The sequence below is a fragment of the Cricetulus griseus genome, assembly GCF_003668045.3.
Source record: "Cricetulus griseus strain 17A/GY chromosome 1 unlocalized genomic scaffold, alternate assembly CriGri-PICRH-1.0 chr1_0, whole genome shotgun sequence".
NCBI lineage: Eukaryota > Metazoa > Chordata > Mammalia > Rodentia > Cricetidae > Cricetulus > Cricetulus griseus.
The window spans coordinates 155,626,896-155,695,776 of record NW_023276806.1 but is presented as its reverse complement, the minus strand read 5'-3'; the positions used below and the strand labels follow the sequence as shown (position 1 = coordinate 155,695,776).

At 42.3% G+C, this 68,881-nt stretch overlaps 1 protein-coding gene across 2 annotated transcripts; it reads left to right on the top strand.

Annotated features, from left to right (window-relative positions):
- The first annotated feature begins 16,488 nt into the window (after positions 1 to 16,488).
- Slc17a8 (solute carrier family 17 member 8) lies at positions 16,489 to 62,108 on the top strand. 2 transcript variants are annotated; one of them, XM_027391878.2, is made up of 12 exons: positions 16,489 to 16,589; positions 29,151 to 29,403; positions 35,420 to 35,538; positions 37,466 to 37,580; positions 38,799 to 38,886; positions 46,759 to 46,845; positions 47,173 to 47,312; positions 48,058 to 48,207; positions 49,300 to 49,432; positions 54,350 to 54,460; positions 60,044 to 60,171; positions 61,767 to 62,108. In XM_027391878.2, the coding sequence occupies exons 1-12, from the start codon at positions 16,489 to 16,491 to the stop codon at positions 62,106 to 62,108; spliced, it is 1,767 nt and encodes a 588-aa protein (XP_027247679.1). The 2 variants fall into 2 exon arrangements, with proteins under 2 accessions (XP_027247679.1, XP_027247680.1); XM_027391879.2 differs by lacking the exon at positions 48,058 to 48,207.
- Positions 62,109 to 68,881: the final 6,773 nt, after the last annotated feature.

The window sequence follows — 68,881 nt, the reverse complement described above, 5'->3', positions numbered from 1 at the left end:
GTTTATTGAACGAATGCGCATTCGGGTGTCAGCAATATCGGGAAAGCTGCACACCCCAGCATGGGGTGCAAGCTCCTTATATAGGAAAAAACTGCAGATCAGCATACAGGCAAGGGGCACAAAGTGATCGATACATACAAAGTATGATATCATGTTAGAGTGGTCACCCAGGAGTGACCTGCTTTTCTACAAAGGAAAAACCACAGAACGTACCCTGAAAAGTCCTTGATTGTCTGTTGGCCAGCCAGGTGTGACCCAAAAAGGATTGTTTGTCTGCCCTTGGGTTGGGGCCAACTTCCTTGTCCTGGGTCAGGGCCTGTGGGAAACTTTTTCTCTGTGTGAACTAAAATCTTTCAAAATATGCCAATAGATAACTTGAAAAACCCAATATATAGTTCTTAAGTAACTTACAAGTGTTAAAAGATGTCCTTCCCTGAGGACTTATGCATAGCCAATGAGGAGGGAGAGACATTTGCATAGCCCATAGGGGAGGAACTCTATAGTGGTGTAGCCCTTACAAAGTCCAATGTTCCTGTAAATAACCCTAATGAAACACACACATGGGGTGGGGTTACAGAAAAGGGGTAGTTGGGCAGAGGAAGGGCATTAGGAGTTGTGGGTGGGCAAAAGGTAATGAGGGAGTTAATATGACTGAAATACTTATGTACATGATGGAAATGTCACAGTGAAACCTGTTTCGTGCAATTAATATCTGCTAGTTTAAATGTTGGTATTTGGGGTGGGGTATAGTGCTTTCAGTAAGGTGCTTACCTAGCAAGTGTGAAGATCAGGGTTAGAGCCCCAGAATGCATGGACGTCCTAGGTATGGTTGTCCATGCTTGTAGTCCCAGTAGCCAGGAGGTTCAAACAGGAGGACCCCTGGGGCTAGCTGGCCTATCAGCCCAGCTTAATTGGAACACTCTAGGCCAGTGAGAAGTCCTGTTTCCGAGGAGGGAGATGGTATCCCCGAAGATGACCCTTGAAGTTGTCCGTCTTCCATTCACGTACATACCCACCAATGTAGGTGTGCCCTTCCTCCCCACATTAAAAATTATTTTTAAAAAGTTGCCTTTTGGGCTGGGGCTCTGTTGACAGAACACTTGCTTAATGTGCACAAAGCCCTGGGTTTTATCTCCAGTGTTATACAATTTTATTGTGGTGCATGCCTGTAATCTTATTAATTTGGGGTTGGAGGCTGGAGGATTCTCAGCTGTAAGAATTCAAGGCCAAACTGCTACAAGAGAGCCTGTTTTCAACCATTGAGAACTGTGCTATTGTGTTTCTAACAGAATTGTTTCTACAGTTTTTCCCACTTTGTCAACGGGAATTTATGTCATTTCTACCGATTGAATTGATGTCATTGCTGCTGCTGTTGAAATTGCCCTGTATTTGGGCTAATGTGTTTCTTTGTGAACCCAATTTTTAAATTGGTAGACACTCTTTGTTGTTGTTTTGTTGTTGTTTTTTGTTGTTGTTGTTTTCTAGGCAGGGTTTCTCTGTATTGTTTTGAAGGTTGTTCTGGATGTAACTCACTCTGTAGACCAAACAGGCTGATCTCGAACTCACAGAAATCTGGCTGCCTCTGCTTCACGAGTGCTCGGATTAAAGGCGTGCACCACCCAGGCCTGGCCTGTAGACGTTTTTTTTTTTTTTCCCCAAGACAGGGTTTCTCTGTGACGCTTTGGAGCCTATCCTGGCACTCGCTCTGGAGTCCAGGCTGGCCTCGAACTCACACAGAGATCCTCCTGCCTCTGCCTCCTGAGTGCTGGGATTAAAGGCGTGCACCCCCACAGCCGGGCTCTGGTAGACGTTCTTAAGTCCATATCAGAAACAAAACATTTAAATCTCGTCTTAAAATAGGAAGTTTGTGAGTGTCTGTAGGTGTTTTTTTTTTTTTTTTTTTTCTAACCTCCTAAGGTTGAAAATGAGGTATGCACAGGATTTATAAACAGAAATAGAGTGTCATTGTTTTCTTGTTTCTATTTTGGAATGCTAATAACCCTTCTTTTCATATGTTTACTGTTAAATCATAACACATTCATGTATGTGAAAGACTTGGTAATAAGCAGAGTATGCATCAGGTTAACTTGGATAGACCTCACCATGTTAAATTCTGATTTCATATTTTTTTCTCCTACTTGAGAAATGTCTGTTCAGTTAATATGCCAACTTATTGTTGGGTTATTTGCTTTAAAATTTTGAGGTCTCACTTTTTCTGGCTGGCCTTGAATTCATAGAGATCCACCTGCCCTACTTCCTGAGTACTGGGATTAAATGCCAGACAATTGTTTGTTTTTTGTTTTTAAAAATATCCTCTGTTCTTTGATAAGTTCGCACATATATATGATATGTCTTGATCCAACCACCCCCAATTCTTCTTTCCCATTCCTTCCCGTATTTTGTAATTTACTGCTCTTGAAATATTTTAACACAAATGAACCTGTAACAATCCAATTTACCTAAGACTGTTATGTTTTTCAAACTAAAACATGCAGTAAGACATACATTTATTTTGATGCGTGGTCTCACAGTAGAGCTCAGGCTCCTCTTAACCACAGCTTCCTGAATGACATAACTACAAGTTTACACTGCCACACTGGCCAGAACACATTTTATATTGCAACCACTATGTAAAATACATAGCTGGAACAAAAACTTGGGAAAATGTCTTTAGTTAGCACAGTATGTCTTACTTTATGGTTAGTTATTAAAACCCTTGAGGGTGGGGCTGGAGAGATGGATCAGTGGTTAAGAGCCCTGGCTGCTCTTCCAGAGGACCTGGGTTCAGTTCCCAGCACCCACGTCGCGGATCCCAACCTTCTATAGTGGCATCTGATGCCCTCTTCTGCTATAAAGTTGTACATGCAGATAGAGTGCTCATACACATAAAATAAATCCATCTTTAAAACTCTAGAAGGGTTTCACAAATTGGTTGGAAACAAAGGGAGTTTGACCTCATCTCTCTCTCTGTTCAAATGTAGAGACAGAGGGCCTAAAACTTGCATGGCTTACCGGACAGAGGTCAGACTAGGAGTGAACACTGTATTTTCTGACTGTGTAGTTCGGCGCACTCTAGCTCAGTGTCCTTTTTCTTTGGTAAATTCTTCTGGACACGCTTTAGTTGAGACTGATTGATGTAGCAAGTGTGTGTTCTCTATTGATTTTGGCCTTGCAAATATGTATGTTGGAAAACTGCTGCTGAAGATGGAGAAAAGGGCCGCCAGGTGGTGGTTGCCAATGCCTTTAATCCCAGTACTCAGAAGGCAGAGGCAGGTGATCTCCGTGAGTTCAAGGCCAGTGTGGTCTACAAAGCTACACAGAGAAACACTGTCTTGGAGAAAAAAAAAAAAAAGATGGAGAAAAGGGAGATGACTGAAATCTACAGTCAAACTCAAGTGTCAGGGCTGCTGAGTTGAGTGACAGGAGGACCGGGGGACCCTGTCAGTGGTGCTGGCAGCACCCAAATGTCATGGAATTAAAGTCGATGAACCTGGGGAGGAGAGAGTACTTCAGGGAGAGCCCTTTCACCAAAGGGAGCTTGCTGGATATTAAAATGTTTTCTATTCCTTGTTCCAGGTGTTCCTGCAGCCTGGCGTTTCAGTGTTCCCATCTTAAAATGTAAAATTCACTCTGCTGTGTCTTATTTAACTTTTCCCCAAATACTGTTTGGGTATGGATGGATCTAACAAATCAGTGAGATATTTTCCTTACTTACATTTAGCACATTTCAATTAGACTTCTCAGCCTCCACTCATAGCTGGTAGCTACTGTATGAGATAGTGTTGTGGTTATGTATATTAGATAGTGCGGTTATGCAGGGGAGCTGTTCTCAGCAGTAAACTGCGGCGTGTTTCAGCTTAGCTCCAAGCTCCAGACGCCATCAGAGCTGGATGCTCTACACTTGCTCTTTGCTGACAGACACTAGGCTTCATCACAACAGGGCACAAGAGCTCCATCCTGGGAGTCTAGCTGTAAGCAGGGAGGCTTCATCAGGAGAGGGCACTATCCCTTAAGGAAACCTAGCTGTCTGAGCAGGAGAGCTGAGCTGCCTCTGAGCTACTGTGGAGCAGATCCAACCCTACCACTCTGACCCATGCCCTCCAGCAAGGTCTTTCTTACAGTGGAAACAAATGGGGGGTGTGGTGGTGGGGTCAAGCCTCTCCATCTCTGATAGCCTGTCTTAGAACAAAGCCCTTTCCTCGGCGCCTAGCACTTTTGAAGCACCTGCTACTTGGGTATCTTTTTGCTTACTCTTCTTTAGTTGACCAGCTTCTAGCTAATAATTATTAAAAATTTCCTGTTGATGATGCTCTCAGGGCCCTGCCCCTCATCGGGAAACAACTGATGGATGCCGGCAAAGGGGGAATTGTTGTCTTCAGTTAATGTAGCCATTAGATAATTCCCACCCATCTTATGTGAATTGCCCTGGTTAAACTCAGTGGGTCACAAAACAAACAAAAAACCCATGGCTTTGGGAATGGGACTTGGGGCGGGGGGGGGGGCTCAATGGGTGAGAGTCATTGATACATTATACATGAAATTGTCAAAGAATAAGTGTAATTAAAAATTTTCTTGTTCAAATAGTGTGATTTCTGTCTCCTGCGTGACACTGAATCTGCTACAAAACTATTTAGAACTGGGTCCATGAAATACATACACTCTAGCAAAAGGCATGGAATAGTATCTGCATGGTATATATTGAAATTTCCCCTTTGAAGAGTTCTGAGTTGGGTATGTGATCCTATCATTTGGGAGACCGAGACAGGTAGATTACTATGCATTGGAGGCCAGTCTGGGCTACATGATAAGTTTGGGGGCAGCAGACTGACCCAGTACCTCAAAGGAAGATCAATTTTGAAATTGTTTGAAATGATGATCTAGATCTATTTGATAGTTTCAACAGCATCACTGCCACCCCTTCCCTTTTTAGTATCTCCCTTTGTGCAGTAGCCTAGGCTGTTCATAAGCTCAGTTTGGACTTTTCTGCAAAGGTACAGTGTAGAGACATGTCTGGGATTTGGACCTAAGATCGACAATGGTGCCAGTTTAAATCTTTATGCTCCCTTTCTACCTGCAGTGATGAAATGTCACCAAAGTGAGGTATGCTGAAAGCATGCTAGAAGCATGCAAGGTTTGGACTTCGGAGCCAGATAAAGGTGCATTTGTGTGCTACTGCTCTTTCTTTTGTAAATGAGGCCGAAGTGACTTGTTTGCTCATGAGTCGAAACAGCCAAAGTTGTTCAAAACAAAACTACAACAAAAAAAAACCCTTCTCTGTGTGTTCACTCAATTATTTGGAGACAAAGTCTTGCTGCCTTGACCTCGTGGCCTTCCACAGCAGCCCCTTGGATTCTGGGATTACAGGCATCTGCCACCAAGCCCAGTTACTCAAGGTCAGTTTTGTAAATAGAGGGAAAGGTTTCCACTGAGGCAGACGTCCTCAGGAGACTGCTCACACCTAAGGAGTTATTTTCTGTTTCAGTTTCAGTGATTACTATTCTGTGACTGACATTCTGTCAGCATCAACCCTCCCCATCGCCCCCCCCCCCCACACACCAGAGAGCAGTCTTCAAAAATCTCACTTTTAGAAATGTTTATGAATAGGCTCAAAATTAAGTATCCACTTCTCCGGAAATTCTGAATTAAACCCACTTGAGCCCTCTGTCCCTGGGTGGCTGAGTTTGGACCATGGGCTGTTACCTTTGTCACATTTAGCTTTGAACCAGGTTGTGAAAGCAATATTGGTGCCAATGGCTGGCTTACTCTAACATGGAAAAGCTGCTTTGAGTTCCTGAAGGACAGATGTTTGGCTTCAGGTCACGGGTAGTGAAGGATGGTTTAATTGTGGACCTGATACAACCTAGAATCATCCCAGGTCATGAGTTTCAGAGGACTGTCTACATTTAATTGTCCTAAGGACATGTTGGGGCCATCTTAAGTAAATGGCCTGGGAGAACTCAACCTATTGTGGGGAGCACGGTTTGCTAGGCAGGGAGTTCTCAGTGGTGTAGGAGAGAGAACTTGAGCAGGTGCAAGCAAGGAGGCATTAGTTTCCTTCTGCCCCTGGCTGTGGATATGATGTGACTAGCTGTTTTCAAGTTCCCAAGATAGCTTCCCCACAACGATAAACTATGACCTGGAACTGTAAACCGCACAGACCCCTCTCCCCTCCGCTTTTGGTCAGGGCATTTTATCACAGGAACAGAAAACAAACTGGGACTTGAGTAAATGTGCTCCTAAACAACTGGTTGCTCTGTTCTTTTCTTTTTAGAATCTCCAAGTGGCAAATCAGGGATGGACAGCAAAAAGGGACAGCTGAATTATCAGGGTACCACACCAAACATGCAGGGTGTCACTAAACAACAGGGACAGCCGAATTGTCAGGGTACTACACCAAACATGCAGGGTGTCACTAAAGAACAGGGACAGCCGAATTGTCAGGGTTACTACACCAAACATGCAGGGTGTCACTAAAGAACAGGGTTCAGTGTTTTACCTTCTGGCTTGAGCTGTGTGTGTGTGTGTGTGTGTGTGTGTGTGTGTGTGTGTGTGTGTTAGTGTATATATGTGTATGTGTGTGTGTGTATGTGTGCATGTGGGAGTGCATGTGTGTGTGTATGTCTATGTGTGTATATGTGTGTGTGTGTGTGTGTGTGTGTGTGTGTTTATCCTCCTTTGCTGTGATTTCCTTTTTTATGTAAATATTTTAAATTTGTGTGTGTGTGTCTGTACGTGTGTGCGTCTGAGCTGCGTCTCCAGGCCATGGTTTACTTTCTTAAAATTGAATCACATGATGCCCATGGACACTTCTGCTTTGGAATTAGAGCAAATATTTACACAGAATGAGTTTAAATGTGTGTCTTTCACAAAGCAGGGCAAGTTTTCTCAGGCAAACTGAGGGTCACACCTCCCAAGCACAGGCTGGATGGTGAAGTATGTGAGGTCCCTGGTGCGTGCCCTAGATATTCACAGCTTCCTCACAATGGATGTACACCTTCAGACTGCTGCAATGAAGAATAAATGTCCCATTGAGCACACTTTGAATGCATTCATTCTTCAAAAACTAAGCCTTCAAGGCCTTACAGACTTGGAATTGTGAAAATCTTGGGCACAAATCCGAACGTCCTGTGGCCTTGCCCTGAGGTTTTCACTGTTGAGTAAGCAGTCAGTCTGAGAACGGCCACATAGCCTGTGGCTGGGAGCCAGGGAGCAGGCACTTGGGTTAGCCTAGGGAAGGTCTTCAAGAGGAAACAGGGCCTGAGCCCAGGTATGTGGAGCCCTCTTAGAAATGTATTTGTGCTAGCAAATGGTTACTATGGAATCACACTTTATCAGATTAAATGGAGATAAAGGGGATGGGATTTGTCTAGATAACTCCCAAAGTCCTTCTGAAATGGGAGGTCATGTTGAGTTGGCCAAATTTACTTAATATTATCACTTTTTTTTTTTTTTAAACACAGTCTCGATACATATTCTAGGCTGGACTGAAACTTGGGATGCTCCTGCCTCAGTCTCCCCAAGTGCTGAGATCACAGGAGTGCACCACTGTATTGGTTGGCCAAATGACGCTTGTTTCACATTATAGCCCAGGTTGGCTTTGGAATCCTGACAGTCCACTTGTTTCTGTCTCTCAAATGCTGGGATAACAAGCATGAACTGGCTTCAAATGTTTCTTCAGTGTGTGTACTGTGTGTGTGGTGTGCTTGTGTATATGTTTGTGTGGGTGCACATGTGTATAGGTATAGATGCCAGAGGTTAACTTTGGGGGTCTTTCTCAGTCACTCCATCTTATATATTGAGGCAGCATCTCTCACTTTAGCTAGCTTGCTCTGAGGTGATCCTATCTCCAGTGTGCTGGGCTTACAGGTGGCCACCATGCCTTCTAGGTATCAGAACTCTGGTCCTTAGGCTTGTGTGGCAAGCACTTGTACCAGTTGACCCATTGCCCCAGTTCTCTTCCAGTAACTTTTTATGATAAAGGAAAAGTGGAATTAATATTAGCTTAAAATATTTTGTATTAAGGCAGCAACAAATGAAATGGTAGAATAAATAACTGACAATGTTATTTGTAGCTAACCATCCGCTTTCTGAGTATTTTGGAAGTTTAAGAATTCACAGGGGTTGGATGTGTATGTAGAATAAATAACATTATTTGAAGACAGTGGCTGATTTCATGGGCGGGGCGTGGGGTGGGGTGGGGTGGAGAGGGCGTATGCTGTGATTGAATCTATTTAATCTACAAACTACCAGAAGATGTCACTGTTTCCCAAGTTCTCCAGGTGCATTCTTGGGCCATAAATCGGTTGGAGAAAGCCTTGTCAGGGATATTTGGCTTGTGGTTAGAAGAACAGGACCTCATCTAGAAAGGCAACATGATGGAATTGTCTAGACACTCGGGGTTCTGCCTGCACCTCAGTCACAGCAAAGGCAGGTCAGTGAGCAGGCTTAGCGGGTGAAGGCACCTGATAGCCTGATCCCCAGCATCCACAAAATAGGGGAGAACCAGCTCAGGCAAGTTTCCTCTGACCTCCACACTCATGACATCTGTCTGTTGTCTGTCTGTCTGTCTGTCTCTCTCTCTCTCTCTCTCTCTCTCTCTCTCTCTCTCTCTCTCTCTCTCTCACACACACACACACACACACACACACTAAATTGAAAAGTGAAGGTGGTAGAATCTTTCAATATGCCTTGTGATCTTGACTTTTTCTAACATTTCTGTTTGGATTATGATGATACAACTGAATTTACTAAATTTACCAGATCTTATAATTCATTTTGGTTTTGGATGCCACCTAAGTATCTTTGACATTCTTAAAGTCATTCTGCATGGAGTATAAAGCAAAGAATTTTTTCCCTATGGTATACTGATACGTGGTGAAAGGAACACAAATCTTCCCATTTCCTCAAGGGGGTGGGAGGGCCTCCTCGTACTTCCCAATATTTGCTCACAGTCCACAGGCGGCAGGTGATATAGGAGAGAGCAGGATGATCCCATTGTCGTTGCAACCGCGAAATATTATAAGATATCATTATATTTTGTTGGGGAGAGGGATGCCTTCTAAATGGGGATGAAGAATATGTTAGAGGCAACCAAGGACAGCAAGCAAGTGAGCAATGGGTGTGATTTATTTGATTTTGCTTTTGAGACAGACTCTGACTGTGTAGCCCTGGCTAGCTCCTCTTCCTCCTGCCTCTACTTCCCAGGTGCTAGAATTAAAGGCACATGCCACTATCCTTGGCTCATAAGTGAGTTTCTTCTTCTTCTTCTTCTTCTTCTTCTTCTTCTTCTTCTTCTTCTTCTTCTTCTTCTTCTTCTTCTTCTTCTTCTTCTTCTTCTTTCTTCTTCTTCTTCTTCTTTCTTCCAAATAAAAACTGTGTGTGTGGGGTGGCAGCAGGGAACATGTGTACACATGCCATGGTGCTCATGTGGAAGTCACAGGACCTCTTTTGAGATTAGGTTTCTTCTTCTGCCTTGCTGAGGCAGAGTTTGTCTTGTTTCTGCCATCCTGCCATAGGCCCCTGTCTCCATCTCCCCAGAGAAATGCTGGGTGACAGACGCTAAACCATCAAACTATTGGGTTCTGGGGTTGAGCTTGATGTACACCAAGTGCTTTTCCTGAGTCACCTTGCCAGCCCCTCAGGCTGATTCTTGTCCAATCTCTTCCTGATGCCTCAAAACATCGTCAGCCATTTCCACTCCTTTGCTTTCAACATTTGGTGCAGTAGTGTACCTGGGGGAAGTTCTGTGGGAAAGAACAAAGCTTAAAGAAGCGGGACCGGTAAAGTTAAAGGTGTTTTAAAATTGAATACAATAAATCCTTTTTAAAATATGTTTAAATTCATTTTACATACCAACCACAGTTCTCCCTCCCTCGTCTCCTCCCCCTCCCCCACCTCCTCCCAACCCATCCCCACCTACTCCCCAGAAAGGGCAAGGCCTCCCATGGGGAGTTAACAAAGCCTGGTATATTCAGTTGAAGCAGGACCAAGCTCCCCCCTACCCCCCCACAAACATCTAGGCTGAGCAAGGCATCCCACTCTATGGAATGGGCTTCAAAAAGCCAGCTCATGGCACCAGGGACAGATCCTGGTCCCACTGCTAGAAATTCCACAAATAGAATAGTCCAAGAGACACAACTGCAGTCCACATGCAGAGGATCTGGTTCAGTTCCATGCAGGCTCCAATATTCTCTCTCTCTCTCTCTCTCTCTCTCTCTCTCTCTCTCTCTCTCTCTCTCTCTCCCCTCCCGTGTGTGTGTGTGTGTGTGTGTGTGTGTGTGTGTGTGTGTGTGTGTGTGTGTGCCCGCGCGCACTCCCAGTTTCTTGTGAGACCAAAATTGGGTCCTCTGGAATAGCAGTAAGTGCTGCTAACCACTAAGATATCTCTGCAGTCCATTTCATTTTTATTATAAAAGGAGTGCTTCTTTGAGAATTTCATACACGACTACTGCATTTATATCATCTCCACGCCTCTCAGAAAGTCTATTTCTGAGTAAATTCTTGAGGACAATGTTAATCGAACTCCAGCTCTGACTGGACTCAGAAGACACTGGTGAGAGAAGTTTTGCAGAGTTAACTGAGAATTGTCACCAGGTTCACATACTGCTCCACAAAAAAAGCTAACTTGGGACACGTTGAATAGGCTTCAGATTCCTTATATGTCCAGTGGGAATAATGGTTGGTTCCATCATCTTTGCCATATCTTCTTTTCAATTCTAGTTTGTAGGAGTGAGACCATGAACCTAAAAAGACAACGGTTAGCCTCCTGATGGGAGTATCTCATCCAGACTGGGGTGGATGCTAGAAATCCCAAGTCAGGACCTAGGAAATCATTGCCTCCTGTTCATTTCTTTTCACTTTGTTGTTAGTTCAATTTCGTCAAACACTTTAATAAAAAAAATGTTTTAGTGTGTAATCTTGAATACCAGCACCCTGCTCTATTTTTAAAAATGCTATAAACTTAGCTACCAATAGGTGGACAGTAAGGGTCTTAGAGACACAGAGTCCCATATTAACAAGCTCATACAACATGACACACACAGCAAACTCTGCATGATACTGTTTTTCCCATGTGTTTTGGTTTGCCTCACCATCTCTTTCTGAAGGCTTACGCTACCTCCCCTGTCATTTGGACAACCTCTTCCATGCCTATCTGCAGGCTGCAGCTGGCATCCTTTCTTAAACTTGAGGAACTTTTCCTTGTTCGGGATTATCTGTTCCTTTAAGGGAAATATCATTGTTTACACAGTATCACCATTGCCAGAAGACCCCCAAGAGAAGGAACAAAAGAATCTGTGAATACACAAGCCTTGGTTCTGAAAAGTCTAGCTGTGTGAGTCGTACCTTCTTGCTCCTACAGCAAATAGCTAATGTAACCAACTAATAAATGAGAAAGTTTGTTTTGGCTTCTGATTTTGGATGCACTAGTTAATGATCAATGGACCCCATTTCCTTGGGTCTATGATGACTTGTTATTGTGAAAGTATGCACTAGGACAACATCATTTACCTTTTGACTGGGAAACAAAGGAAAGGAGAAAAGGAGTTCCTGTTTCCTTCAAGCATCCAAATGACCTAAAGACCTCCCATTTGGCCTGGCCTCCTCTGGACCTTTACCACTTGCTCATTTGGGTTGTGGAGGAGAAAAGTATTTAATCTAGGATTAAATTTCTAGGATACAATTCATCACCGAGGGAAGTCAGGGCAGGAACTCAAGGCAGGGAACCCAGAGACAGGAACTGAAGCAGAGCCCATAGAGAAATGCTTTTTACTGGCTTGCTGTTCAGTTCTCTATTTAGCTGACTTTTTTTTTCATCTTTTAACAGGAATTTTAATATCCTACAGCAAGAAAAAAATATGAAGTGGAATCAATAGTATAAATACATGACTTAGAAAGCACACAATTTTGAAAGATAATTAGTTAAAAAAATTAAGTTTTCTATGTGTCTTATGGAAAGTGGTAGAACAAAGGTACAACTCTTTTAAGTATCTGAATTATAGGAAGAAGAAAGACAGCCCATGGCTCACTGAGTTCCAATATAACGTTTAAAATTCCATACATCGCCAGATGGTGGTGGTGCACGTCTTTAGTCCCAGCTCTCGGGAGGAAGAAGCAGGTTGATTGCTGTGAGTTTGAGATCTGCCTGATCTACATAGTGAGACCCTACTTAAAAAACTAAAAACAAAAAAATTCATATGAATTGTATTTTCCTTCAAGTTGAACTTTAACATACATAGTCATAGCCATATACAGACTATTTTTTCCTAGTAAAAAGTGTTAATGATGTAGAAGTTTGTAAGAGAAATATTTTCCTGTAGTACTTATAAAGTTACAAAGTCTGATAAAGTTTTGCAAATTATGTCAATATAGTTCAGTGCTTCATTTTAATTAGGTCTACTTTAAGTATTTTTATTTTTGAGGTCATAATTAACTACAGTATTTTCTTTTGTGGGCTCTCCAGATCCAAACTAAAACCCTGGCTGCATATCTAACAATAGCTCTAGTACAGAGTTAAGAGACAAATTCTAAAGTCAGGGTTCTAATGCCTGCAGGTAGGCTTCTTAGCTGTGTGAGCTTCAGTAAGTGTATTTTCCCCACGTGCCTCAGTTTTCTTATTGCGTGTCACTCATTGATAGTAACTATGAATGCTTGAAGTCTGGTACCTGGAAAATGTCCCCAAATCATAGTGATTATTATCATCAACCATCTGCAGCACCTACAGACTCATGCCCGTGCTTTCTGCAAGAATGGCTGGTGCTTCCAGCAGCCGCTGACCTGTAGAGACTCATGTGGTCTTTGCTGAGTTCTGCTTCCAGGACACAATGTAAGACATAAGTAGTATAAAACGATTTGGAAATTGGAGACTGTTAGAAACTCTGCTAGGGGATGTTCTCTGTGTAAGAGGTTGCTTATTATATTTTATTGGCTTGCATTTGCTTTGAATAAATGAGTGATTTTTGAAGGGATAGATGGAAGAAGGACTAGACATGTGGTTTTCTGGGGTCTTAGGGTTCTGTGTTGGTGACAAGAAAATATCCCTTCAAGAGCACAGGGCTGGGTGTGTGTGCATGTGTGTACTGAAAAGTTTTTCCTAAAGCTCATATGCAAAGTATCAGGAATAAAGCAAGGGCGAAGTTGAAGGGCTTTAATTTTTCTCATCCAAAGCTTATAAGGCTACAGTCAAGACAGTGTGATACTGTCATAATAAGTATACAGATTAATGGAACAAAATTCAGAATCCAGAGATCTTCATGGCTTTTTTCAATTGATATTTAAAATAAAAGAGCCAATGCAATTCACTGGGGTAAAGATAGCAAATCCTGGGCTGAGGGAATGGCTCGGCCACTAAACATTTGTTTTTAAGCATGAAGACCTGAATTCAGGCTTCAGAAACCATGTGTAAATACCCAACCTGGTGGTGAGCATTTGTAATCCCAGAGAGGAGGTGAGGCAGGAGGGCTTGCTGGCTGGCTAGTCAGTCTAGCCTACTAGGTGAGCATCTGGTCAGTGAGAAACCCTACCTCAGAGGAGGTGGAGAGTGTTCCGATGACAGGAAGCTGTCATCTAGTTTCCACATGCGCACACACACACACACACACACACACACACACACACACACACACACACACACACACACGTGTTCATATGCATCCACACACATGCATTTAAAAAAGAAAGAATATCACTTTTAACAAATGATACTAAAACAATTGGATCTTCACATGATGGATTTGAATATTTGTCTTATAGCATAAAGAGAAACTCAACAGTCTTAAACTAAAGTGCAGAAACAACAAACCTCTTAGAATGAAACACAGGAGTAAACCTGTGAGGCCTTGGAACAGCTTAAGCAAAGTTCATAAAAGAAAAAAGCTGGATCAATTTTTACCTCATCAAAATACACAAAGTCTGCACTTCAACATATAGAAGGAAGAAAATGAAAAGACAAAGAGACTGGGAACATTTTCAAAACTCTTATTTAAAAAGAACCTGTGCCCAGGTTCTTTGAAAGAACACATACCCATGGCATCCTTACTCAGCAGATAAAACCCATTTAAGATATTTAAAGTGTCTGAACAGAAATTTCACCCCCTCCTTTCTTCCCCACCACCACACAAAACCAAGTCGATGGCTCCTAAGCATGTGGAGAGATGGCAGTGTCACCAGTCATAAAGGAAAGGTAGATTAAAACCACAGTGGGATGCTGTTATACTCACTACAATGGTTATACTGAAAAAAAAAAGTCAGCAAATCTTGGCATGGAGATGGAGGAATGGGAACCACTGTATGTGCTGGAGGGACTGTCTATACTGCAGCCATTTTAAAAATAATTTGGCAACTCCTTACAAAGTGAAATATACATTTCATGTCACCTAGGAATTTTAAGCATTTACCCAAGAGAAATAAAAACAAAAAATCATATACAAATGTCTACAGTAGTTTTATTCACAACAGTCAAAATGAGAATAGCAAAATGCCCACCAATAAATCAGTAGATGGACAACGTGTGGTGCATGCACACAATGAAATGTTATTGACCTATGCAGTATATCCACACAATGAAATGTTAGTAACAGTAAAAAGGAACATTCTGTGAGCTGGACATCTGTCATACCGAAAGAATCCAGCCACAAGAGACCAAATCACATATGATTCTATTGAGAGGAAATAGCCAGAAAATGCCAATCTATAGAAACAGTACATGTGTGGCTGCCAAGGGCCAGAAGAGGGGTGTGGACAGAGATTAATAGTGAGTATGAGGGATCTACATAGGCTTCATGGGGATGATTGTACAAGTTGGTAAATTTTACAAAAAGTCCACTTTTTGTACTGTTCACTTTGGAAGAAAGAAACAAGGCTGTTAGAATATGCTAATGACTAGCTGTGTGATCTCAGACACAGCTAACTTCTTGACTAAGTTTCCATTCACTAAGATTGGGAAAAAATAAGAGGTCACTAAATGCAAAGCCACAACAGGACAATCGCTATGGTGTATGGATTGAGTTCATAGCACAGCTTTGGCTACAGGAAGACCTTGGTAGGCGTTAGTTCTACTGAGTCTATTAAGACCTAATGCTAATTTAACTCAGTTCAGACCTGGAGAAGGATTTGGACTGCACTGTGTAGAGAACATGTCTAGCCTTGTGGAAACTATTCCTGGATCCTGAAGTCTACATGTGCACATGGCGTTCCACAGCAAGCTTTGGCTTGGAGCATCAGAGTGTCCAGGACAAGGCTGTTGCCTCATGGCAGCATTAGTAATGGAGGCGCCACCTTGAAGCCTATAACGTGGAAGCAATTGGCTATTTCCACAAAGGTCCATCAGGTGTTTAGGTCACAACCACTATCATCCGGGGCCAGGCAATTTGGTGGCACGGAAGAGGGCCATCTCTCCCCGTCTATGAGGTATTGAAATGTTAACTTCATGAGACAAGAAAATCCCGAAGCTGTATAGATGAAGGGGTAAGGAAGGTTACCCAGGCAAGGGCTATCACTTGAGCAAACCCCCAGAAACAGCCCGGAGCTTGCTGACTTGAAGGTAGTGTTGCTATGGAGAGCAGGAGAAAAGGAAACAAGGGGCAGGGTCCCCAGAGAAGTTTCACGTGTCACAATGAAGCTTTTACTTGAGACAAGTAATGAAGAGTTCAGAGCAGGCAGTAGGACAAGCTCAGGGGTCCTCACTTAGCCCTAAAGGCGCCTGTGAGTCCTGAATCCTAGATGTTGTGGCCTGGGGTACGCATTCAGCCTCAAGTGCAGCTGTTCCTTGCTTGTGCCCAGCTGAAAATCTACCTCCCCGCTACCCTGTGAAGAGAATAAAAGGCGTGAAGTGGTGGTGGTTGAGAGTCTGTGTGTGGGGCTGGACCTCAGAAAAGGAGAGGGCTTGTAAATGTTTCATAAACTTCACTCTGGGCTCCTGCCCTGGCTGAGAGCCCATTAATAAGCCCAGGCTGCAGAGGGGCAGGTGCTGTGCTGGTTTCTATAGCATCGCCCCCGGGAAGGGACTGACAACACTGTGGCAAGCTGAGGGAGGCAGGAGGGGCTGGAGCTGGCCTCAGATGCTGCTGCTGCTGCTGCTGCTGCTGCTGCTACTGCTGGTCTCAGGGCCCCTTATTCACATGAGCACACTTTAGCTTCTCCAGCAGCAGCCAGAGAGACAGGCTGTGCTGAGTCTGAGCGTGCCTGCCTGAGACAGCAGGCTGCTTGCTGTTCAGCCTGTTAGCTGTTGCAAGGGGCTGGATTCCAAACCAGCACCCCCCCACCCCAACCCCAGCCTTGTTTATTCTGGAGCAAGAAGAGAGGGTTTTCTCTTCTTGGAACACCTGGGCTGGGTTTACCTTCTTCTTGATTTTAAGTAGTTTTCCCCCCATGAGAACTGAATTTCGAGTGTTCCTCAAGGGCAAACACAGTGCCCCTGAGCTGGAGATGAGCGACGACGACAGCTCCTGAGGCTGTCTGCTAAGGGCTCCGAGGTCCCTCACCCCACTCAAAATGCCATTTAAAGCATTTGATACCTTCAAAGAGAAAATTCTGAAACCTGGGAAGGAAGGAGTGAAGAATGCCGTAGGAGATTCGCTGGGGATCTTACAAAGGTAAACTCTGAACTCAAACTTCAGGTTTATTTCTGAGTATCCTCATTCTGCCAACGTCTGAGGTATTTTGAATCGTGTTTCTAAAAGTGCATTTTAATGGGAAGGGGTGGGTGGGCCAGGTTAGGTGGTTTCTGGAGTTTCTTCTAGAGCCAAGTTTATACCTGGAGACAAAAAGATGCATCAAAAAGTCCTGGGTCTTGCCTAGCATGCAGAAGTTCTGGTTTCAATCCTCAACACCAGGATGAGGGTGGGAGTATTAGCTCACATTAGGAAAATACCAAGACAAGCACTCTGTTTATTTGGTAAGACTAGAACTCATGCTCGTGGTACTGTTATACATGCTATGCTCGTCTCCGAATCAGAAAGAATTTTTGGAGGCTGTATTTCATGTCAGTTCAGTAGTAATGACATAGTTGGGCTTTGAACTGAAATAACTTGAGATATTCACTACAATAGTCAAATATTTGCCGTAGATTTTTTTCTTCTGCTTTTAAAGATAAAATACACAATACAAAGTATATTGACGTGGTTTTCATGAGGTCATCCTCAAAAAGGAGAGTGGTCTCAAGGTAGTTCGAAAATGGTAACTTAAATTATTAGAAAATCATGTGTAGGGACAGCAGGAAAATCTAAAGACTGTCAGTGAATTCAAAGAGATTTCAGTCCATGCCCAAAATAAATATTTTAATGTAAAATATATTCCTAGTAGCAGGAGAATTTGCCATGTATGAATGACCTGGTGTCACATTTTAATTTGTTCATGTTTAAGTTTTTGTGGACAAATTAATCAGTAGCCCGTATGTGCATAGTGACATGATTATTTTATTGCTCTATCTGGGAAATGTGAATAATATCCTTGATAAACTTTTTGTGTATTTGAATGATTATTTCTAATCCTAGCGTGAAAAATGTGATTTGGCTTTTTCTTTTAACATAAATGGCAAAGCTTTAGTGCTTATGAAGGCTACTTCTTGTTAGTCTGGACAATGCCTGAGATTCTTCCCATCTCTCATATTTTATGCCCTCTGTTCCTCCTGGTGCTGCGTTTTTAATTGTGCCACTCCACATCAGGGTTCATCCCAGAAGGGGATGGGATCAGCAACTTTCTTACTTTAGTAATTAAAAACAAAAAGGCTTCCCTCTGAGATGCCGGATCATCATGTACTGATGATAACATATGAAACAGCCAAATATAGACAATGATTATAATATTTTTTTAAATGAGTGTTTCATCCCTCTGCGTGATCTCTCTCCAGGTAGCATCTTATTATTGTGGTGGCACTCACATGATTATAAATGTGAAAAGAAAGCACACAGTGTAATGGGCTTATCTGAGGAATAACAAAGAAGTCTGGCAGGGTCAGGGATGGAAACCCTGGCTTTGGACCAGGGTCACCACTGTAGTCACACCCTCTACTGAGTTTGTGAAGACTTGACAAAAAGTACGCAGTCATCAGAAATGGTAACTTTGAACCTCAGCTAAGCTCTTATCAACCCTTTCCTCCCATGATTCCTTTCTTTCCAAGAGTAGCATGTGGTCAGATTTTGTCCTCAATTATTATACATTGGATTTCACCGAAACAAATAAAGGGTGTTTGTTTCCTGTCTTATTATAAACATATTTAATCTTAAGCAACTTTCCACTGGTTGCTTTTTATTTGAAAATTTATCATTTTTTTTTTAAAATAGGAAATGTCGATCCTAAGAGCTATTTCTACACTTCGGCTGGGTGATGTGCATGAAGAGAACTTTGTGTACCAAGTCAGGTGGTTCAGGTTCATAACCGTGTTAGTAACTTCCAAGTTATATAGCCTAAACATGAAATGGAACTGTGGATCTGAGGCTCTTTACACCAGCACCTGGAGCAGTGGTTCTCAACCTTCCTGCTGCTGCAACCCTTTAATACAGTTCCTCATGTGGTGGAGAACCCAGCCATAAAATTATTTCATTGCTGCTTCATAACTGTAATTTTGTTACTGTTATGAATCATAATGTAAATATCCGATATGCTACCCCCAAAGGGCTTGTGATCCACAGGTTGAGAACTGCTGGTCTGGAAACTTGTCCCATAGAACAGCTAGCATAATGTTAGGACAGTGTCATTGCTGACATAATATGGGATGACTTTAGAATAAACAAACCAGTGATTCGTGTGTTCATTGGTAGACCTTAGGTGGAAATGGCTGGCATGGAAAAGAAGGAAAGGCAATACCTGAACAGCAATCTAGCGGAGATCTTTGAGTAGGAATTATCCAGACTAGCTCTACCACAAGTCTATAAGATGATTGTATGGCATACAGAGGTTATTTCCTCCTTTTCTTGTTGCTTTTCACATAAAACCAGGTGATAGCATCTAAGCTTAACAATAAAACAAAGCATGAACTATTTTCTGTTTGCAAGGAAGGGCATTGGGAAGGCAGAAGCCCCACTGTTAACTCTGCAGGGGAAGGGAGTTATAGGCACAGTCGTGTCATAATATTTAAGATGGGGAATACCATCTCAATGGAATTATTGACATGTTTTAAAATCATGGACTGCTCCTCCTGGTTAGGGGAGTGGTTGCCAGGCAGGGAAGCCTTTGAGAATTCACTCATGGGGTTGATTACAGGCAGGAATCATTAGCCCTTCCTGGAGAAGAAGCAGCTGAATTGCTCAGCTGAAGGCACAATAATAGTTTTGAAGTGTGGAGTGAACAAAGATGCCTGCTCTTATAGTGGCACCTTGGAGTGTGTAGTTGTCACAGAAGGCACTGAACTTGGAATGCATGTCCCAAAATTAGCATGCAAATTTGTTCAGCTTCAGTGACAATGAAGACATCCCATGGTTGCTCATCTATAAAAATGTAATAATTATGGAAAGTGCATATCATATTCCAGCCACTGTAATTTATTTAATACTATTAAAAAATAATCCATGAAGAGGGACTACTATAATTGCAATTTTACAGATGAAGAAATCAAGACACAGAGAGGTTGAGTGAGTTGTCTGAGGGCACACAGCTTCCAGGTAGTGCAGCTTGGGCTTCAAAGCATAAGTCCGAGCCAAATTCTTTTTGCCACCTTATTTTTCTTATTTTTACTTTTGGTTTTTTGAGACAGGGTTTCTCTGTGTAGACCTAGCTGTCCTGGAACTAGCTCTTGTATACCAGGCTGGCCTTGAACTCACAGAGATCCAGCTGCCTCTGCCTCCTGAGTACTGGAATTAAAGCTGTGTGCTACTACCGACACCTTATTTTTAATTAACACATAATAATTGTGCATATTCACAGACGATAGTATGATGACTCAATGCATTTACAATGTAATATTCACATCAAGATAAATAGCATTGTTATCTCAAGCATCCAACATTCTTTGCATTAGGAGAACTTCTTTTGTATTTTATGGGATAGATAATAAGTTACTAACAACTATGGTCACCTCCTTTGCTGTCCTCCCATGCCACCTTCTTTCTCTTCCCTTCCTAGACTCTGATGACCAATATTCTACACTTTGCTTCTGTGACATCACCTGTGTGTGTGTTTGAATGTATGTGTGTGTGTGCATGTGTGAATATATGAGTGTGTGTGAATGTGTGAGTGTATGCATTCATGTGTGTGTATGTGTGTGTGTGTGTGTTTGTGTGTGTATGTGAGTGTATGTATGAGTGTGTGTGAATGTGTGAGTGTATATATGAGTGTGTGTGAATGTGTGAGTGTATATATGAGTGTGTGTGTGTATGTGTGTGTGTGTGCACTCACCCATGCTAGTGTTGCATTTGTATAGTAAATGGATGGGCTACACATGGACTTACTGTCTCACCAACAAAGAACTGTGTTAAAGATGCTCTGAGATTGAGTGAGCCTAGATCCCAACTGTTTTGACATCCTTTATCTTCATGACCTTAGGCTACACCAGGTGGCTCTATTAAGCCATGTCAGATCACGCCTCCCCAATGCTCACAATGTCTCTCCAAATTCTACTTTATTCCCCATTTTCTTCTCAGTCTACTCCACTATACAGGTCTCTGACACTTCTGCCCTGGCTTTTATACACACTGTTCCCAGGGAGAGCCATCCTACCTCTCCTGCCTTGCACCGTCCACTTCGCTGTCCCTCTTGCTTCATTTTATTTTTACCTCAGTTGGGCAGGCCTCTCTAAAAGCAGGGCGTGAGTCAGGGAGTTTAGGTATAATTCATGGAAAGAGAGCTTGTCCATAAAAACTGTGGTGGAGGAAGTAGGGCAGGGTAGGGAAGGAGAAAGGGCCAAGCTAAGCTGTAGTCTCAGGCAATGGGCAGAGGGTGGAGGGGTTGGAAGTGAAGGGTGGGGTGTGGGGGGCCTGGGAATGTAACCAGCACCTTGTGCTTTGTTTGTTGTACAAGTTAGTCAGTGGCTGTGGGCTGCCTCAGCAGGGGTGGAGGCCCCTTCCCTATGGCAGTTTTAGAAGGAAGGAGCTCCAATTTCTTAGCAGTCCTGAAAGCAGGGTAGTAGGCAACTGCTCCAGGCTTGTGCTGGCCTGGTGGTCCTGCGTATGGACTGCACGACTCAGATCTGCTTGTTTCTCTCAAGAAGACCACTCCGTGCACTTTCGTCTGCTCCATGCTCTTTATCCCTGGAGAATCTTCCAGAGAAGTTACCAGAACAAACCCTAGTTCCCAGGCTGGCCTCGAACTTGTGATCCTCCTGCCTCCACCACCTTCAGCAAATCCTACCAGTGTGCGCCACCACAACTGATACCTTGGGCCTGACTTTGGTGGCTGCCCTCTCCTCTTCAATCCTCCCTTCTATTGTCTCCTCTGGGAAAGTTGACCCTGACCTTCAGCCCTAAGGGATCTGAAGGCAGGTTAATATTTCCTTTCTTGGTCCTGGTCAACGAACCTGCCCATTTGCAGTTCAGACTAGACTAAGCAGCATCAGGAGATGCCTCAGTAGGTGACTGGGTGCCACATATTTCTTCTTTCATGATGAAGACCACAGTCCCAATCTCTTCTGAGGACTAAGATATGTTCAGCTTGTCACTATGGTGATCCTGGCCTCAAAGTGGCCAGGCAGTAGTCACAGCCCTTTACTTAATGGGAGGTCCTTTGTGTTTCACACGTGACCTTAGCCAAGAAGTCAAGAGGTGATTCCAAGGTGCTGGAGGGATGGCCAGCTGTTGGGAGTGTGTACTACTTTTGCAGAGGCCCTGACTGAGTTCAGTTGCCAGCACCCACACCCACACTGTAAGGAAGCTGCCTGTAACTGCAGCACCAGCACTTCCTGTAGTCTCTGTATGCACTGCATCCATGTGCAAATCCGTATGTACATACACGTACATAGACACATAGACACGCAAAAATTAAAACAAAAAAATTTTTTTTTTTAAAGAAGAAGTGATTCCATTGAGTTCCAAATGGAAGAGTTCTTCCTGGTAAACCAGGATCTGTGGAGCTATGAAGTGAAATCGGAAGACCTCAAGTGTGTTTGAGGAGTGATGGTGAGTGGGGTACGCCTCTCATCTCTTCCTTTATCTGTCTTAGTTGCTGTTCTATAGCTGTGAAGAGACACCATAACCAAGACAGCTCTTAAAAAAGAAAGCATTTAATTGGGGGCTTGCCTACAGTTTCAGGGAGTGAGTCCATGATTGTCAGGGTGGGATGGTGCTGGAGCAGTGACTGAGAGCTTTATGTCCTGATCTATAGGCAGCATGGGGAGGGGAGGGAGGGAGGAGAGAGAGAGAGAGAGAGAGAGAGAGAGAGAGAGAGAGAGAGAGAGAGAGAGAGAGAGAGAGAGAGAGAGGAGAGAGGGAGGAGGGAGGCTGGGCCTGGTATGAGCTTTTGAAACCTCAAAACCAGTGACAAGGCCACACCTCCTCCAACAAGGCCACACCTCCTAATCCATCCCAAACAGTTTACCAACAGGGGACAAAGCATGCAAATATCTGAGCTTTTCCCATCGAACTACCACACCATCTCTCCAGCCCCACACATTACATTTTCATAGTTTTGATTGTGCCAGCTCATAAGAAATAGTTTTGGATACATGGTTTCTGGATACTCCATGTTGAGATGTTTCATCTTCCCTCAGCTCAGCTGCATGCCAGGAGCTGGATCTAACCTACTAGAGAGGCATGGCTTCATTCTAGAATGCATGCTGTCTTCCTTTAAGATTTTGTAAGAAAGCTCATACTATACTTTCCCTTAAATAGTACTATAGGTATGTTAGATGATGTGGCTGTAGTGGTGAGATGGCTAATCATGCATCCTGGATAAGTTGTGGGCCACTTTCCTGCCTTTGGATCTTATTTAAACTAAGTTTTCAGTGCATGGGTTGTATTATGGAATAAGTATGTCAGACCAGTATTCCCTAGTGTGGAACACAGTGTCTCCAAAGCTCAGAGAGGGTCACTAGGCTTTGTGTGTCCTTAAATAGTAGAACATACAAACTGAAGTAGTTTTTCCTTTACTTGGGAGGGAATGCTTTGGAATGCACCAAACCAAACGTGTGCATGTGTGTGCATGCGTATGGGTATGTGTGTGTGTACGTGCGTTGTGAGTGAGTGAGTGTGTGTGTATACATACCTGTAAATCTTTGAAGCAGTTACTTATTGTATTCAGAAGGACATGTATTTTATGAGGCATCCAGAGTAATTGTCATATTTTCTGCTAATGAGTTCTAAAAAAACCCGTTATCTATAGGTTGTAATAGACCAGTGTGATATTCTACAGAAGTTCCCAAAGGTCTCTGATTATAAATCACCATATAATCCCTTAAGATCTCACCATTGGGCTTGCTTCCAAGGATGTACCTCAGGAGGCAGGGTCCAGATTTGAACCTTTGAGATTTGAGTCCTCAGGTCCCTTTTCTAACCATAGCCAGGATATAGATTTCCCTCTTCTCCCTCCTTTCCCTCTTCCTCTTATCTTTCTTCTCCTGTATTTTCTTCCTCCATTCCTTCTTCTATTTCCTCCTTCTCCCCTTTTCCTTTCTCCCCTCCCCTCCCTTTTCCTCCTTCTCTGCATCCTCTCTTTCTTCCCCCCTTTCTCTTCTCCGATCCCCCTTTCCTCCTCCCGTTCATTCTTCTCCACTTTCTCTTCCCCTTACTTCCTCTCCATCTACCGTCTCTTCTTCCTTCTCCTCTAACCACCCTCCTCCCTGCTTCTTTCATCTTCCCCCGTTTCCTCCCGCATTCTTTCCATCTTCTCCCTTTCCTCCTCCTTCTCTTCTTAGCAAATGAAACATGTGCTCTACTCTAGGACATGCACCAGCCCTGGAAGTTTGTTGTTACTCTGCTTCTGAAGCAAGACTAATGGCCCAGCCTGACTTTAAACTCAGCCTCCTGAGTGGCTTGGGTAGTAGGCTCATATAACAGGTCCTGCGCTCCACCCCTACCAGATCTCCCCTGTATTATGCTCAGTCCTCTCATGTGTCTTTTGAAAAGCTTCTTATTAAGGGCAGAGGCCACTGTCCTTGGCTTTATTATCTGGTCTGGTCCCAAGATTCTTTTTTCATATTTTTCCAAATTCTCCAATACATATGTATAATAGCTATATCCTTTAAAAGCTTCTTTTAAGTGTAATACATAAGGAATCCACAGCAGGCCATGTTTTGTTTTGGACATAGAGATACTTAACGTATTAACACAGAGACACACTTTCCATTTCCATCCAGCAGCACATTCCATCATTCAAAGGGCTTGGTTGCAATCAACATTGATAAAGTGGACAGGAAGTTAGGAAAGCAGGGCCAAGCCTGGGTGCTCTACCTGCCGAAGAAAAGCAGTGTACAACATACTATATAAGGCCTCTAGATTATTCTATATGGAGCTTCATTACTCCCTCTTCCTGTCTGTTGGTACCAATTATGATTTGCTTTGAAGTCCTCTGTCGGTGACCACAGCACAACCACCGTTGGCATGGCATTGTTTTTCCTTTTGCCTATGATCCTGATTTCTTCTCCTTCTTCTTCTTCTTCTTCTTCTTCTTCTTCTTCTTCTTCTTCTTCTTCTTCTTCTTCTTCTTCTTCTTCTTCTTCTTCTTCTTCTTCTTCTTCTTCTTCTTCTTCTTCTTCTCCTCCTCCTTCTTCTCCTTCTCCTCCTCCTCCTGATTTCTTCTCCTTTTCTTCTCCTTCTTCTTCTTCTCCTTCTCCTTCTCCTTCTCCTTCTCCTTCTCCTTCTCCTTCTCCTTCTCCTTCTCCTTCTCCTTCTTCTTCTTCTCCTCCTCCTCCTCCTCCTCCTCCTCCTCCTTCTTCTTCTTCTTCCTTCTCCTCCTCCTCCTCTTCTTCTTCCTGGACTTAGTAATTCTAGATCTTCAAAATTTTCAAAATGAACCAGAACTCCATTTATTTCCAGACCAACTTAAGTTTTTAAAATTCTGGTGATTAATTCAGATCCCCCCACATCATGCTGATTCCAGATGTGTCTGCAGAGGCTGCAGAAGAGACCAAACTGGCTTAAAACCTTAACCTTGGACTTGCAGCTTCCAGAGCTGTGACAAGACACACTTGTTTAAGTTCCCCCTTCTGTGGTATTTTGTCATGGCTATCCTGGAAAACAGTGCTCTCATTTTCCCTTTTCAGAGTCACAGCTCAAAGCTGTTACTATTGTTGTTTGTTTTTCCCATATGTTCAGTGAGTGGCTGGCTATTCACTGAAACAGAAGGAAGCTAATGGCACTGACCACCACCCCACTCTAGGCATCTGTGAAGTTTTATTTTTAAAGTTTATGTGTTACTGATTGGATTACTGCTGTAACCAAACACCCAACAGAAAGCAATTTAAAAGGAGGAGTGGTCAACTTTGGCTCCTGGCTTGAAGGTACAGTTTATGATGGTGGGGGAAGGCACGGTGGCTAGAGAGGATTGTAGCTGTGGAGGTCTGAGTGTGAAGCTGGTTGCTCACATCTGGGTATATCAGGAAGCAGAAATGGGGTAGGAAGCAAGGCTAGGTTACAGGCCACAAGGCTTAGCCTACTCGGTGAGTCTCTTACTCCAGCTGAGTTTTCTCCAAATAGCACTAACATCCAGAGATCGAGTGTTTGAACATATGAACCTGTGGAGAACATTTTACATCCAAGCAATAACTGTGTGTGTGTAAAGTGAGGAATTACCAATACGGAGTCAGGTAGAAAAAGATTTATCGTAACGTGCATGCGTGTGTGTGTGTGTGTGTGTGTGTGTGTGTGTGTGTGTGTGTGTGTGTGTGTACACTCCTTTAGTCTACAACACAATCTAAAGAGGACTTACTCTCATTTTACTTGGGATCTCATCATAAATACTTTCCCAAAGTCAGCAAGTGAGTGGAATTTAAACACTTATTGAGTGATCTGTGTGTCATTGGTATTGAGCTATTTTCTCCCAAGCAAAAAAACCTTCCCTATAGTCCGTGGGACCTTTGGATTCACTGACAAGTTAACTGTTCTGAAAATGCCTGAAGGCTGGCCAGAGTATCTTGAGCAATTGGATCCCAGGGCTTAAATGCTTACTAGACAATCGTATATGAGAACAATGGAAGGAACCTCCCTACTGAGGAAAGGGCCCCAGCCCAGTCTGCAGTTTTCTATATTTGGAGAAACAACAATGCTGGCTGTCGTTCTAGGAAGAATGAAGATTCTCTAATCTAAAAGAAGAACTATAGGCAAACATGGAGAGAAACCCAAGGGGTATAAACATCTATTATGGATAATTAACACCCCCTGTTTCTTAAGAAAGGAATTATTTTTTCTTTTTTCTTGATCAAGTGTACCCCTTATCCTTTCTTTAGAGATTATTTTGGAGCAGTCTCTAAGGGCTGCAAGTTTGGAACGATGTGATCTAACCCCCAATTCTACTTGGTTGAATGAGGATTCATTGTCTTCAGGAACTGTGGTGAACACTGGCGATAGACAAGGCCATGGCTTCTGCCCTCTGTATGCTCACAGCCACCAGTGGGCAGGTCTTCATTCATTCATGCACACATGCGCAGTGTGGAATACTTACTCTCCACCCCCTATGCTAAAGAACACAAAAATTCTCTAACTTGATGTGATAAGCATTCAGACAGAGGCATATAAAATAGTACAGCAACAGGGGATATAGCGAATGTGCTTAGCACAAAACAAAGGAGACAGAAGCCAGGCAACACTTGAAATATCAAGGAAGGCACAGATAGAGCCTATCATTCAGTCAAGGGTCACTCCTTCACTGGCTGTAATGTTTTATTCTTTGTAGCATAAAATCTTAACCACTCTATAATATACTGTGTTTATTATATAGATGAAGAAACACGAGATTCACAATCACCAAGGTGCCTGCCGAAAGTCACCCAGCTATTCGTCACATATAGGCTTTCTGATTATCTAAATTGTGACTTGCCTGTCAGCCTTCCTCTTTGAGCTTGCCTATAGAAAACCCACCAAGCCAAAACAACAACAAAACACAGCAAACCCCCAGCAATTTATTTTATTTCTGAGACACAAGGTTACACTATGTAGCCCTTGCTGTTAAGGAACTCACTATGTTCAAGGCTGGCCTTGAACTCACTGAGATCTACTAGACATGGGAGACATGTGTTAAGAAAAATTGAGGCGGTAGTAGGGGTGTGGACAGCATGTGGGCAGAGAGGGAGGGGAGCCAGGGTAGGGAGACGACTTTCGGGTCACACTACATGCAGTGTGTCATTCAATGACTATGGCTGAGTATGTGTGTGTCTTCCTTCCCTACCAGTGTAATTGCTGGAGGAGCGTGGGGAACATGCCATGCTCATCACTGTTTTGCACCAGAAGCACAGTGCCTGGCATGCAGTATGCGATTAGTAAATGTCCATGGCACTGATGTGGGTCTCAGGATTGTTTGTGTTTCTTCTGGATACGCACTTTGAATCTTATCACAAACAGCTGTGAAAACCATCTATATGTATTAGTGGGGAAAGGAAAATTGTTTTAGAAATCAACTATTTTGTTAATAATCACATTAACAATTATATTAATTTAATATTTATGAAAGCTGAGAATCATACACAGAAGGCTATAGCATCACATGTTATAAATAGTTCTTTTTTGCGTTGTATGTGTGTATGCACATCTGTGTGCACATGTGTGCATGTGTGTGTGAGCATGTGTGCATGTGTGCACGAGAGTGGAGGTCAGGTTGATTTTGAATGTCTTTGTCGATCACTATCTATTTTATTCTTTATTTTGTTTGTTTATAAATATCACTGAGAGAGAGAGGGAGGGAAAGAGAGAGAGAGAGAGAGAGAGAGAGAGAGAGAGAGAGAGAGGGAGAGGAAAGAGAGAGGGAGAGGGAGGAGAGAGAGAGGAGAGGGAGAGGGAGAGGGAGAGGGAGAGGGAGAGGGAGAGGGAGAGGAGTGGCATGTGCTTGCCACTATGTGTGTGTTAAGTGCGAGGACAACCTTTAGGACTTGGTTCTCTCCTTCCACCATGGGACTTGGGGATTGAACTCAGGTCTTCAGGCTTGCCTGGCAAGCACTTTCCCTTCTGAGGCTCCTTGTCTGCCTTCCACCTTGTGTGTGAGGCAGAGTCTTCAGTGAACCTGGAGCTCATCACTTTGTTTAGGTTGCCTTTGCCTCCTACCTCAGCATTGGGTCCCAGACATGCTCTCCAGGGCTAGATTATTATGGGGGTGCTGGGGACCCACACTCCTCATGCCTACATGGCAAAGACTTCACTGACTGAACCATCAGTTTCCAAACACCTCTCTTTTCATAATTGATTGTGTTGTTTGCTCAGTTACTTTTATTGCTTTAGAGCAGTGGCTCTCAACCTTCCTAATGCTGAGACCCTTTAATACAGTTCCTCACGTTGTGGTGACCCCAACCATAAAGTTATTTTTTCTGCTTAACTGTAATTTTGCTACTGTTTTGAATCCTAATATAAATATCTGATATCCAGGATATCTGATATGTGACCCCTGTGGAAGGGTTGAGAACCAGTCTTAGAAGCTGGCAATTGTAAGGATGTATCATTCCTTGAAACTAGAGAAGTGAGTGAAAATAATCTGCAAGTGGCTTTTTTTTTTTCTGCATATAATCTTAACAAGCTTCACGTGACGTTTCGTGACCCAAATGGCTGGGTCATGCCACGTGGTCGTCCCATTTTTCTTTCAGCAGGAATTCAGTCTGGCATATTACTAAGGACATAGAATCTGAACCTGGGCTTGCAAACATCCTCAAATGAGGTATCCTGATCTATAGATGGCATGAGGGTACTTCACCTCATTGTATTTGTATGACATTTAAAAGGCTTGTTTTGTTTTTTCTATAAGGCCTCGCTTGGCAGTCAAGGCTGCAATCAGGTTTGCTGTTCCTCAGGCTTGCACTTGAGACCTTCCTGTCCACCGCTGCCCCTTGATGGAATGACAGGTTTACACCGCCAACCCCAGCAGGTCTGAATGATTGGTGTCCACCACAATACCCCGAACATCAGTCATTTTAGCCAGTATCCTCTCCTTTAACAATAATGATGATGATAATAACTTCTAAAACACAAACTGCACCCTTCTGTAGGTTTTCTTCCCTTTGTTCCTTGCAACATTTTTATTTTTTACTTTATTCATTTTCCCTCACCTCGAATACTGGCCTTTATTCTCTGCCTATTCTTTTTGTGATGCAGAAAAATCGATGGGACCAATGAAGAGGAAGATAACATTGAGCTGAATGAAGAAGGAAGGCCCGTGCAAGCATCCAGGCCACATCTCCCAGTCTGTGACTGCAGCTGCTGTGGCATCCCCAAGCGGTACATCATCGCTATCATGAGTGGCCTGGGATTCTGCATTTCCTTTGGAATTCGGTGTAACCTTGGAGTGGCCATTGTGGAAATGGTCAACAATAGCACTGTGTATGTGGATGGAAAACCAGAAATTCAGGTCAGTATGGAGCTAAAGCAGAAGTGTGTGTGTGTGTGTGTGTGTGTGTGTGTGTGGTGTGTGTGTGTGTGAGAGAGAGAGAGAGAGAGAGAGAGAGAGAGAGAGAGAGAGAGAGAGAGAGAGAGAGTTGTGTAAAAGAAAATAGAGAAATTCATTCATACTGAGTCCTGGACATGGTGATAGTGATGTAAGGCTGAATAAAACTGACAGGGACCTTGAACTCCAGGAGATATATAGTATAAGTGACAATCTGGCGTGCCAGTTGCCATGTCAGTATGGCTGCACTAGATTCTTGGGCTCCTATAAGAGTGAGCATATCAAGACTATGGTATTGTGACTTTCCAGAGAAAGTGAAGGCTGAACTAGACAGAGGTTTGGTGGGGTAGGACAACGAATGTTGGAAGAAAAAGGAACACTGTGTGTAATGGTTTGCAGACAGACAAATCTGGTGTATTGGGAACTGAGACTTGAGACCCTCACTTTTCTGTGCTATAAACCCCTTGAACCCTGGGAACAACCTGCTGAACCTTTGATCAGAGATAATGTTTGAAATTCTTAGCATAATAGACAAAAGATTATAAAGGGAGGCAATTATATCAAAATGTAGAACTTATTTAAAAATCAAATTTACGTTGTAGAAACATGGGCTTCCTTATTAGTACATTAGATGACAAAATCTAGCAAAGTTCCTGAAATTGCTATAATTTTAATGGAAGTATAAACAACCGTTTGTGATCAGGGCAACAACTATAATAAAATTTTTACATGTTTCTGTCTGTCACTCATGACGCGCAGTAGTGGAACAGATTTTACCATGTTTTTAACTGTGTTCACATTTGAAGCAATTCTAAATTTTAGTCAGCAGGTAGTAAAGATAAAGGTAATGACTTTTCTGTGGTTTATTAGAACACTTGACTGCAACTTTGCTGGATTACCCACTGACATGGAATTCCAGGGAAAAGATATGTTCTAGAAACCTGAACCAAAGCAACTCACTTCAGAGCATTCTATCCCAAAGTTTTACTCCAGGTATTATACAAATCAAGAAGTTGTTTTGCAAAATGGTTTCATGAAATCAAATTCTTAATAAAAAGATTATATATTAAGTTAAAAAAAAACCCTGACTTTTCCCCATCTAAGTTCACAGACACACCTGAATTCTTCCACAAATTTATGATTACTGTGCAATGGTAAGAGGCTTGGCAAAAGTTCTCAGGCTGGTGCTGTCATGGGGAAGTACTGGTGTTATGTAATAAACTGTTGTTATGAATACTGGAAACATAAATCTAGTCTTATTTTAACCTAGGTAGGCCTCATAAATTACGGAATGAATAAATGAAAATGTGTCCCTGTAGACAGTCCCATAACTGTGCTTCACTATACTGAGCATGGGTGTGAAGTGGTGGTGTGGGTGTGGTAGAGACTGGTCCTTCTCAGAAAGGCACCTGGAGTAGAGGTTCTCTGGATGTCTGTTTGGATGTGTGCTTAGATCCAAGTTTCCCATGTTGGTGTTTGGGAAGCCATGGTGTTACTGGCAAGGTTTTGTAGTAAGAAGACATCATGTGACATGAAGCCTGGACTGCTTCCAAGTGCTGTGTGACTCTGAGACGGGGACATGGGAGGTAGTATTTCATCAGCCGACAACATGGCAGCCTTCTCTTTGCTGTCATATCTGTTAGCGTCACCTAGAACAGTCTCCTGCCAAGGACTGGCTTTGGGAAATCTGATGTCAGTTCATGACAAAGAGGTCTTTAGCCGGCACGCAGGCTTTCCCCTTTCTTTTTGAGAGATTGTTCTGCCAAAGCAAAGCAGCACCATGGAGATGCTTTAGTCTGCTTTTGATACCTCAGCTGAGTCTTTCTGAAAAAAAGATATCCTGTTTATTTGGGGAGATGGTGGTGGAGTGAGGAGGTAAGACAGGGACAGAAACGTTCAATGCATTTAAAAAAGGAATATTGGTGGGCTTTCAGATGTGCAGCATGCATTCTTCCAGCCTTTTTGTGAGCAAGGCTGGCTAATGAGAACTTGCCTGCTGAGGCACAAATCAAAATGAGATGCTGTTTGCATTTGCTACATGAAAAGTCAGTAGGTCAACAGAATCTGAGAAATTAAGGCAGAGAAGAGACATTTTGGTAACATGAAGGAGCAATGCTCATGTGGGCTTTCCAGTTTCTATGACATTACTTAGAGGATCTGGTTAAGATCTAAAATACGCCTTATATCATGCTGTCTGGCATCAAGAGTATGGGTTTAGGGACTAGACATGGTGGTTTATGCCTATAAACCTAGTACTCAGGAGAGTGAGGCAGGGGACAGGGTTGAGTTCAAGGTCAGTTTCAGCTAAATATTGAGTTCAAAGACAAACTAGGTTATATAACAAGACATGTCTCAAAAACAAAACAAAACAAAACAAAAAACAAAACTAGAGAGAGGGTAAAATAAGGGAAAAATCTAATCTCCAAATAGGACTCCAAACAATAACAATTCCCTTGATAACAAGAATTAAAATTAAAACCTCACAAAAACAAACAACAACAACAAATGAACATGCTCTAGCAAGCAAAACTAATTCATGGCAGGCTATTCTCTTCTCCACACAGAACAAGTTAGGTATCAGCTGAGTGTGACCAGCAGGGTGACAATGCTCGGAATGGCTGGTATTTCCATTTCTGTGTTTTGTTTCATGGGAAAATATAGTTATTTTACACAGATATTTTTGGAAGCCCTATTTGTGGGTCAGGGTAAGTTCCATGGACAGGTTTAGTTGAAATGGTACAAAGGATGATTTAGCTGATGTCACATTTTAGTTTCATGTCATGAGTTGCTGTTATGGGGCAGCTCAGTGAAAAGCACGGACTTAGCATAGGTGAAGCCCCAGATTCAACTCTTGGCAATCCTCCCCCTCAGATTTATAAGTTAAAGCATTTGGAGCTCTTAGTATCTGGCATATAGTGAGCAAAAAACCCAAAACCCCAAAACCAAACCAACCAAACAACAACAACAAAAAACCAAACATCCCCCCCAAACCAACCAACCAACCAACAACAAAACCAACTGTAGTCTGAGAAACTTGGCACTATTCTCATTACTCAAGAGTCTTGCAGGATTTCAGTGATGGATTTCAGGATGCCACAGAGCCGCTTTCAGACTTCACTGCTTCTTAGCTCCTGGGCCCTGGAAAAGATGTCCTTGTGTCTTGGTCAGGGATTGCTGGCTACAAAGAGTAGAATTCAGTGAGAGACACTCAGATTAACAGAAGACTTGAGTAAAACCCTGTAAAAGTGAAGTTCGGAAAGCAGGTTGGCTGCAGAAGTTGGTGTGGATGGATCCATCTTGGAGGCTGGGAACTGAGGTCCAGAATGCCCTCTCCCAAGGGAAGTAAGGTATCTTTGTATAATTCTTGAGACAAGAACATAGCCCCTGGGGGAGATGTAGACTCTATTTTACCCCAGGGGAACTGGGAGGTTCTTGGCTAAGGTCTCCTGCCTGTGGGCCTCACAGGTTCTCACCTTCTCCCGGTCTGCTCCAGTTTCCCATGTCTCCCGACGGACTACCTTCTGTCTTTTACCATGGCTTCTCCCTGTCCCACAACTGAATCCTGTGATCCCATTATATGGCTCTCTATTCTGGTGTCCATCAGCTGTAGCAAGCAGAGGGGGAGTATCCTATGGTTAGGGAAACAAGATGCTCTTTGAAGGAGGATGAACACAGCAACACAAAATAGCACTTCTCTCAATCTTTTGCTAACCCTCACGGCCCTTATTGTAATGGAACAAAAAGGACTGCTTGTGAATCAAATAGATTATTTCTCTTAAGCACCTGTGTGAGCTTCCTAGCTTTCTAGGATAGCCATTACTAGCAACTTGATATCTTAAAACAACACATGTTTATTCTCTCATAGTTCTGGGGAGACAAGAAGTCTGAACTCAAAGGGTTGGCAGGACATCATGTCTCTCATATACCTTGCAGAGACTATCTCCTTGACTTTGCCATCTCTGGGCTTGTGACTGAATCACCCAGTCACTGCTTTCATCTTCAGAGCTCCCCCTGCCCCACATTTCCCTCCCGCCCCCCGCCTCCCCCCCCCCCCCGTTTAAGGACAATTGCCTTTGGATAAAAGGTTCAGCTGGATAATTCTGGATATCTCATTACAGACCCTTTGAACTTTTCACATTTGCAAAGATCTGTTTTCCAACTAAAGGGACATTTTCAGATAGCAAAACTTTGGGATGAATGGTTTTTGGGGTAGAGGAAGCGCTCTACTTCTAAGCTGTATTTCTCACCAGAGACAGGTTCTCACTACGTTGCCCAGGGTAGCAATGAATTCACTCTGTAGTTTAAGTAGGTCTTGGGCTTGATCCTCCTGCTTCAGCCTCCTCAGTAGCTGTGAGTATAGGCCTGTGCCAACTGGTCCAACTGAGAGCAACCCATTTGATAAAAATTTAAGTGTACGATGCATTATCCTTGACTGTAGCTGTAGTGTTGATCTCCAAACCTTAGTCACTGGCTTGAGGGATATATTTTATCCATTGATTGCTGACTCTCCATTTCTGTCCCCCCAGTCTCTAAAAAATCATTCTTTCCTCTTTAATTCTATTAATTTGCCTATTTCAGATCCTTCATGTTGGTAGAATAATTTCTCTTTCTCTGGCTGGCTTATTTCCTGTGACATCTCCTGGCTTCATCCAGGCTGTTGAATATTACATAATGTTTCTTTCCATTGAACAAACAAGCCTCACTGTTTAAATTCATTTGTCAGTGGGCATCTAGGTTGTTTCTGTATCTCAGATAATCGTGAACATGAGAGTACAGACGACTTTGAGATTCTGATATCTTTTGTAGAAATACTCCAAAGCATAGATATGGAGTTACATTTTTAGCATTTGTTTTTTAGATTTTTTTTGGGGAAATTCTATACTGTTTTCATGAGTAATTGCTCCATTCCTCATTCCCATCAGCAACACAAAACATTCCAATTTCTTCACATCTTCACCAATTCTTCTTTGCCTCCTCTTTTTATATGTACACACCCACACCCACCCCCCCCACACCATCTTGACAAATATGATGAGATAATTGTATTTCCCTGATATTTAAAATTTCCTAATGGTTAACTGTATGGCTATTGGCCATTTGTCTGTATTAAGTGGTAAAGTTTCTGTTCAAGTTGTTTCACCCTTATTATTCAGAGGGGCTCAGGCAATGTGGAAAGTCACTTCTCAGCAGGTCTCAGTGCTCTTTGAACAGGTATCAGTCCTTTCACAGACCAGAAATGGCATCTACTCAGAGAGAAAAGTGTGAGAAGGAGATGGTGTCACCAAACAGTAAACAGCTGGTAGAATTGAGACTCAGCCAGGCATGGTGGTGCATACCTATAATGCCAGAAATCAGGAGGCTGAAACTGGGGGATCACAAGTTTAAGGCCAACCTGGGTTACATAATGAGACCCCATTTCAAAACAATGACAAAAAGAAGTATTTATTTATTATTTATCTCGGGGATTAAATCTAGGACCTCACATACCACCAAAATACATTTGATAATACAATGCTAACTTCTTTTTGTTTCCATTTTGGAATATTGAGTGTTTTAACCACTAAACTACATCTGCAGCTCTTAAAAATACTAAAAAGAATGAAAAAAAAAGGACTTGAGAGACCTAAGAGTATAGTTATCATTAGGCTGTCACCACACTGGCATCTGAACAAAGTCCAGAACTTGTTTCTTGTTTCCTTCACAGACTGTTTTATTTTCTCCTCATGGCTATTTGGTATGTCACAGTTTACACACATGTGGGTATGTACTTAAATTCATGCATCTTTTCCCTCTCACTAGAAGGTAAATTTGTAGAACCAGGGACCCTTTGTTTCATGCTCCCATTGCTGGAACCCAAATAGTCAAGGCATCTTCTAGAAATATCTGCTGAAAAAGGAAGACCCTCATGACATTGTCACATGGTGACAGATGCCATCAGTTGTCCGTTACAAACACAACTGCTTCTGATTCTTGTTTCCAGATGGCACAGTTTAACTGGGATCCAGAGACAGTGGGCCTTATCCATGGCTCTTTCTTCTGGGGCTATATTGTGACACAAATTCCTGGTGGCTTCATTTCAAACAAGTTTGCTGCCAACAGGTAAGAGTAATGGACACAATGAGTACTGCCGAAGCTATACTGGGGCCTTGTGCCTTTACTAAGTCTGTGAACTTGTGCTCAGCATAGAAGTGCAGAGTGGAAAACAGGAGCCACCAGGGCAGATCCAATTCAGAGACGTTGATCCCGAATGGCATTGTTTTTTATTTGCTTTTTTGGTCCCTCCACAGTGCCATTTACCTTGTAGTTCATTAAGTGATTATGTGGTAGGAAGAATAATTAATTGTGAGTGGGGGAAATGGTCCTTGACCTCTCACTGGCTACTGAATTACCTCTACTGAGCCACTTCCTACTTTTTGTGGGAAGTTTCCTCATCTGAGAAATGAAACATTTGATTGAGTTGTGTTTTGCAGCAGTGACATTCTGTACTTCTGTGTGTTTCTGCTAACACCAACCATCAGCATAGTAGGAGCGCCGTCATGTGAGCATTGAGGCCTTGCCTTTACACTGAAAGATGCTTGTAACATTCTGAAATGATTTTTAAATGACTCAGTAATTAGTTGTATGAGGAGCTAACTCTCCAGAACAGAATGAACGATCTTAAAAAGGAAGTGAGTTTTCCATCGCTACGCGTGTTCAATGAGAAGAGCAAGTCCATCTTGGGGAGATGCTGTAGATTGAATCATGTTCCAGAAAAAGACTGAACTAAATATCTAGGTCCTTCCAGTATATTTGTCATGAGGCATTGCTTAAGTCAACCTCGGGAAGTATACCAAATTTTGCAAGGCAGTTTTTTTTCAATCTCTGAAATCACAACTTACATGGTTGTGAAATCAGTATAGTGATTTACCAATGGGAATTTTATTTGAAAGAGAGAGGAGCAGAAGAGAATGTAACTAAAGAAAATAGACAATGAAACATCTAAATATATTGTCTATTAGCATAAGTATTGTTTCCAAAGTGGTCTCCTTTACATGCTTTTAAGTATAGCCTGGGTTGTAATATGAAATACATATTTCATATTAGTGTGTGTGAGTGTGTGTGTGTGTGTGTGTGTGTGTGTGTGTGTGTGTGTGTGTTTATGCACATGAGTGCAGAAACATGTGTGTAGGGGCCAGAGGTCAATGTCAGATACCTTTCTCAACCACACAACTTTATTTTCTTGAGACACAATCTCTCACTGTAGAGCTAATTGATTCAACTAGACTATCTGGCCTGTGAGTTCCAGAAACTGTCCTGTCCTTACCTCGATGGTGCTGGAGCTACAGGCCCACACTAGGATTGGCTTCTTATGTGGATTCTAGGGGATTGAACTTGGGTCCCAGGCTTACAGGTAAGCACATTACTGATTGAGGCATCATCTCCTAAGCTTACTATGAAATGTATTTTTAAGGGTCAAGGTCAAAATACTTGAAAGCCACTGCCACAGGATATAAATATATACATGTATATGTATATGTATATGTATATGTATATGTATATGTATATGCCTGTAATCCGTGTGTGTGTGTGTGTGTGTGTGTGTGTGTGTGTGTGTGTGTCTGCCTAAAAGAAAATGGTACCTGCTTTTCTTTTCTTCTTTCCTTCCCAGAGACTCTGGGCAAACATACAGAAGTCACAAGTAGGAAGGGTCGCCTGCCTGGATGAACCCAGGTTGGGTATGGGTCTCGGTGAAATTTACCTTGGCAGTCATCCTGTGGCCTTCTCCAGGGCATCATACAGGTTGGACAACCCTGTGCTTCATGGATGTGATTACATATGGTCCATGGACTGGAAGTTGAGAATCAAAGCATCTCAGGAGACTAGCTTGGGACATAGCAGATTCTAGTCCACTGTTTATTTCTCTGAATTAATTTCTCTTCATTCCCATCATGATCTTGCATAAACCTTTAAGCTGTTTTCTGATGTTTAGCTGCAGTACTTTAACCATCGTCATCCTGTCCAATAATACAGTGCTCTGGTTTCCTAGGGTCTTTGGAGCCGCTATATTCTTGACATCAACTCTGAACATATTCATCCCTTCTGCAGCCCGGGTACATTATGGCTGTGTCATGTGTGTGAGGATTTTGCAGGGCCTGGTGGAGGTAGGAGAGACATTTTCTTTACACTTTTCCACATTGCCAGAGAAAGCGTGGTGTTCTAGAACATTCAGCTCTTGAAGAAGATCCCCTTTGCTCAGTTTTTAGGGTTCTCTATGGGACCCCCTTTTTGCATCTTTAAAACACGGATTGGGTTTGATGGTTACATTTTGACCTAAAACATATAAGACGTATATGTTCTAACAGTAATTAAGAATGTAGTGGGGCTCAGTAGTGCAGGCCTGTAATCTCAGTTACTGAAGGGACTGAGACAGGAGGATATCAAGTTTCAAGCTTTCCTGGGGAACTTAGAGAGGCCCTGTTGCAGAATAAACTTAAAGGGGCTAAGGGTATAGCAGTGACAAAATACATGTCTAGGATCTGCAAAGCCCTAGGCTCAGTCCCTAGTTACCCTCTGTAAGAAGAAAAGACAGAAAAATTTAGACTGTTGTTAAGTCTCCAACTTAACTTTGGTCCTGTTGGAATGGTATACACTGTGCTCCAATAGCTACTGACGTGACATTCATGGGTATGAAGACCAAGGCTAAAACCCAGTCTTAATGAATCTGAACCTGAGATTCTGTGCCTGGAAATGAGGAGATATGTTGGCTGACTCTGTAAGTCACTTCCTACACCCGTATTCTTTAATAATGTGAAATATAGATATAGATAAATATAAGTATCTTTCTGACATTCCTCCATATGTACATTTGAACTCTATTTTTGATTTGTGTTATGAGTCAAAATTAGTTAAATTCAAAAATAATTTAAAAAATCAAAATCTGTTAGTATTTAGGTGTTAGTAACATAGCACCACAGACAACAGGCATTCATTTCTCATGGCTCTGGAGGCCAGGAAGTCCCAGACCTGTGTTGCCAACACAGCCAGTGATGATGAGGGCCTGCTTCCTGGGTTGTAGACTGACAGTCAACTCTGTTCTCACATCAGCTGTGCCGCAGGGGCTCCCCTGTAAGGCACTAATTCTATTCATGAGGCTCCCACCTTTGTGCCCTTGGTAGTCCCAATGCCCACATTCAAATACCACCACACTGGGGATTAGATTTCAACAAAAAAAATTGAGAGGAAGTTAGGCTTTGTATTTGATAATGTATACAAATTGTATTTTTATATCGTGACTTGTGTGAAGCAGTGGCATTTTCACTTTAAACACAGAAAGGAACTGGGAATAAAATTTAGTCATCCATGTTTAATCTTTCTGCCAGGGTGTGACCTACCCAGCCTGCCATGGGATGTGGAGTAAATGGGCGCCTCCCCTGGAGAGAAGCCGACTGGCCACGACTTCTTTTTGTGGTAAGCATGTTAGAATCCTAGTTGGTTTAGGAATGCTTTTTGGCTTCAAGTAACTGAAAAGTCTACACAGAATCTTCAAAAGAACCTAGTCTCTCACATGACAGAATTCCTAAGGCAAATAGTTGCTGGGGTTGAGTCTAAAGCTCACTGAGCTGCCCCAGGTCATAGGTATGTTCAATTCCTGGGACCCACGTGGTAGAAGGAGAGAACCAACTGGCATAGGTTGTCCTCTGACCTCCATCCTTGTGCCATGGCTTGTGTATGCCCTTCATATGTGCTGTAATAAAAAAAGCAGAGAGAGAGAGAGAGAGAGAGAGAGAGAGAGAGAGAGAGAGAGACACTCCACTCGACAGAGCTCATGTGGAGGGTTTCTTTTTAAATTAGGGGAAAAGGAAAATAGGAAAAGGGGGAGGGAAAGGGGGAGACCAGCTTCTGGGGACAGGACCAGCAGAAGGGAATAGAGAGGGGGGAGGGGGACAGACAGAGAGACAGGCATAGAAGCATACAGAGAAATGGGAAGTGGGCAGGGCCCTTTTAAAAGGGAATGTAGTGAATGTGCACAGGTGGTGCTCTTAGTGACTGCAGCTGAGGACGTATCCTTTCAGAACCTCAAGGTCAGGCCAGTACAGATACCTGAATACTAACAATATACACATAAAATAAATATATAAGAATGCAATAAAATATTTTTAAAGTAGAAGTGATGGGATTACCAGGTTCTGCCCTGCCCCCTCCATTTTCACAATGAAGCAAAAAATACAATGCCTTGTGGGAGGTTGCAAAGATCCTCAGTCACAGAGCTGAGTTGAGACGACTTGGCTCCCAATGCGGAACTTTCCTTACTACACACAACTACCATGTTGTTATTGTCATGGAGGGACTTAACTGTGGGCATTATATTCCAGATAAAAAATTGAAATGGAACCCATCATCTCATCTGAAAGCAGACCAGAGGTCCCCAAGAGTGATGCGACTTCAGTTCTTGGGTCTCTGAGCCTTATAACACCAACATTCTCTTCCAAGCATGGCTGAAAGGAGTCAGTTCCCTGACAGGTTTTTCTCAGTACAAACCATCGAGAGAAATGAGAGTCACCAGCACAATTATCAAATGCATGTAAAACATATTTTTATAGAGGAAAGGGCCCAGGAAGGCAAAAGTACTTTAGTCCACAGAAGTTACAGTGTGGCCAGGCAGTTAGGATAAGAACTTATTTTCTATGGATAGACCATTATTGTTGCATTTTAGGGCAGTTATGAAAATGAGTAAGGCCTGGAGAGATGGCTCAGCTGTTAAAGGCTAGGCTCACAACCAAAAAGATGAAAATAAGTACATTTTTCCAAAACCAGTTTCAGTTTTTAGGAAGTGTTTGGTAAAAATTTTTATTTGCTTTTACTTATTATAATTGATCTTTGACTCTTCTAAGAAAAGAGTTAAAATATTTTATTGTGTAAGAGTTTTACCTGAACATGTCTGTGTACCACATATGTTCCCAGTGCCTGAGGGGGCCAGAGGAGGGCACAGGATCCCTCGGAACTGGAGTTACAGAAGGCTGTTAGCAGCCATGTGTGTGCTGTGGGAACTGAACGAACCCATGTCCTCTGCAAGAGGAGAGAGTGCCTTTAACTGCTGAGCCAATCTAGCTCTCCAGTCCCAGGACTAACTAATTACTAGTTTTTATTTTTTGTATACATTTATGCATGTGGATAATGGTGGGGTAGTGTGTGTGTGTGTGTGTGTGTGTGTGTGTGTGTGTGTGTGTGTGTGTGTGTGTCTGTGTCTCTGTGTGTTTGTGTGTGTGTGTACATGCCATGGTGCACAAAAACAAAACAAAACAAAAAACCACCTGGTGTCTGTCCTCACCTTCCACCTTGTGTGCAAGAGGGTCTTTTGTTGCTTTGTTAATGCATATGCCAGGCTAGCTGGACTTCAGGCTCCCAGATTCTCCTGCCTTTGCCCCCATCTTGGTGTAGGAACCCTGGGATTACAGGTGTTCACCACCATGCCAGTTCCACAAAGGCTGGGGTGGGGGGAATTTGAATTCCCATCCTCATGCTTGTGCAAGTACTTTGTCCACTGAACATCTATCTTCCCAGCCCTGTTCCACATTTTTGAGGCAGAGTTTCACATAGCCTCTTCTGGCCTTGAATTCTTGATCCTTTCTGCATCCATCTACAGAGTGCTGGGATTATACAGTGTATCACCAAGCCCCGCTCCCTGGTTTTATACTAGAAGGATATAAAACATCCCACCCTCCCCTTGACTTGGGGTTCATTTTCAGTACTTGAGTGAAGATTGGGTCACTGAATACCAATTACTGTTACAGTCCAACTGTTGTTAGCTACTAACTGCAGCATGTAACCACTGGACTTTAGGTTCTTCACCAAAGGAAAGAAAATCTTTTTCTTTGTAGACTTGGCTTGTGAAATCTCTGAATTCTCACCTTACTGTTTCTGTGGGCCACCTCTCATATCAGATTTTGTTTTTATTCATAATTAAAGAATTCTTAGAGCTGTTAATCTTTTTTTTCTCTTTAAGCCTCTTAGTATTTCCTTGTACAGTTCAGCAGGCTTCTCCAGTTATGAAGATAGTTTGGTACATAAATAGATGTTCAAATTGTCTGTGAGAACTTGATCTTCGAAGGATTTTTTTTGAGACAGGATTTGGCTATGTAGCCCAGGACAGCCTTCTAGCCTCCAACTCATAATCCTACTTTCCTACCTCTGTGATTACAAGGTATGCACCACCACACCCAGCAGTCTGATTTGTTTTTAAAATTGTAATTTATTTATTTGTGTGTGTGTGTGTGTGTGTGTGTGTGTGTGTGTGTGTGTGTGTGTGTACATACCAGGGCATACATTGAAGTTCTCTTCTTCAAGCATGTGGGTCCAGGAAGTTGAATTCAGGTCATTAGGCTTGGTGGCAGTTGTCTAAAACCTGTCATGTCTACCCAGTTCTTTCAAGCTACCTGTTTTCCTTAGTATAAGATGAGCTGAACTGCTTTACCAACCTTCCTCTTTATTATGAGGGTCCTTATTTTCCTTTTAAAAATTATTTATTTTATGTGTATTATTTTATGTTTTGTTTACATGTATGTTTACACACCATGTGCACGCCTGACACCTATGGAGGCCAGAAGGTGGCAATGGATTACATGTGAGCTGCCATGTAGATGCTAGAAATTGAACCAGGGTTCTCTGGAAAAGTAGCTGATACACTTTAACCTCTGATCTCTCTAGCCTCATTAACTCTCTTATTGTCTCCATATCTCCTTTAAATCATCATTAGTGCCATAAACTATTTCCTGGGAGTTTGATTGGAGATAGTGTCTATGTCCCTGTTTTGTGTCTAGTTCAAAAGAGCACACAGCTGAGATGTCTTTAGCTTCATGTCCATTCTCCTCATTTCTAGAGTGGGCATCCACCCTACAAAAGTTGCAACCAACTGCAGAAGATGTAAGACTGCCCACTCACTGTGGGTGGTATGACCCTTGGCCTTACTTTCTATGACAGTTGATTGGCAAGACCTTTCATTTTGACTTGCCAGCAAAACGAGTGACTAGTAGCCGCTCCCCATTCTCAGGGTGGTTTTATAGCCTTAAAGGGGCTGATTTAAAAAATGGTTCCACTCAAGGAAAAATACTTGGTCAAGGTCTCAGGCCTTACAATGTTTCCCAGCTAAGACGTGGCTTGGTCTCAAAGAACAGTTGAGGGAAAATGTCACTACAAAGAAACTTAAGCTTGAGGTAATCCATTCTTAGTCTTAAAAGATACTGGGTTTGGAAGAGATTAGAAAACATGGGGTCACAGCCTATTGTTTTAGAGTTGAGGAAACTTGGGAAAAGAGGTGAAATCAGCATGACTAGTGAGAACTCAGGAGTCTCTTCCATTCCTGCCTGGCTTCATCCCCTCTCCATGGCACACCCTGAGGGCTCCATGTGCCCTCAGTGGTGAGCACATGGGTGCTAATGTCCACTCTACTCTCTAAGGTAGCCCGAGGGCTGGGTATTTCACTTGGAACAAGCTCAAGGGAGTGAGGGATGGGAGACAGTCTCAGAGCTGTGATTGGAGGACAGATCCTTTGATGAGGCAGTTTGGGTTGGTTATAGTTTCCTCAATGAGAGAGTGCTTCTCATAGTGGGGGGGGGTTGTTGGCATTTGATGGTGAAGGAGGCAGGGTGGAAAAACCACAGAGGCTGGGCAGGGGTGCACGTAGCTTTAATCTCAGCACTTGGAAGGCAGAGGCAGGTGGATCTCTGTGAGTTTGAGGCCAGCCTGGTTTATAGAGTGAGTTCCAGGGCAGCCAGGGCAACACAGAGGAACCCTGGAGAGAGAGAGAGAGAGAGAGAGAGAGAGAGAGAGAGAGAGAGAGAGAGAGAGAGAGAGAGAGAAAGAAAAGGAGGAAAAAGAAAAACCATAGAGTAAGGTCGTCTCTGGGTTTTATACTCTTGTCACCATAGGCCACTCCATAACTTACATTTCCTCAGCCTTGTTTTCTCCTATAAAATGGGGGACAATATTTGTGTCTCCCTCATCGGGTTGAAAGAAGCAGAATAAAAATTATGGGTTCAGGATGCTTGGCCCACCACTTTTGTAATACAGCAGGCATAGTAGCTGGTCGTTCTTTCTGACTTTCTCTGTCTCAAGGACACCTTTGTATCATGCAAACTTCACCCTATTGGTCCCTGGGCAGAAGACCACTACACACAAGAAACAGAGAAAGACAGACATAGAAAGAAAGGAAGAAGGAGAGAGATTTCTTTGCTAATATATGTATGCTCTGGAGTGCTTGCTTTATTGCTGTGATGAATTCTGAAGTTTAAAATCAATGTGCCTTAGGGCTGGGGTTGTAGCTCACTTGAGACAGTGCTTGCCTAGTTATGATCCCAGTACCACCTAGGGACAGACATGGTGACACAGCCTACAAAACCAGCACCTGGTATGTGGAGGCAGGAAGACCAATGAGTTCAAGGCCAACCTAGGCTACCTAATAGCCTGTCTCAAGAGATGTCCTTTGCTATTCTGTAGATAATAAAAGCAGTGGCAGCTGGCATTTATGTGACCATTTCCAGCTTACAGAGCATTCTGACACCACAGCATAGATAACACCCCCATGAGACAGAGATGGCATTCCTATCTTATCTCTGAGTGAGTCTTTCTACTTCCTCAGATCTCACAGACACATTCCAGGCCCCAGGCTGCACCTGTCATAGATATCAGGCCCAGCTTAGGCAGCTGTGATGTTTTCCTATTTCCCAGAGCATTGCCCACTTCCTGAAGATCCTGCTTGGTGTTGGATTTGGGAAATGAACTTTCCTTTCATGCTGCTCATTGTTCTTAAGGAAAAGCTTCTCATTTATGGCCCAGGGGGAGTCAGTTAGCATTAACTGGGAGTTTACAGGGCTCTAGTTTACCTAATAGATGTACTGGGAGACCAGGTGACTGCTTCTAGTCCTGACACCAAATCAGATGTCCTCACACAAGCACACAAAGTTCAGAATTCACAAAGCAAGAAAGGACAAAGGACAAAGTCACTACAGTTCAAGTTTAAAGATCTAGGTTGGCTTTATTTTCTTTTCTAGAATCATCAACAGTTTAACCCATAAAACAGAATGGTTTTCGCAAAAGGGACAAGCAGGAGAGGTTGGTTCACGGGCAGAGAAGGGCTGACAAAGGGAAGAACTTGGGGGAGTCCACAATGATTCCATTCCATTTTGACCTAAGGTCAGAGAGTTCAAGCTTGTTCTTGCTCCTCAAGGGTAAATAACAGGATGTTTGGTCAAAGGTATGGTTACTTGATGCTTTGAGAATTAAGGAGGTGATTATGCATGTCCTTGAATCATGGTAAGGAAGTCCTTTGCCCTCCCCTTTTGCTTTGGGTATAAAAGAGTTATGAGAAATAAATTTAAAGTTGCTGCAGTATTCACCGAGAGCCTCCCGATTCTATCTTCTGTCTTTTGTCTCTTTTTTTCTCAATCTTCACTCCCCTTTTTAGGCATGTTTGGATAGGTCAGCTGCCCCCACAGAAACTAAGACCAAATTTCAAAGGCTTCCCATGCATGGCCACATGGCAAACACCCAGGACAACCGAGAAGTAGCCTGTTAGCATCAGGTGACCCTTTTAATGTGAGGATCAAGGGAGAAGCACTAAGAAGTCTGTTGTCACCCCTGTGGAAACTAGCCTGTTAAGTTTTTCCTGGTTTCTTTGCTTTTTTTCCCTGTTTTTTTTTTTTTAAATTTAAATTAGAAACAATCTTCTTTTACATGTCAATCCCAGTTCCCTCTCCCCCCTCTCTTCCCCTGTACCCCTTCCCCCCTATCCCAACCCCTTTCTGCTCCCTAGGGAGGGTGAGACCTTCCATGGGGAATCTTCAAAGTCTGTCATATCATTTGCAGCAGGGTCTAGACCCTCCCCAGTGTGTCTAGGCTGAGAGAGTATCCCTCTATGTGGAGTGGGCTCCCAAAGTTCATTTGTTTACTAGGGGTAAATACTGTTCCACTACCAGTGGCCCCATAAATTGCCCAGACCTCCAAACTGGCCTCCTTGTTCAGGGGGGTCTGGAACAGTCCTATGCTGGTTTCCCAGCTATCAGTCTGGAGTCCATGAGCAACCCCTTGTTCAGGTCAGCTGTTTCCCTGGGTTTCTCCAGCCTGGTCTTGACCCCTTTGCTCATCACTCCTCCCTCTCTGCAACTGGATTCCAGGAGTTCAGTTCAGTGTGTAGCTGTGTGTCTCTGATTCTGCTTCCATCAGCTACTGGACGAAGGCTCTAGGATGGCATATAAGGTAGTCATCAATCTCATTATCTGGGAAGGGCATATAAGGTAGCCTCTCCACTATTGCTTAGATTGTTAGTTGGGGTCAACCTTGTAGATCTCTGGACATTTTCCTAGTTCCAGAATTCTCTTTAAACCCATAATGGCTCCCTCTATTATGGTATCTCTTTTCTTGCTCTTGTCTATTCTTCCCCTGACTAGATCTTCCTGCTCCCTCATGTCCTCCTCTCTCCTCCTCCCCTTCTCTTTCTTCTAACTCCCTGTCCCCTCCCCCATGCTCCCAATTAACTTAGGAGATCTTGTCCCTTTCACCTTCTCCGGGGACCATGTATGTCTCTCTTAGAGTCCTCCTTGTTTCCTAACTTCTCTGGCGGTGTGGATTGTAGGCTGGTAATCCTTTACTCTATGTCTAAAATCCATATATGAGTGAGTACATACCATGTTTGTGTTTTCCTGGTATCTTAAACAAAATTAAGTTTTGCCTTGGTGATGTAGAACCCTGGAACTTGTGACTCCATTTTGATTTTTAGTCTATTTTATTGGGGCCAGTGTAAGAATCCACATCATCTAAAACATTGGTTTCCTATAAATTTTATCCAATAGAAATGATCTCTAAAATGTACCCATTTAGGAAGTAGATGGAGAGAAAAGTCCTCCTGTCAGCATGGAATTTTCCTGAGTTCGACATTCCTGTTCTTACTGTCTTTGGCCCCCAGCACTGTGCCTGGCTGCATTAAAATTTTTCTCTTATACTTTTCTCATCTCTGGATTCTGTTTGCTCATGGAATTCTTAACTGTGGTACCCAAGCAAACTTTGTCCATTCCCTGGATGTATCTCTCAGTGAAGTTAAAGAGCATCCTGAACACTTTCCTCTCCTGGACACTGTTTTAAGGCACCCTCGGGGGCTGTGATGTAGCTCAGTTGCAGAGATGTGGCTTTAGTTTCCTGCACACTAATAACAGCCAGCCATAATGTTCACTGGGAACCCCTGGCTGTTGTCATGGAGACATCTGACTTGGACTTCATCACACACACTACTTAGGCTAACAAAGCTTGTACGATGATTGGTCAGTGTCTCTCAGTCTTTTCTGCTTCTAGGTTCCTATGCTGGAGCAGTTGTTGCTATGCCACTGGCAGGAGTATTGGTGCAGTACATTGGCTGGGCCTCTGTCTTTTATATTTATGGTGAGTGATTTGGTTTCAAGAATCCATGTGTTGACACACAGAGATATAGTTTACTGTATAAAGGTATATTAAGTGTTTGCTGTGTGAAAATAGAAATACAAAGATAAATTCATTATACAATTAGGAAGCCTGCTTGTGATAAATTTAATACTTAACATTAAACTTGGCATAAAAAAGCAGAATAGTGCCTTCCCTTAAGTCTCAATCAACAAGATGGAAACCAGTAAGATACTTCTCAATGAACATATGCTATCATAAAAATTAACAACTATAGAGACGGAAGGAGATGAGGCCATGCCACTGAGCCTTTTGTTTTCTCATCTGCAGGTATGTTTGGGATTATTTGGTACATATTTTGGCTCCTGCAGGCCTATGAGTGCCCAGCAGCTCACCCAACAATATCCAATGCAGAAAAGACCTACATAGAGACAAGTATAGGAGAAGGGGCCAACTTGGCCAGTCCGAGTGTAAGTACAGATGGAAGGTAAAGGCTGGTCTCTTTCTCACATGTGTTTCTCTCCATGATTGTGTTACCTTCTTGTGGGGGTTCCTGCAAACATTATGACTGGCAGAGCAATGGTCAACAAAAGGCAAGAAGGAAATCCAGTTCAGCACAATCTAGTTAGACATTGCTGGTTCAAATTTGGATAGTCTGACACTGTGCATACTATTTTAGGCATATTTAAGTAAGTATAATTTTTGGAAAAATGGTTCCTGGGAACTGTTATCTTAATACCATGTGCACAATAAAGCTTAAGGTATTGCAAAGTACATGTGATCTCTACCACGAAGATGGGTTCTATGGCTTAAGGGACTAGGATTTGGTGTGGTCTCAGTCATATAGATAATGTAGAGGTCACTGGGCTATAAAGTACAAGTGACATTTCCCATAAGGATGGGTTCTATTGGCTGAGAAACAGTGCTCAAGATAAAAGTCTAGGGAGGGAGAGTCTGGGATAAACATAATAGTCTGGGAGATTTGAGTGATGCCTGGTGCTACAGACAGCACAGGTCACATCCACTCTCAGCCTTCTGGGTGTAAAGCAGGTATAGACATCCCTTCTGTTGAAGAGACAATCCTGTGTGTTTAGCATTCCTGGTTTTCCTTGTGTTTAACTGTGAGCACCAAGACCTTGTGCTCTGTACACCTTCTTACAGAAATAAGATGTCAGTGTCTTCGTTCAAAAGCTCATGGTCTTTTTCACTCCCTAGAAATTCAACACACCATGGAAAAGGTTCTTTACATCCTTGCCTGTCTACGCTATCATTGTGGCAAACTTCTGTAGGAGCTGGACCTTTTATTTGCTCTTAATAAGTCAGCCTGCCTACTTTGAAGAGGTCTTTGGGTTTGCAATAAGTAAGGTAAACATGCAGATGCTTCCAATGTTCTTGAACTTTAACTGTCTTGATCTGACCGAGAATAACTTGACATGATAAAGTAACTAAAATGGCTAACATTCATAAAGTTCTATGACACTTAGCATCCCAGAGGCCAGACAATAGTCTGACTATTTAATTTCTTTTTAGTAAGGATCAAAGATATATTCTTCTGCATTTAAAGATAGTGCCTCTATCTAATCTCAGGGTGCTTCTGAAGTTAATGCAAACACAATATTAGTTCGAAGGTAAAAGTATTTGATGAAGTAGGTTTTTCTCCTTCTAAACTACTCATTATATGGGCTGAAAGGTTGTTCAGCAGGTAAAGGTGTTTATGGTCAAGTCTGACTACTTGGGTTTGGTCCCCCATACTCAGATGGTAGAAGGAATGATTCAGTTCCTGTAAGTTTTCCTCTGACCTCAGCAAGTGTGCTATGACCAGACCCCTTCCCCCAAATAAATAAAGGCAATGAGTTGCTCATTGGGTGCCAGGAAGAACATTGAGGCTGATGTTTCAGACAAGCCCTGTCTTTCATAATGGGGAATGTAGCCATAACAATGGTTGCTTGGGATAGTTTAGGAAGAACCTCTTTCAGTGTCTCCAGCCATTGTCATTAGGTGTTTCAAGGAGGTTTTGATAGTGAAACAAAATAACCATAATGAAACAATAAAGTTTCCATTCTTCAAGCAAAAGAACTGCAGCCAGGCATAGGTAGATGTCTGACTTGCTGCAGGTACTATCAAGCAGAGACTGGAAGAACTAGCATAGTCGTGTGATGGTGGATGCACATGCGTTTTTCATCTGCTGAGCCTTATTCTGGATACTGGGCCTTGTGATGAGTAAGAGTTGTCTCCAGTCCAATGGAACTTTCAGTCAGGTGGGGAAGACAGTTGGTCCATACACAAAATCATCCCCCCATTCATTGTTTAATGATTATGAAGTTCAGACTTCCTAGGATCCCACATTAGATAACTAAACTTGGTAATGGCTGTAGGGCTGTGTAATGGGGGTGAGCAGGGACTTGTAAAAATCTCTCAGAAGAATTTAAGTTGGCTCATTGTTTCTTTTCCTTCCAGGTGGGTCTCTTGTCCGCTGTGCCACACATGGTGATGACAATTGTGGTACCCATTGGAGGACAACTGGCTGATTGTTTAAGAAGCAGAAAGATCTTAACCACAACTGCTGTCCGAAAGATCATGAATTGTGGAGGTACTGTGCCAAGAGGCTCAAATGGTTTCTGCAGAATTAGAGAAAATGAATTGCATTTTAGAGCAGCCCAGAATTTGTCTCTCATCCAGGTATTGACTCAACCCTTCTTAGCTTGATATTGGGCTCCATCAGGCTCAGTCAAGCTGAGTCTAGACGTTGTAATGAATCTTGAAGCCCTCTGAGTCCATCTCCTTATAGATAGTTGAGTGTTGTCTGCCATATCCTTGCAAAGTGGCTATGTAACCAGTACAATCTGGGGTGAGACAACTTAGTTGGTATCTGATGGGTCAGGTCACACTTAAAACTCAATAAACACTTTTCCCTCTATTCTGAAGCCAAAGTAATATAACTTCTGGTTATGTATCTGCCTGCTATTTATGTTTTCCATGCAGCCTTCCACTTATTATTTACTTACATAGTTTATTTCCTTTTCTTCTTCAATTTATGTGTAATCTAGGTTTGTGTAAAACACAAAGGGCATCACATAAGAAGTCAATGGAACTAGTCACGAACCCCTACAGTGTTGATCACTGTTCACCTTTTCAACCTCTCCATTTTTGCTTAGCTCATCTATGTTTCTTTTTAAGTGTGAGCTTTTGAGCAGCTTTCAGTGCTATGCACTAACCTAGGTCTTCACATGTAGTATCATACTTAATCTTTATCATAACCTTATGGAGTGGGTGCCTCTATGGTATGAAGTTTACAGGTAGAAACAAAAAACTGAGGTGAAATCAAATGACTTCTTTAAGTGGAAGATCCTGTGTAATGTAACAGGTTTGTCTGAGCCCATTGTCCTCTCATCTGCTATCTTTCCAAGGGATTGGTTGAGGGTGACTGAGTGGGCAGTAGAGGAAGCAGCTCCAATAGTTACAAGGTCACGAGTGGGATTTTAAACTGAAGGAAGGTATGGGCATGCTCTGACTCCAGATTAGAGGGGCCAGACCCATTGACAAATGAAGGACTGTAGAGATACAAGAGTTGGGTGAAGTGACTCACACCGTGGTCAGGAGTAAAGAGAGAGCAATGAACAAGATAGGGAACCTGGCATCCCAGGAGTCTATCTGCTGCTTTTCAGGGATTCTTGGATCTGTCCTTTAGTTGAACTGTTATATAAGAGATTGAAGGATGGCAGGGGCAGACCTACCCTCTGGTTGGCAGGAGATGAATATTTGGGGCGTGGCATTCAGGGTCCTCTCTGTTTTCTTACACGACTTTGCAGGTGTGATTAACTTAAGAGTTTTTGTTGAGATGAGAGTCCCGTTTATCACAGGCTGGTCTTAAACTCTCTGTGTTACAGAGGATTGCCTTGAACCCCTGATCCTCCTGCCTCTACCTCCTGAGTGCTGAGATTTTCGACATGCACCACCACACCCAGTTTATGTGGTGCTGGGGATCCAACCCAGGACTCTGTGCTTGTTAGGTGAGCAGTCTACCAACTGAGCTATATCTTCATGCCCCAAATTAAACCGTCTGGAGATGGAGAGAACATCCTACATTAGTTAGGCAGGCCCAGTGTAACTACAAGTTTTCTTAATAGAGGAAGCAGTAAGTCAAGGGTCATGATGGTAGAACTGGGTCAGAGGGATGCAGCTACAAGCTGAGAATCATGAGCAGACTCTAGGAGACAGCAGAGGCAGAGACAGATTCACAATAAACACTACTGTGCTGACTGACAGCTTGCTTTTCTCTCAGAATGGCCCATTTAGGACTTCTGACTTACAGAGCTGTATGATAATAAATGTGTGTTGTTTTGAGCTGTTACATTTATGGTAATTTGTTACATCAGCAACTGGAAGCTAATAAAATAGATACCTCACTGGTCTGTCTCATTCCACACTAGCTCATCTTCGTCCTGGACAGTTGTGCACATATCTGGTGTCTGGGGTGTTGTTCACTCAAATCCTCCTCACAGTGTTTTGCTCACATTCTGTTTTCACTGCACTAGTCTCTACAAGTCATCAAGACTTTAGATATGAATGGCCTCAAAGGACTGTGTGTTGAAGGGTTGGTCCCCAGCCAGTAGCACCATTGAGAAGTGGTTGGATCATGAAGGTACTAATTTCATGAGTAGACAAATCCACAGATGAATAAATTGGATTTTCTTCTGTTTCTGAGTATAGTGTTCCTTTAAGTATTTTCTGCAATGCTAGCATGATTGTCATATTGCCATGTTTGTTTCTATCTAGCTTCATATTTTTCCATCAATTAAAAAGGTAACTTTGCTGGATATAGCAAGCTTGGTTGGAAATTACTTTCAGGGCTTGGAACATCATCTGATGATTTCCTGGGTTTTAGGTTTGATGGCAAGAAATCTAATGTTATCCTGATGCTTCCACTGGTAGGCAAGTTGACATTTCCTTTTCAGTTTTTAATATCATTTTTTTGCTTGGCAGCTTTGACATCCCTCCTATGACATGATGCAGAGAGATTCTTCTCTGGTCATGTCTGTTTCAGAGTCTAGATATTTCTTGTGACTAGATGCCCATTTCTGCCATAAATTAATCAAATATATTTTCCACTTTTTTTCTTTATATCAACTTCTCTTTTTACCATGTGGCTCTTTGGGTTTGGTCTCTTGAATGTATCTTAGAGTTCTTGGGAATTTTGCTCATGCTTACTTAGTTTTGTTTTCTTGCATGTTCTGATGCATTATTGGCTTGTCCCTGACCTTTGTCCCTGACATTTTTTCTTATGCTTGGTCCTGTCTGTTGATGATATTTTCCACTGTGTTTTTCATTTGGCCAATTAATTCATTTGCAACACTTCTGTTTGGTTCTTCTTCAGAATCTCAATTTTATTTCTGAAAATTTCTTCCATGTTTTAAAATGTGCCTTCTAAATTGCCAATAATCCAACTTAGTAACTTTTAAATCTAGGTCCTGAATGCATTTTCTTGCTTCATAATCTGCTTATTTGAGTGTTCCTCACGGTCACTGATCCCTTTTCAAAGTAGGATGAACACACACAATTTTATGTGAAAATTGGATTAAATAAAGTCTTCTGTGGTTCTATAGTTTCTGCTTGGTTGTTTGGCGACCACATGCACACCCACGTGCTACTTCAGTATCTTGTTCTCCTGACTTCCTTTCCTCTCCCATTGTTCCTTTAGGCTGTCTGGCTAGCTCTGGCTTTAATATTCAGAGTTGAAGAGCTAGCATAACTAGTCCAAGGTGGCACGAGTCAGGGTTTTGAGGTAGAATCTAAAGTCAGGATTTCTGACTTTAGATTTAAATACAGTGTAAGCCCTAAATGTGGCTAGGCTGAGGACCAATCAGAGATAGGTAGAGAGAAGTGGGAGGGGCGGTGTGCTTTGGGTTCGCAGGCGTGAGAACAAGAGGAACAGACATTCGGTTGGTTATGTTGCCCGGACATAACTGCAGGAGCGTCGAGTGGAGATGTGTGGATTCAGCAGCTAGTTTCCAGAATGAAGCCTCCACTCTAATTATCCCCGCCCTTTGGGTACTGCAAGTGGTATTTATGTCATCTCTGCCTGCTGCTACATGAACTCTTTCTCTAATGAGAATGCATGTCTTTATAATTGTCTCATCTTTGTTTTTGATGATGCTGGAATCATTTATTCTGGATGAAAAGGACAGAAAGTATGTTTCCCCTACTATACTTTCTGTGCAAGCGTCTCATACTTTTTCAGAGGCCTCTTGGTGAGAGAGTGTTTTTGATGATGCTGGAATCATTTATTCTGGATGAAAAGGACAGAAAGTATGTTTCCCCTACTATACTTTCTGTGCAAGCGTCTCATACTTTTTCAGAGGCCTGAAGACTTGGTGAGAGAGTGAAAGGGGAAATTTTTGACTTATGCTTCACTAGCACTAGGCATTACTTTGTTTTATTTATTTATTTAGTCCTTCCTTTTCCCCAGCAGAGATGGAGTCTAGAGTCTTATGCATGCCAGGTGAGCATTCTACCACTGAGATATCATCAGCCTCTCCTCTCCCCTCCCCTCCCCTCCCCTCCCTCCCTCCCTCCCCTCCCCTCCCCTCCCCTCCCCTCCCCTCCCTCCTCTCTCCTCCCCCCTCCCCCCTCCCCTCCCTCCCCTCCCTCCCTCCCCTCCCCTCCCCTCCTCTCCTCCCCCCTCCTGTCCCCTCCCCTCTTCTCTTTTCCTTTCTCCTCTCCCTCCTCTTCTCTCCCATCCCTTCCCTCCCCTTTCCTCTCCTTTCTTCTTCTCTTCCTTTCTCCTTCCTTTGTTCCTTCATTCGTTCGTTCCTGCCTTCCTTCTTTCCTCCCCCTCTCCTCTTTCTTTCTTTTGAGACAGGGTCTCATCATGTTGCTTTGGCTGACCTGGCATTCACTGTGTAGACCAGGCTGGTCTTGAACTCACAGAGCTCTACCTACCTCTGCCTTCCAAGTACTGAAATCTGTTTGGTCTCACTATTTGATAGACTGACTTTAAATTCACTATATAGGCCAGGCTATCCTTAAATCTTCGATCATTGTAACTTGGCCTCAGTCTCCACACCCGAGCCGCCACACCTAGCTGAGGATCTTTATTTCAGACAATTATTATAGGTTTTTTAGAAGAAAATATTAGAGGAATGTTGTCATATTATTTTTATGGAGAAGGCTACAACGTATGTAGACAAAAAGGGTTACTGGCTATATATGCAGGCTGGCAGGAGAAACTACCCAAGCATTAACTACTCAAGTCTCTCATCCCAGGACCATCATTGAACCTCCTGGGACTATTTGTTATCCAAGGTGCATCAGGATAAGGTAGAAAGTTCACAGAACCCCTAGGCAAGAGCATAGACATGCAGTCTTAACCCTGGGTAGTATTGTAGATACTGTTAGGATGTGTGTACTGAAAATTCAGGTTCATGAAATGTGGGTTAGGTTCATGCGCTAAGTCAATAGCTTTGTCAGGCTGACAGAAACATGACAGTTTTTGTGTTTCTATTTTCAGGCTTTGGCATGGAGGCAACCTTGCTTCTGGTGGTTGGCTTTTCCCACACCAAAGGAGTGGCTATCTCCTTCCTGGTGCTTGCTGTAGGATTCAGTGGCTTTGCTATTTCAGGTAAAACATCCTGGGTTTTCTGAATCGAGTATGTAGATTCATTAAGCCTTAGGAGTAAGGAAGGTCAAGGAAATTGTAGTACCTTCATTTAGTAGCCTAGGGATTCCCAAGGAACAGGGCCACTGAACAGTTTCTTTAAGTGGGGTGACATAAGATCTACCAGGGATGGACTTAGAGCCCGTTCTAGCTGGTATTGTCCCTACTAACTCTATCAGGGGAAAATACATAAGTGCAGCTGATTTCCCTGAGGCATAAGCAGAGCCCAGTCATGTATCCCAGGCTAGCCTCCAGTTCACCCTATCTGACAGACCCATTTCCTGCTAGAGGACTGCTAAGTTTAGCTAAAATGGCCATGCCATTTCACATGTGGTCGCAAACATTGGGCACATTTAGAGTGATTTCTATAGTTTCACTGAGTTTTCTTTTTGGCTGCTTCATTGCTTTCATTTTCTGAACAAGAAGGGACAGGTTTGGGGAGGGGTGGACATCCTTTAGAACAAGCAGGTATGATGATAGTGATGTGGGCTTTCTGTGATCAAGCCTGGATTCTATGCCGAGGATGCTCAAACGCTTTGTGAGCCGTTCTGACAACTACCCCAGGGGGTTTTGATGTTATTAGTATCTTCATTTGACAGGAGCAGGATCATGTGTAAATCACCATGCTTATAGACTCAAGAAAATCCCTATGCCAAGCCCAGTGAGAATGTAAAATGGTCTATCTGTGTCTATAATTTCATTGTGGAGCAAATGGTGATAGCAACATTTAACTGAGTCTTTCACAATTTTACTGACTACTACTACTACTAGTAACAATGAAAACAGTTCTTCCCATTGTCACACAGTTAGTGACAGACACAGACCTGCCTGCCTCCAAGTCCTTTTGTATCCCTGGGCCACCTTAAGTATCAAACAGCATGGAAATACACCAGGACAGAAAAATGTTAAATCTGTTTCCCAAGCTACCCTAAGATGGAGTCTTGGAGTATCTATCAAAATAAACAGAATGTATTAGAAGGTATATTAGGGGAAAAGTAAAAGCTGGAAGTCAAGAATTTGGATTTGGAAGTACATAGAGCTGGGTCTGAGATCTTTCTTAAATGTTTTTATTTTCTGTGTGTATAAATAATTTGCCAATTTTTTCAATTCTGATCTGGAGATTGGAGGCCGGGACAGCACCGGCTAGGTTGTTAGGCCCCGTGGTCTCACACTACTTACCTCATCAGCATGGGGATATGCAGTGAACAGCTACAACTTTTGCCCTCATAGAATTGTTGTTCTAGGGAAAATAGGATACTCAAAGGTCTCATCAAGGGTTGGGTGAGGAGCAAAGTTTTGGGTGCTGACTGTTATCATTGTTCAATCCACATAGTGTGAGCTCTCTGCTTCCCAGATGTTCACATACAGAGAAGCTACTCTGGGCCTAACAGAATACAGTTTCTGATTAATAAATTAATAAATTAATAAATGGGGCCTGAGATTCCGTTTTCCCAGCAAGCTCTGCAGAATGACCCTGATTGACATCCACACTTTTTTCTTTCAGTTTTTTGGGGGAACACAGAACTTTGTACATTGTTGGCAAGTCCTCTGTCACTGATCGACACCCCACAGTTTTTCTATATCGATCAGCTCAATGCTGGACTTCCTATATAGCTCGGGCTAGCCCTGACCTCTGGATCCTCCTCCTTCTGCCTCCCAGTACCAGGATTACAAGTGTGTGCTGTCATTCCTGGTGGTGGTCTACACTCTGAATAGCAAGAATGCAGTGATCGTGGTGTGCTTACAGTAGGATGTGGAAGAAAATCTTCCCTTGATAAGTCTGTCATACAAGATAGATTCATATCCTGTCTCCAGAACTACTGAAGCCTTCAAGTTCCCATTGCTTCCTTTCTTTAGGATTGCCAATTAACCTTAAGCAGAGGTTAAAATAAAGCAAGTCACAACTCAATTCTTTCAACCACAGCAGCTGCCTTTACCCTATGTTGGCCACTTTTTAAAAATACCCATTTAAGATTATTTTGAGATTATAATTTAATCATAACATTTCCCCCTTTGCTTTTCCTTTCTCTAGAGCAGTGGTTCTCAACCTTCCTAATGCTGTGACCCTTTAATACAGTTCCTCATGTTGTGATGACCCCAACCATAAAACTTTCATTGCTACTTCATAACTGTAACTTTTGCTACTGTTATTAGTTATAATGTAAATATTCTTGGAGATAGGAGTTTGCCAGAGGGGTTGAGAACCAGGGGTTGAGAATTACTGCTCTAAACCTATCCATATACAACTCTCCACTCTCCTTAAAATTCATGGTCTATTTTTTAAACTTATTTTTATTGAATTCATATGTGAATATGTGTAAATACATACATATATATACATATATGTATATATGTATATATATTCCTATATAACTCCAGTCCATATAAGGCTACCTGTATGTATGTTTTCATGGCTGATTATTTGGTATTGGACAACCAATTTGTATGCTCTTCCATGGGGAAGGCCATATCTCCTATTTCCAGTCTTCCATAGTTGCCCATCTCCCAGACTGCATGTAATATTTTCATGGGCTACTAAAATCTATCAATGTCCTAGTTTCTCAGTGAGTTTTCCCATCTGAACACCAGCAGTGTGTCGATAGAAGCCTAAGTGGTTTTTCTCAAATTCTCTTTAGCTTGATGCAAATGCCCAGGCTGGCTTAGTATCAGAGCAGAATGCCCAACAATCATATTAATTGCCTCTTATCTCTAGTTATTTATTACATTCAAATCACAGCAAGATTAACTGATCTTGCAGCTGTTTTATGTTCCAATTGTCTGGTACTTTGATCTCAATGAGAAGGTATTTTTCATTGCAGAACACATTTTTAACAACTTCTCCTCGAATGTAGCTACAGAAAAAATTATCCAGATTGGATGAAGATTTTCTTTTCAGGGTTTTATTTTCTCCCACAGAACAGAGAATTAACACGAATGGGTGAAGGGCTAATGGTGCCCTAACCTTTACTCCTCAACTATTAGCTTCACTGATAAGAATTTGGCGGAGCAGGAGTCATTGTCTTCAGGTTTTCATTCACCTCTGAGCCCACCAGGTTTCATCCGATAGTTCCAAACCCATGTTCAGATAGACAGCAGCCTGTTTAAACTCAGCAGGTCATAAAAACAAGACAAACAAGGATGTGAGAAAGAGCTTTGTAGAGAAGGGGGAGGTAGATAGGGGTTCAGGTGAGAGTAATCAGTACATGTTATATACATGGATGAAATTGTAAAGAATAGGGCAGGGTTTGGAGAGATGGCTCGGCAGTTGAGAGTGCTTGCTGCTCCTCGAGAGGACCTGAGCTCTGTTCCCAGCACCCAAGTCAGGTGCCTCATAACCATCTGTAACTCCGGCTCCAAGGGATCTGGTGCCCTCTTCTGGCCTCTGCGGGTATCTGTGTGCGCACACACATGCACACATACACAACTCTAAATAAAATAACTGAACTCTTTTTTCAATAAAGAAATTGTCAACAAATTTAATATATAAAAAGTACCCCAGAAAACAAAAGAAAACAGAAGCATGACTGAATAAAGCCCATATTCCTTTGCCATACGTTCAGTAGCTTGAACTGGTAAATAAACACAGGCATTTGAGTGATTCCTATAGGTCACACACTTTGCTAGTGCAGGGAAGACAGTGGTCAACAGGCCAGATAGCTGCCTAGACCTCACATCCATATATGTTGCTAGGCATGGTGTATACCTGAGATCGCAGGCTCTGAGGAGGCTGAGGCAAGAAGATAGCTTAAGTCTGTGAGTTTAAGATACTGTCTCTAAATAAATAAAATGTGAAATAAAAAATTAGAAGTAGAAATGCATCAACTTGGCTTTCCCTTCTAGTTACTATTTATGTAACATCCATTATTATTTAGTTTAATTCCTGAAATGCTTTTATAAGAATGATCACTCCATTTTATAGATGAAGAAACTCAGGGTCAAGAAAGTTTAACCTTCAGTCCAGATAGCTTCTCAGTTAAGCTGCCAGAGTTGGGGCCTAATTTTAAAATGCACCCCTGGTTTATGGGGATTTGGGAATCTTTCAATGTTTAGCCATGCTCCCCCTCCTTCACTTGATTTGCTCCTTCCTTCTGATAAGGGGAATAGCAGTGGCCCTCAATGACAGGGAGACAGGGAGACAGGGAGACAGGGAGACAGGGAGACAGGGAGACAGGGAGACAGGGAGACAGGGAGACAGGGAGACAGGGAGACAGGGAGACAGGGAGACAGGGAGACAGGGAGACAGGGAGACAGGGAGACAGACAGGGAGACAGACAGGGAGACAGACAGGGAGACAGACAGGGAGACAGACAGGGAGACAGACAGGGAGACAGACAGGGAGACAGACAGGGAGGAGACAGGGAGGAGACAGGGAGGAGACAGGGAGACAGGGAGACAGGGAGACAGGGAGACAGGGAGACACAGGGAGACAGGAAGACACAGGGAGACAGGGAAACAGGGAGACAGGGAGACAGGGAGACAGACAGGGAGACAGGGAGACAGGGAGACAGACAGGGAGACAGGGCGACAGACAAGGAGACAGAGAGATGCTTCCCTGTAACAGCAATAATAGCAGAAGTCCAACAGCTGTTGTGTGGTTAGAACAGCTGCTCACCATGGAACTGTGTAGTTGGAATAGCATAGTTGTTCACCATGGAACTGTGTGGTTGGAATAGCGTAACTGCCCACCATGGAACTGTGTGGTTGGAATAGCTAGCTACCCACCATGGAACTGTGTGGTTGGAATAGCTAGCTGCCCACCATGGAACTGTGTGGTTGGAATAGCAGCTCACCATGGAACTGTGTGGTTGGAATAGCAAAGCTGCTCACCATGGAACTGTGTGGTTGGAATAGTGTAGCTGCTCACCATGGAACTGTGTGGTTGGAATAACATAGCTGCTCACAATGGAACTGTGTGATTGGAATAGTTTAGCTGCTCACCACAGGTCTTCATGTCTGCAGTTCTTCTGTGTCATGTCACAGCAGCTATTACAGATAAATAGTAATATTATTCCTATACTTGATTACGTGATGGAAATAAGCTTTGAACCAGAACCTACAGATTTGAAACATGGAAATCCTTTGTAAATGATTGAGAGTCCTGTCATGTCTATGCAAATAGTTAGAAATGTCCTTTTTAATGGATCATGTGGCCATCAAGGCAGACTCATCTATGGAGGACATTTAGTGGTGGACTGGGAGAAGCCGTATTGGAAGTTAAGGTTCTGTTCTGTAGGGTTTGATTGTTTGCTTTGAATAGATACAGTCCAGGCCTTATTACTTTGGGTTTTGGGGTTCCAGATCTGATGCCTATTTTTTTTTCTATAATTCTCACCATCATAGGAGCATTGCTAACCAGCATGGACAGTCCTGCTTTGTGCAAGGACAGCCTGGCAATGTCCAGCCAGGTCTTCTTGGTAGAATAGCCATTAAACATATACTAGAGAAGATCAAACTGATTTGTGAGCCTTGGGGCAAGCCACACATTTTTCAAAGAGTTTTAGGAATTCCATTCTTAACTCTGATACTGAAGTTTTGGCTTTACCATAGGTTTTAATGTCAACCACCTGGACATTGCTCCACGCTATGCCAGCATTCTCATGGGGATTTCTAATGGAGTGGGAACGCTGTCTGGAATGGTCTGTCCCCTCATTGTTGGAGCAATGACCAAGCACAAGGTAATGATCTCCTTTGTGGCTGTGGGCTACGATGTCAGGGTAGAAGCACTGCACAAACCTGAGATCTCAGTGACTTACCCTAGTGTGTGTGTCTCCCTGTCCTTGGAACCTGAGATCTAAGCGACTTATCCTGGTGTATAAGTGTGTGTGTCCTTGGAACCTGAGATCACAGTGACTTACCCCAGTGTGCAAGTGGGTGTCCTTGTCCTTGATTGAGTTTTGGACAGCTGCCTCCTCTCCTCCTCCCCCCCCACTTCTGCTTTCTTGTTTATTGAAGGCACCAGGACTAATTGTTATCTAGTCCCACACCTTCTTAGCTGAGAAAGAAATGTTTGGAGGAGAAAAGTAAAGGCCATAGAGATTCTTTAGAGACACCAAGAAGAAATTCAGGCAGCCAACCCAGAATGAATATTTTATTTAAGGTTGTTTTATGATTCTACGTGCTAACAACGGGATAGCCCATTCCCACCTGTTACTTAGAATGTCACACATAAAGTAGTGAGTGATGTAGATTCCCTCCTTGTTTAGGAGAAAATAAACAACAAATTAATGGGCTTTCTTGAGAATCACCTTGCCCAACCTTGATGCAAGGGGAAGAGCTTGGTCCTGCCTCAACTTGATGTGCCATGCTTTGTTCAAGCCCATTCTGAATAGAGATGGAGAAGGAGTGGGGGAACTGGGAGGAGAGGAGGAAGGAGAAACTGTGGTCAGTATGTAAAATAAATGAGAAAATGTTACTGAAATAAACTAAAAAATTAACCCTCAAGGGGACAGGGGAACAGTTCCAAGGCTCTCTTTGAGAGCACCAATGTTCTGTTCCCGGTACACACATGGCTCACAACCATTAGTAACTCCACCATTAGATCCCCTGGAGCTGGCATTACAGATGGTTGTGAGCCACCTGTGGGTGCTGAGAATTGAAGCTGTGTCCTCTACAAGAACATCCAGGGCACTTAACCATTATGACATGGTCTCCACGGGTACCAGGCACACATGTGTTGCATAGACAAAACACCCATAATATAGTAAGTATACAAACTCCTGAACCTTCAAGGCTGTGGTACTTAGTTTTTATTGAACCTTTGTTCAATAAAACTTATTTTTATCTTTAAACTTATTTTTAAAACTTATTTAAAATTATTTTTATCTTTAAAAATATTTATTCTACATGAGTGTTTTTGTCTGCTTGTATATATGTATACCACATATATATCATGAAAGCCAGTGGAGGGCTTTAGATCCCCTGGAGCTGGAGTTACAGATAGTTGTGAGCTACCATATGATGCTAAGTATTGGACCTGGATCCTCTGTAAAAACATCCAGGGCACTTAACACTCCGCAACAAAAGTGACCTGTGCTTTTTACATACTTATTTTGATATATATTATATTAAAATGGCATTCATTGTAGTCTTTCATTTTCATTTTCAAGCACCTGAATTAAATATAGATTCTGGATGGTGATTCTATCATGTCTACCTTGAAGCACAATGTAGCCTTTGAGAAGCAGATGTTTTCACCCCAGTGGAGGACTTTAGGGCTCACTGTTAACCTCTGTTTTTGCTCAAAACAGTAATTGGATATTTCCTTTGTTAGACCCGTGAGGAATGGCAGAACGTGTTTCTCATAGCGGCTCTGGTCCACTACAGTGGTGTCATCTTCTATGGGGTCTTTGCTTCAGGGGAAAAACAGGACTGGGCTGATCCAGAGAGTCTCTCTGAGGAGAAATGTGGAATCATTGACCAAGATGAATTAGCTGAGGAGACAGAACTCAACCACGAGGCTATTTTAAGTCCCAGAAAGAAGATGTCTTATGGCGCCACCACTCAGAATGTCAAGGTTCAGAAGAGTGGGTGGAGACAACAGAGGGAAGCTGCCTTTGATGAGGAAGAGGCATTGTCCTACCAGAATGAAGGAGACTACTCAGAAACATCCTAATGCCCCTCTTCACCTCAACTTATAAGCAGAAGTATCCATCCCCATTACCTTTCCATACCTTGGCTTGCCAGGGGGCCAAATCATGGGACACTGGAGGTAGTGGGAGGAGATTAAGCCAACAGCAGAGAAAGAGAGAGAAACACCTTCTTCCATAGATAAGAGTAAGGATCTTGCTCTCAGTTGATAAAATAGTTGATCATATCTTTTCGGGGTGGGATAGGGTTGATGTTGGCTGTTGAGCCTTCTCTCAAAGAACTAGTTATTCAGAAAGAAATGGCTAGAAGAATAAGGAGTAGCTTGTTGTTCAAATAAACATTGAAAGGAAATCCCTCTTTGGCCTGGAGGCCAGAGTACATGGTGGCTGTCACTACATCTCCTAAGATACCCATGCAGAGAAAAGTTTCCTAACCCTGATGAAGGGAAGCACTCACAGAGGCCCTCTGTTGTGCCAGGTGCTTTATGAACACACTTACTTAACCTCCACATCCTATTACATATAGTTATTGTACCTATTTTCAGCTAGGGACACTAAACCCACCCAAAGTTGTCCTCTCAGGGTCAAGACCAAGACTGGCAGATGAGTGGGAGTTTTAGGAAAGAAGGATCCAGCTCAGTGTAGGGACATTTTCAATGACAAAAACTGAAAATGGAATCGGCTGTTTTGTGGGTGATTCCATGTTTGGTCAAGGGTGTGTGTGTGTGTGTGTGTGTGTGTGTGTGTGTGTGTGTGTGTGTACATGTGTGTGTATGTGTGTAAATATTTAGACTATGTGGCAGAGGGGATTCAAACATAAAATTCTGGACTCAAAGCCCTTCAGGTCCTATATTACTCGATGAACCAAACAATTTGGTGAATCAGTGGCTTTTTTTTTCTTTAAAAGTCACAGACTAACAGAAAGAAGTAATAAATAAAATAAAGCTAAGCATGATAGCTCAGTTTCCAGGAATGTTTTACAAGAAGTATACGAAGAGTTCACTATTAAATTTAAACCCTCTACATCATCAGGAATGTGGCTAAATAATGTCCCAAGTTAACTAGTAGTCTCCCAAAATTTAATAATCAAAGAATTAGACTCAGGAGAATTTTGCCACTAGTCTCTTAGAAGAGTATGGTTTAAACAAATGTGTGTCGCTAGCATTCTCTGCCAGTGAGTATAATAGGAAGCATGGTCAGATGACATAAAATTATGTCCAAAATATTCATAATGACTGTACCTGGAATGCTCATTGAAAATAAAAAGATAGCAATAGTTTCATAGGGAAATACTGCAGTCAAAATGTCCAAGACAATCAGGCCTGTAATTGGTATTGAAAACCTCATCTGTGATTGTGTTAGGCAATAGCATGAATACTCTCAAATACAATTAAAATGCAATATTGGCATGTAAGAGGTTATTAGAAAATAAAATTATTTTCCTGCTCCTTAGTTTTGAAAAGTTTGTTTATATTTTCAGAAGGAAATGTAATATGATGATAAAATACAGATTTACTTGTAGTATGTTATAGTATATTATTTGTTCTCTAGTTTTTTCCATTTCACTTCTGGTCCCTTGTTATACTTAAGGAGTTATAATGTGCTTTATAAAAAGACTAATGTTAGATTTTAAAAGAGAATGGCTGACTTCCCACTAAATAATATTCTTTATTTGTATATAATTTGTGTTATCACATGTTGTTAAATCTCCTTATTGTGTGAATCCATGTAAGCCCCCTAGAGCAATTCCTGGCATACAGAAGTACTTAAAAAATAGCTGTCCCATCATCACTATCTTTGACTCTTGTGTGACCATGTCATTTGTAAAGAAAAAAATGCTGTGTCTTTTCATCCATTGGCCACAGAGTTTATTATGAAAATTGCACTGTTTTCTAAGTAAAAAAAATTAGAAAATAATAACCAGTGTTTATTTCTTTGTGTGTTAATAAAGTATAATAATTATATGTATGAAAAAGCCTCATGATGATCATGAAGGCAGTGTTGTAGATTGTGACCCAATCTCCTGTTGGTGTTGATGTTATGCAGAAATACCACATTTTGCTTATAACTTGCATGTACAGTATATTTTTTAATGATGGGCTGGATTGTGGCATTAAACATTATAAAACGTGTTCCCTTGTGGTGATGTTCTTTCCATGCAGGTTGCACTGAGCCACTAATTACACTTGGACAGCATTGACAAGCGACACTTACCAGTTTGGTACATTTTGCTCTTGCTGTCTATTTGTAGAGCTACCCTTTGGAGGCCCAGTGTTGATTCCAGCAAGAGGGGTCCTGAGGATGCTGGATTACTGAAATAAAGTCTTGACTGCACTTTTTCAAACACTGACAGTAATGGCTATTTCTAAAAGTGAGGAGAATAATTAATAATGTTTTAAACATAATGGACTATTATGTTTTTGTGGTTATTAAATCCAATATGGAGCACAACATTTCTATTTCATACCCCGCATTTGAAACTCAACAAAGTTGTTTTTTTCTTTTCTTCCATCTTTTTTTTCTTTTGGGTATGCATGTCATCCTTTGTTCAAGCTAGAACTCCCAGAACTGATTTTGAGTTAAATTTTCCAGAGTTCTCTCTTTTCTCTGCCCAGTTTCTTTATTTTTCCATCTATAGATTCATATCTGACACATCTGTGGAAAACTCCATCATCATCTCTCAAGATGCTGCTTTATTTAAAATCATTAGCATATATTAATTATTCATAACATTGAGTTTCATTGTGACAGTTTCAGGAACACACATACAATGTCTTTTGATCATATTCACCCCATAACTTTGTGCCCCTTTCTGGTCCTTTTTCTCTCTAGTCCTCTTCTATATTAATTTTGTTGTTGTTGTTTTGTGATCCAATAACTTCCATTAGGATTGCTTATAAGAGCCTTATCAGTGGCACTTATAAATATCCTTTCTTCCCTAGCAACCATTAACTACTTGTAAATCCCAGGGAGGATTAGGGCCTTGTGAGTTCCTCCCCTCTCTGTGAATAGGAGGATGTTGGATTTGTCTCAAATTTGTGCAGGTCTTGTGCAGGTAATCACAGCTGCCATGAATTTGAGAGTGCAACAGCCATAGCATGTCTGGAAGATAATATTCCACAACATTTTATTCTTTCCCCTGGCCTTTATTTTTTTCTACCTCCTTTTCCACAGTGTTCCTTAAATCTTGGAGAGTGTGGTAGAGAGTCACACTTACAGTTGAGCATTTAGCTGTTGCTTTGGTCAGTAACACATTTCTGAAGTTACCTTCTGTGACTAAAGCTGATAGCTACATTAATATATAGGTATACACATGATTTAGGAAGCGACTTGATAGGCACATCCTTCCATTTAGCAAAACAGTAGCAGTAGCTTCCTCAGTGGGACCTATATTTCTTGGCCAGTTTTATAATACAAAGCATGAATTTCCCGCAATTCCAACTAGAAAGTTATTGGTTGCTCCTATAACTGCCATATCACTATTGCACAAGTGGCCACATTTTGCCTGGCAGTTTGAGTGTAGGACACAGGGTTCACACCTGTGAAAAGCTGTTGATGACTCTCCACCCACCCCACCCACCCAGCAGGCAGCCTACATAGAACCTTCTAGCACTGTAAAGGGTAGTCTGCAAGGAGGAAGCTTCAATCTTAGTTCAACTTGATTTCTGTATATCCCGTGATGAGACTACGTGGTGCCTTTGGCAATAGTATCTTCAGTCTGGTTTTGGTGGACAGCTGGCAGCAGTGGAATTGTCTATACTATTTCTGCCACCCCAAGGGTCTCCCTGCCCATAAACTCATAGGGAGGTAGTCCACCTGGCATTAAAATTTTCACTTAGTAACCTATAACATCAGAGATCAGTTTTATCTAGCAATGCAAGGCCCATCCATTCAAACTCTTACTTAATTAACTAACTGCTTCTGCCTTCAGAGTGCTAGGATTATAAAAAAGGCATGTGCCACCACACCCTGCTTTATATTCTTTTAAAATTAGTTTACGAAGCACCAGGATTCCTCATGGCCTTTTCATCCCTCTTTATGTTGGTTGACCTTTGCCCCCCACTTTCTGTTCTCCCTCCCCTTTCCCCACTTAAGCACTTCTCCCCATGGAACTCCCTCACTTTCATGTCACACATGCTGAGACATGTTTCCTTTCTGCCTTCTCAACTCAAGCTCTCCATCTCGTCAGAACCTTTTGCTTATTTATGTGTCAATCAGGATATCTTCTTCTGACTTAATTTTTTAGTTTTTTTGTTTGTTTGTTTCTGCCCTGATTTTTTATTTGAATTAGAAACAAGATTGTTTTACATGTCAATCCCAGTTCCCTCTCCCTCCCCTTCTCCCCTACCAACCCCAAAACTAAAACCCTACCTACCACATATTTTTTAGTTTTTAAAAAATTTCTCTCTTTAGTAGGACCTAATCTCCTGCAAGTTTTTCCATTGTGTTTCATATATATATATGTTTAAATTAGAAACAATCTTATTTTACATACCAATCCTCCCATTACCCCCACTGACCCCCATCCACTCCCCAGGGAGGCTGAGGCCTTCCATGGGGGATCATCAAAGTCTGTCATATCATTTGGAGCTGGCCTAGGCCCTCCCCCATGTGTCTAGGCTGAGAGAGTATCCCTCCATGGGGGAATGGGCTCCCAATGTCCATTTGTCCACTAGGGATAAATGCTGTTCCATTACCAGAGGCCTCATAGACTGCCCAGGCCTCCTAACTGACACCCACGTTCAGGGGGCCTGGTTCGGTTCCATTGTGTTTTTAATTTGAACTATTTTCAGTTTTAGAAGTTTTTGGCTCTTATTTCATTTCTTCTGTCATCTTAAAAATATTTCTGGTTCTGCACAATTTCTACTCTTGTAGTTTTTTTAAAGAAAAGATACTTTTATTTGAAATTCTAAGAAAAAAAGACAAACAAATGGGGTGGTAGTGATTATAAAAATAATACACGTTCTATTTTAGTTAAAGGTAATCTGTGACAGATGAAGGGATTCTAAGATACCAAAATGAATGTAAAGAGTGATATATTAGCATGCCCATTCAAAAAAGTTCTAAGAATGATTATTTTATATATACAAAAGAATAGTAAAAATAGCACATGACACCATAGAGAAAAGCAAACTGACTATGGATTTACTTCTAAAATAATTTGTTGCAATAAAGAAGTGTTTTGGGGCTGAGGGTCTAACTCAGAGGTAAGCAAGGACCTGTGTTTGTTTCTCAGCACTGCTGCAAGGTTAAAAAACAGTGATGTTTGTAGTGTATTAGTGGAAAACACTAGAACCTAATTATTTTATATCCATATATATCAAGTTTTTTGCTCATTAAGTATGACAATTTCTATTCACTGATTTCTCCTTTATGAATATAAATAAAATATGCTACACTGAAGTGACAGATAATTGAAAATAAAAAATTTAACAGTAGAGATGCCACAGTATAAAAATTACATTACGAAATACAGAAATCACTTTGGAAAATTCTTTTGAAAATAGTATGTCTTAAATATTTTATTTTTAAGGGTCCCTTGAGCTCCTCCCCCAGTGCTGGCTGGCTATTGACAAGTCTGCTTTAGTGCAGGCTCAATGGATAAGCAGAGTTGAATTGCGTTCATTATTGGAATGGCTGCTATGCCCAGAAGACAGCATTCCATAGCCCTTTCTCCTATCTGGTTCTTACAACCTTTCTGCCCTCTCTCATACAATGTCTCATGAGTTTTAGAAGAAGCGGTATAAACGTCTTTATGGTTGAGCACCTGATCTTCACTTATTCTCAGCATCTCAGCAAATGTGTATTTGCATTCACTACCACTCACTGCAGAGATAAGCCTAATCGATTAAGGCTTCCAGCAGCATTTGTCTATGAGTATAAACTAAATAGTTTTAAAAGGACCTTTTTGACTATCTTATTAGAGCCAATTCACTTTGCCGAGAAGATACTTCCACTGGTGCAGTAATGGCATGAATATTTGGGGGTAACCAACTGCTTTCTGATTGGATTTGAGGGCAGCTCCATAGCCAACACATTATTAATATCTAGAATATACAAAGAAGTAAAAACAAAAGCATCCCAAAACAAACAACTCAATACAAAAATGAGTCATAGATCTGAAGAGAGTTCTGAAAAGAAGAAATGCAAATGTCTAATAATCATTTCACCAGCCACTGGGGCAATGAGAACCCAAATCACCTTGAGTTCCATCTCGCCAGGGTCAGAATGGCTATCATTAAGAAATCAAAAACTGCAAATGTTAGTGAAGATGTTGGCAGAAGGAACCCTTTCCACTGCTGGTGGGAATAATGCTATTTAGCCCTGGCAGTCTTGATACTCACTCTGTAGCCAACAGCAGTCTTGAACACACAACAATCCTCCTGCCTCAGATTCCTGAATGCTAGAATAATATGCATCCACCATCACTCCTAGTTCCTTAATTTTCAAGTAAGATTGATAAATTTTGGGCTGGAAATGTGTCTCAGTGTTAGGAACATTTATTGCTCTTGCAGAGGACAGAGTTCTCAGCATCCCCTTCATGGCTCACAACTTTCTGTAACTTCAGTTCCAGCAGACCCAAAAGACACATTTTTTTGCCCTCTGAAGGCATCAGGAACACACATGGTACACATACATTAATGCAGATGCTCATATGTAAGTGGAGAAGCAAACAACCTTTTAATAAATTAGTCTTATTAATTTTTGTGCTGAATATTGAACATAACATAGAACCTCCAAAACGGCAAACAAATGTTATATTAATGTACTAAACAGAAGCTCTAATTCTTAATTCAAA

Excerpts from the sequence above, each read along its gene's own strand:
- Slc17a8 (XM_027391878.2), top strand. The coding sequence starts at position 16,489 with ATGCCATTTAAAGCATTTGATACCTTCAAAGAGAAAATTCTGAAACCT. Across the intron at positions 16,590-29,150 it reads TCGCTGGGGATCTTACAAAG|AAAAATCGATGGGACCAATG; the intron begins GTAAACTCTGAA and ends TTTGTGATGCAG. Across the intron at positions 46,846-47,172 it reads CTCTGTCTTTTATATTTATG|GTATGTTTGGGATTATTTGG; the intron begins GTGAGTGATTTG and ends TCTCATCTGCAG.